Raw genomic sequence first — 72,089 nt, 5'->3', positions numbered from 1 at the left:
ATGTGGCATTTTGTTAACAGAAACCCAAGAAAACGCCGGAGAAGAAAAACTCCAAGACGAAGTTCCAGTGGAGGAAGAGGCCCCGGCCCCCGAGCCTGTATCGGCACCGGTACCGACGCCTGTCGCGACCAAACCTGCGGCATCCCCGCGAGGCCGAGGCCGCGGGCGACGTCGCTACTAAAAGTTCTACCACTCAGATGAAGCTGTAATAAGCCGGCTGTCAATGGTGTTGGTTTTTTAATTTAATTTGGCTGATCTAAAAACATTGTCCCTTTGAAATTGATAAGCAATGAACACATTGATAATGTTTCTAGATTTATCAAATTATGCTTTTCGACGCCATTGCCCTTCACGTCGTACACAGATTGTACGCCATGTATTAAAGAAGAAATTATGCCCCGTTTCATCATTAATACAAAAATTAACTACTTATACATGGTAACCTCAAAAAGTCGGCGTTATTTGCTAAATTTTTATATCAATTTCTTTGAGGAGTGCCTCTTGGAATTTTTTTATACCCCTGGGTACAATTTCCGATTTATAAATATGATAGACCTTTGTACTTTATTGTGCACAACAAGTCGATGTGTCATGTCAATGTATAAAAAATTACTAATATTATAGTCAGAAGTTTAACACAAAATAATAAGTCCGTACAATACCTTCGAATTAAGCTCCTTAACTTAATTTTACAGTGGACAATTAATTATAATATGTAATAAGATATTGAATTAGGACGTCAGCGTAATTCACCGCAAGTAAGATACTATAAAAATATGGTTAATATACAGAGTGTAACAAAAATATTCAGCTAAACTTCAGCTTGTGATTTGATCCAGAATGAACACATGAGAAAATTAATTACAATTTAAAAATCGTTTTGTTTTAAAATTCAATTTAAAAACTTTGATGCCCATTCAATTATTCTATTGACCATGTACAGTGTGTAGGTAAATCCAAAATATTTTTTTGACATTTAATTTTTTGTCAAGTTGTTATAATTAGAATTTAAAAATAAAAATAGTTCGAGAAACAACGACTCATAGCATACATTACATTTAATTTCTACTCAATAATGGAATCTTATAACATTCAATGAAGGTAAAATGAAAGTATCATAAAGTTCGAATGAAATAAAACAATTCAAATATAATAAAAGTTACGAACAAAAATTTCAAAAGCTTAGCTTAAGCTAAATAAAAGTAACAATTGTAATAAAAGTAATTGCTGCCGATTATAATAAAATTAAAATAAAATCAGATTTTCAAAACTAGAATCTGTTTGTATATAGATAGTCGCTATACCGGCAACATAACGAGCATGCTTACAACAACATTGCCGGATATAGGGGCAATGTAGTCTTCCGGCTATAATGGCGAGGATTGGGGTTGACCCGCATTTTGCGCACTAGTGATGCGCGCCTTTTGCGCATGGTCGTATAAAAGCATTCGATGCATGCCGCCGCGAAATACCCGAGGCGTCTCAAGAGCGGGGCAACCTTAATAGCGCCCAGGGGGCCTTACCATGAACCCTAATTACAGTTCAGTATAGGTTCGTAACGACATAAAAGCGGGATAGTAATATACACTTCATGTAGCGCTATCGACGATTATATATCGTACGATTCATTTTTAGGTCCTAAACTGAATTGTAATAAGAGTTCATGGTAAGGTCCCTGAAAGCATTATTAAATTGTATATGTATCGTGCTATACGCTCTTTACCAATAGTTAAGAAGAATATGAATAGTATAACACACACACTCATATCCACGCTGCAGGGAAACCCTGTGTCATGGGTGTCATGGACACACAGATAACCACAACTTGCACCCAAAGTCTCGAGAGAAATAAATGTAGGCTATACAAATATTTCTCCCGGCCCGGGAATCGAACCTGGGACCTCTGCGTGGCATACCAGCATAGTAACCGTTCCGCCACGGAGGCAGTACGTTAGCCCACAGGGCGCACGTGTACGTGCGTGTGTAGAGAGAGTGACCTTCACCTCCGACTGAACTCTGTGCAAACTTGCTAGCCAACATATTCGCTCTCTTAAGAGCTCACATTCTAAATCAACAGTCTTAGAGGCCGACTGTTACTATGTGTTCGATATTTGAAATGGTCTACTCTATCTAGAGGGACACCGTTAAGAAATGTGTGAGGCGAAATGTGTTAAGAAATGGGTGGAACATTTTTACCGCAGTTATAAATTGCAATCATCTGCTAAAGTTTGGCTTAAGCTCAGGCCACACAGAGGCGGTACAGCGGGAAAAGCGGTTCGGGAGCGGACCTGCGGGAAGCGAATGCGTACCGGGGCGTGCCACACAGCAGTCCCAAGCGTAGTTCGCGGCGGAATAGCGGCCTGAAGGCGGCCACCACGTTTCATTTTTAACATAGATTAGGGCGTTAGGTCCCGCACCGCCCCATGGCAGCATATGAACTCATATACACAAAAGTTCCCGCGCCCGGAACGCACCCGCAACCGCCTCTTTGTGGCCAGAGCATTACCTTTTTGTTATACCTATAACATAATCGAAAGTTTGTTATTTTCATTATACATTACACTATAAGTATGTGTAAATGAGCTTCTTGTCAACATTACGAGAGCATCGCGGTCATGCTGCAGTCAATGCGTATGTGTGAATATGGTTGTGTGTAATGTGTAAGACAAAAGTTCTTAAGTCAATAAAAAGCTTGGAAAAGGTCTTTTACTGCTTCATATTCTAACACGTACTTTTAATTCATAGTTATTTAAATGTTTTATTTTAGTTAGATTATATACGGTTGTATGCTTGGAATCTTAAAATCTTTAACTAATTAGTAACACATATTATGCTCTCTGTACCTCTGTAATGCTAAGTGTAACTGTAAACGGAAAGTGTAACGGTACATTTTCAAGTAAATTTGATGCTTTTCACAAAGACAAAATTAACTTTTGATTTCTAATATTCCTAAAAAAGTACATTTGACATTATGAAAATTCGAGCTACCGTTATTTCGGGCAAATGTATTTTCTGACTTCTAATAGGTAATCCCAAGCCCTAAAACGATTACAACAATATTTTGTTAGCTATTGCCTTAGACTATGGAAACTTTTTTCCATCCTCTAAGGTTATTGCTAACGTTCAATAAAAAATCGTTTTAAAAATAAGATTAAAATCAAAGCGTTTAAATAGTTTCTTTGTTCTAAATATTTCAATCGCTTCTGGTTCGAACAATTGAAAACGACCAAGAAGTTTATATAAGCTTCTTGAAATTGACGTAATGGGTCTCTTTCCATCTTTTAATACATGCAATGTGTAGAAAAAGGACAGTTAGCTATTTGATCATTTTGTTTGCTTTTGTAATTTATATTTTCGATTCATTTATATATAAATTAAATACTATATAACTGCACAAAATAACCTTTTAAATGATAACTATGATAACACAATGTATTTCTATATTATTAAAATCCTATTTTTACACTTTACTGCAGTAATTTTTACAAGTTATTATTATATAGTACTGTATGATTGACAACCGCGCTGTCATTCGAACATACGAAGACTATTGCACAATTGACGCTCTGTATGTGATTTTAACGCCCAATAGGTGCGGACACTTATTAGCGCGAACCGGACGTCTATTTGTTGGTAGGTCAATGATTAAAAGGAATTTGTTCAAGGGCAACTTTGATTTATGTTTTTTTGGCTCTCCTGTAAAATTTTGTCTAACTAGGTTTTGCTCTGGGGCAGCCGTAATTTATGTACACGAAGCCTTAGGAGGTTAACAGGAGAAATTGCGGCGCGTATATTAACGATTTCGCGTTCATCATTAGCTTGAAATGTATGAGTGCTTAATACAAATTTTGTTTACCATTCGAGTTACTTCCATTTTAGATAATATAGTGTGTGTTACTAATATGACAAAGATAAATAAAATTTTTAGAAATATGTAACCTAGAGCTAAATAAATACGTGGCAATTATGTCTTGACACATTTCTAAATAAAAAAGTAATATGTGTTGACGCGTAGGTGAAGCGCGACACTAAGCGGGAAGTTAGTGCTGCTTTTTTCTTTTTAAAATGTGAACTCCATTAGCGTTTTTTTATTATTTGCACGAGCTAAAAAAAATTAATTGACGAAAGTTACCGTCAACAGAGTAAATCAGAAACACTGCTCTTCGCCGCAACGCTACCTGAAGCTAGCACCACATTTGTAGAAATTCAATCGCAGAGTCTCTATTTTGTTATAGTGTTGATAACTGTAACGAAATGGCGATCTTGCAATTTGTTGGCGGCGTATAACATTCACACCATAGACTAAAATCATTTTAAAAGATTCTTGTATGTTATTTTTCCCTTTAGATTAAATACTTTCTAGAAACGAGCCTTAACACACCACTTTTATTAGAAAAGTAAGATAGTTGTGTAATAAATAGGTTTATTTGATTTTGTTTCTACTGTTCTTGCACAGCCAATGATTCTTCTGAATCTGTTTCATCTAATATGTAGCAGCATTATTATACTTTTCTGTTAATAAATACTTGATTTCTATTAGAGCTTTGGTTAATGAAACCAATAAGTATACATATTCCCTTTGTTAGTGCATAAGTTAGAAATAAAATTTAAGATAGATTTGGTTTTAAAAAAGCAACACACAAAATATATATGTGTATATATATATATATATATTACTCCAAAATTACTAATATCCTAAGGAAATTATGGGATGGATCAAACTTGGCCCCTCTGACCTTGTTCATGGGTAACCCCATGAAAATATAAGATTTTTGTAATAGTGCGGTGTAGGTTCATCCGGTCATGTGTGGTACAAACCTATCTGCCTCTGTAATAAACAACGCGTTTGCATTTTGGTAACTTTCGAGATATTGGCACCTATTTTCATTTTTTTGAAAAATGTCAATTATTATTACGCTGATTTTGCTTAACAATAAAACAAACTAAATAAGATTAAAAAAACCGCTTATAGGGGGTTGTAGATCTCGTTTCGCTGGTTCTCAGGTATGTTAATAACTCAATTTCGCTAAAAATGTCGATTACGTTGCTTACTTGTTTATAAGGATGGCAATAATATATACCAACTAGATTTATGCAGGTCGCAGGTGTTGTCCACTATGCTCACATTTTTTGGAAAGTTGATTAGAAATATGTAAATGAACATGTTTTCTTGATTATTAATTATACGTATAGATGTAATCTGTGTTGCTGTGTACCTATAAAGAATTGCATTTCGATCTGTCGTAACAAAATTAATTACTCTAAATAAAGACCTTGTCAATTATGAAAGAGTTTCTTTTCGTTTGTAGTTGCTTCATTTACCTTGCACCTTAGAGGATGGAAACCTTGCACATTATCGCTTTCGCAGTTAAAATCATCAACTCGATGAGTTGAAACAATGAGTTGAAAAACCAGTGACCGCATAGAATATTTGAGAACTTTTTAAAGCTAAAAATGTTTATGTACCAATATTTTACGAAATATAATAGAACATACGATCGTTGAATAGAACATATCGAGCTAGATCTTGTATTAGCAGTTTGTGTGGTTTGTGATCTCCGGAGCGTTCACAAAATAAGAGATTCTATCAGTCAATGATACTAAGTATGGAGCGTTCTTATCGCTAACGCCCACCGTAGAGTTAAATTTAATCAATACGCAAATGTAATAATAGCCCATAATGCTACTATAAGTTGTATCCCTCCCTGTAAAATAAGATTTTAAATATGTAATTGTTTCTTGCATAATTTTTATTATAGGCATTGACCAAACTGCATATTTGAGAATATATACATAGTTTCATAGTTGCGGCCTATGTAAAAAACGTGCTAATGAATACTTTCGAACGCGGCTTAATTGAAACGAAATTGTACGAGTCAACAATACACAATAACACGAGTGGTAGAGTCCTGAACTAATTTACTCTCGTACATGATGCGTACATGGTTGTACTCTTCGCGTAGATACTAGCGCCGCAAGGTGTGTTCGTATTGGGGCTTTGAAATTTTGCACCATTTTTATTAGCCTGTTTTCCACAGATTATATACTCTGTTTTCCTTCAGCAAAACAATAAATGGAAATGTTAGCGTGTCAAAACTTGTTTTAATGTTTATTTAATTGTATTTTGTGTGATTTGTGACCAAATTTATTTATTTTAGTTTGAATTTGCGGATAGTCCGTCAATATGTCGTCGTTTCAGCAAATGCTGTCGTTTCGTAAAGAGTTGTTTATTATGAGTAAATACAGGATTATTAGGAGGATTGGCGGTGGTTCCTTCGGAGATATATACCTTGGGATCAACATCTCCAATGGGGAGGTACGTACGTGTACAGTTTGTTACATAAATCTCTTTTTTTGGGATATAACTTGTGTGACTTTGAAAAGTCACTCATGTTATATCCGTCTGTGGAAGTAGATTGTGAAATTTGATCAAAGTATCGAGGGCAGTGGATTCATAACGTTATTATGGGCTCAAGGACCTCTTGCTGTCATTTGTTGATGTTGATATGGGATGAGTATTAGTATGTTGAGAGAATAATAAAGCTACAGGTTGGGTTTTATTCATAAAACGAATCAGTGAAGGCTGATAACATGGTGATTTGAAAAGAAATTTAGGATGAGTGTCTTTAGTTTTCTAAAGACACTCATCCTAAATTATTATTAATCCGATTATTATTTTCTTACAATTTTCATCACTAAAAATTACAGGACTTTTAATCCATACAAAAAAAATAAATTTTATTTTGATACCTCACACGTAAGTTGTTGTGAATCAAAATACCATTTTTTTCTTTTTAACTTAAATAATATTATTTTTATATTTATTAATATTTTATTTATTTAGGATATATTATATCCTTTTTATGTATATGATAGGTTCCATATTTAAAATAAAGAAATCACTTTGTGTTATGTTTACTTTAATAACCTATAATATATAAAAAGAGAATTTAAAATAAATTAAAAAGCAAAAAATGGTATTTTGACTTACTACAACTTACATGAGAGGTATCACTTTATTATGAGTTGATTTCACATAGAGTGATTCGGGTGATGTTTGTGATTTGAAGTTTCTAGAAAATAGTGATATAAAGTGAAAAAAAATCAACTTAAATATTTTATAGAGATAATTTATTACGAAGAAAGAATTGACTTATAGAAAATAATTTAAGAACAAATAATAACCAAATAAAAAGGATTCAATTAATATGTTATTAAGTTACCAAAAAAACTACACAACAAATAAAAAATCAAAAACAAACAAACAAAAAGTCAACAACAAAACAAAATCAATTGCAACAAAACAAAATCAATTGCAACAAGACAAAATTTGAACAATTATCCCAATAATATCACGCGAAGCTCAAAACAAAAGAAAACAACCCGCATAAAGGTGGATGCACTCATATTGATGCAAGATACACAAGAGTCGATTCAATTTATTAGTCTCTTAAGATACAGGTTCACTTTGTTTGACAGATAGGGTCGTACATTGCTGGCTTACCTGATCCACAATTAAACAGTGCCATCGTTACTGAAAATAGACTTTGTACGTGTAAATTGTACTCCTATAATTTGTATTTTGTATTTGTTGTAAGAAATAAATTATTATTATTATTGGTATGGTATGGGGTAACAGGCTGTATTATTATTTATGGTGATTTTATGGTGTAAATCTCTATGGATAAAATATACCATTTAAACGCATCAAGTAATAGGGGTAAAATATTTTTATCTTTATCATTTAATTTTCTTTCTATTGTAATTTTTATATACTGTAATTGTTATTTAAAAGTACAACTGATGACAAATTTACTATTTCTTTTTGTAATGTAGAGAGATTAGTTAGAAATAGTATGCATGCAATGTAAAAATTGTAAATGTCACAGAACTCATCCTATGTGAAATGGACTATAATAATTAGTAAAGTGGGTCATATACAAACACCTACAACAGGTTATACAGAATACGGCAGAGTATAACCTGTCTTTATGCTTACCCTTTGTGACCTATGAGAAAGCCTTTAATGCAATTGAGATCTGGGCTGTACCCCAGTCTCCAGCTGTGCCAAGTCCACTAGCAGTACATTGAAGTGAATGTGACTCGGCTGGGCAACGTTTGGGAAGTTACACCATATCTTGTCCAAAATACCACAAAGTCTCAAGACAGAAGTCTTTGATCAGTGGGTGTTGCCAGTAATGACTTATGGCACTTGGACATGTTCATTGTCATTCACTATGGGCCTCATAAGAAGGCTCAAGATCACATTGGCAAAGGAAAGGGCTATGGGGATTGAATCACTAATGAGGACATCCGCAAGCGAACCAGAGTAACCGACGTGGCCCAAAGAATTATATAACTTAAGTGGCAGTGGACAGGGCACAGGTGCATGCATGCTCGCAGAACAGATTGCCGGTGGGGCTGAAGAGTTCTCGAGTGGCGACCTCGTACCGGAAGACCCAGGGTGGCCAGACCACCCATAACTTGGACTGATGACATAGTGAAGGTTGCGGGAATCCACTGGATGCAAGCGGCGCCGGACAGGTCGTTGTGGCTTTCTTTGGGGGAGGTCTATATTGAGCAGTGGACGTCTTTATGCTAAAATGATGATGATGATGATGACGATGACGATGAATAAGTAAAGTTACAATAAGTATTATTTGAATATGAAACAGTTATTTCAATGAATATAATACAGCTACAAATATGTTGATAGTATGTAACATAGTTCATGAATTACTTCGGTGCAAAAATTCCTGTAGATATCAAGTAACAATCGCATACTACTTACAAAGTTAAATCCACCTATTCAAGATGTCATATTTCAGCTACATAGAATTTTCTAAACAATTGCTATTATTTAAAGACATTGTTGACAATTTATTGTGCCACTATGTATTATTGTAACTATATATTTTGTAATGGTAATGCAGACAGTATTTATAAACGAAATAAAAATAATAATTAACATTTAAAATAGACTTGTTAACTGACCCTGGAAGCCCATAATTTGGTCGTTCCATCAGCGGTTTTAAAGGTAATATTATAAAATATATGCACGTGGTTCTTGTGTTTACTGCACTCATATGAAATTGAACCTCACATATTTCACATTTTAGTAGCAGTAGAGCTCCTTGTGAAAGGGTTCGTCTAAGGAAGTACTGCCACCTTACTTATTTCTGCCGCCAAGCAGTAATGTGAGCATTATTGCGTTCCGGTTTGGAAGAGTAAGTGATGCTGGTGAAATTACTGGCACATGGGACTTGTCAACTTGTCTCAGTGTGATGGGCGCAGTGGCAGTATCCCTAAGATCTTTGCGATTTAAAGCTCTGAATAGCACTGTAACTGTTATGGATACGCATGTTGCTCACCAGCAGGCGCACGACTTGTTCATTCCGTCACTCGGTATTAAAAAAAAAGTCCAAGTAAGTAGTAACGATTTTGGTAATTGAAAAAAATAAAGCTTTTATACGTTTTTTGTGATTTTATAATTTGTTATTTTTTTAAAAATTTAAAAAGATGAAAATACAGCTGCGTGTTAGAGAGACTATGTGACTATGATGCTACAGTACCTACCAAAACTGTTTAGGACACCATGTGTCTCTAGGACATGTGACGGGTTAATGCAGTCATGCGGGACGGTGAAAGACACACACCAACAGAAATTAGGGTTCAAGAAATAGTACAGGCTATTACAAAACATAAATGGATAATGCACATAAAAAGCTAATATTCTAAATTATAATTAAAATTTAAGGTTATTAGGAAAAAAATGAATACGTGAGTCGCGCTATAAATTTCCGGAATGAATAAGAAAAAAATACTATAAATGGTCAGAAATGAATTTATTGTTTCTCAAAATATTCTCCGTTAACTTTAATGCACCTTTTCATACGAATGAACCAATTTTGAAAACATTTATGCCACTCCTCCGTGGCAATCTCAGAAACATATTTTTCATACTCTTCGACAGCCTATTCAGGTGATGAAAATGGTTGACCGCGTAACTGGTTCTTAATTTATGAAAATAAATAAAAGTCACAAGGTGCCAGGTCGGGCTGTACGCGGAATGGCTCATAAGGTCAACGTTGTTCGCCTTCAAAAATTCATTCAGAGCACAGCTTTTTGTACGAAAATGTTTGTTACAATTAAAACATTGTGTAAACAATTAAAACTGATAATTATGATAAATTTATAGGGCATATGGGGGTGAGTTAGTGCGTGGGTTAGGATTTGGGTTGGGGGTTAGGGTTTGGGTTGGGGGGGGTTAGGATTTGGGTTGGGGGTTAGAGTTTGGGTTGGGGGTTAGGGGTGAGTTAGGTGGTGGGTCAGGGTTTGGGCTGTGGGGGGTGAGGGGTCACAAACCCCTGACCGCCCCCCAACCGGCACACCAACAGGCCCCCAACCGGCCCACCAACAGGCCCCCCAACCGACCCCTCAACCAACCCCCCAATCGGCCCCCCAACCGACCTCCTAACCCACCCCCTAACACATTAAAATCAATTGCGATGCGTCGCAATTGATTTAATTGCAATTGATTTCAATTGAATTGTTTTTTTAATCTGATTGAATTTCTGATTGAAATTTAATTGATTAACGCCCAACACTGCCTATGCCCAAAGATGCCCGAATCTCATGGTATGTCACATGCCTGTCTGTTTTGATCATGCTGTATGACACAGCATGGCACATCATCGATGTTTTTGTTGCTCACAGCCATTGACTTACAAATAAATGGACGACGGGTCTAATACAAAAACCACGAAAAAAATGTCCCAAGTCAACCTATTCGAAATTTAAATTGTTATGTCATCGCAGTATCGCGCTGTCCGTAGAACAAATGAAGACTAAAGCGGAGTGTCGCGCTCTGTATACGATTTTAGCGCCTTACAAGTGCGGACACTTTTTAGCGCGGACCCGACGTCCATATAATTGTAAGTCAATGCTCACAGCAGTGTACGGGCGACCATCACGAAATTCGTCACTGAGATTCATACGACTGCGTTTGAATTCTGCAAATCAGCTATAAATAGTGGTCTTGCATGGTGCTTCATCGCCAAAAGGAGTTTCAAGCCGAGCGAAGCTCCGCTGAGCTGTTACATTACACTTAAAGTCGTAGAAAATCATACTACGAAAATTTTCACAAGTTAAATCCATAGTGATGTAAACAACCAATTTCTAAAATGACTCCACAATGTAAAAACAAGTGACAGTCAGATGAAACAAACAGTATTCTACAGCCAAAGAGTTTCATTTTCAAATGTTGTAATTACTTTTAAAATATCGTTTATGTACATAAGTGGCCTGTTCCGGAAACTTATAGTGCGCCCTATGTATTATCCTTCACAATTAATTATTAGTTTATGTATATATAATATAGAAGGACAATATTAAATTTTTCTTGGAGATTTAAAATTTAACCCATAAAACCTTATTGCTAAACTGTTTTGGTGTTTTGTGGGTTTAATATCTTGATGTTACTTGATAAGAGATGCTGCAGGCTGTAACAATGGTGGAAACCACTCAACATGATGTTGCTTGACCTTTGAAACTCGGAAAAATCTGATATCCAGATTCTGTCGTCTTACTGGTGCCGACCAGATGACCACGATGAATGTAGAAGGTAATGACATAAAATAAGACTTTTATTAAAATGCTGTAGAAGGCGATTTAATATCACGGTTTGACGACTCCTCAATAACCTATGCTCGTGATACCAGGTGGTTAACGGTAACCGAAATGCCCAGAGGAGACTGCATAAAGTGAATCTTCATATCTATATTATAATTCTGCTTTGCCTGTCAGTAGGTGTAGCTATTTTGTTAATGAAAGAGAGCGCTTGCGTGTACAGTCCATGCACAACTGGTCCTGAATGTTTGGATAATGACGTCTTGCTGTTTGTCTGAGTGGCATTTGCAGTGCTCCATTGAGCACATTTGGCACCTGACGGAAAGCTCTTAAATATGCCTGAAAATCTTTAAAGTAGAGCTTTTCTACCTTTGTAAAATTTGGACAGTAAATATGGAATATTGTATTTAGCATAGAAAAGAAAGTGCATGCGGAACAGTCATCAAGGCCATCAATTTCAGGAGGTGCAATTACGATTGAAATTCATAGCGTTTACAATTATTTTGGTGGATTACCTAGTAGTAGTGACAGTTAAAATTTTTTACATACTGTCTAGTACTTTTATCTATTTTTTTTATTGAAATTTAATAAGTTATAATATATTACAACTTCAGTCAACTCCTATATTATTATAACAAAATCATTATTTTATCTATTATTATTAGCTTTTTATTATTTATGTTTACCATTCCTATTTAATATGATAAAACCTATTCAACCATATATGTACCACGATGCTGGACTAACCTAGGTCTGCACAGTCCACTACCTAGATTATCCTGTACTTACAACCAAATTAACGCTCGAATAGACATAGATTTATTTTTCATTCTTCCCGTAATGTTTTCAAAAGTAACATGTACGACTCGTTTACTCGGTAATTCCATATGTTCTATGTTGCACTTTTTGTTGCTTAAGGGGATCATCACGATTTATGTAATCTAATAGCCACTAGATGAGATTGGTAAGGCGAAATAATAGTTTATTGCGATATTCGCAAAATTAGCAGCCAAAAGTTATACTTTTATTGTATACACGATTGGAGGAATTCATGATACATTTACTTAAAATTAATTTAATTTTTCACATACAATCTTCCAATTAATTAAAAATATATATTTACCGCTCGAAAATCAGTTACACACACACACGAAGGTATGGTCTAGTGTCCTCTTTGTCCAAAGTACGAATACTGTCTGAAGTTCGAACCTCACGTCATCAAATTGTTTTATATTATAATTTTTTAAATACATTAAATGCAGTGTAGGTATTTCTTTAATAGGTACATATTCAAGTACAAAACTAATGTAAAATTACACTGTTATATAAGAGCATATGTACTACTGTTGATGTACCATATGTATAAAATAAAATAATTACCTATTTTGATACTTTGTTGATGTATATTTTTTTTAATTGCAAAGTATGTACAGTATAAGAAATATGACGTATAACACTGATGACCTAATAAGGTTAATTTCTTAATCGCTTTTAATTTTGTTTTTTGATTCTAACATTGTTAATAGGATTTCAATTGAATCTCTAATGGGCATTGCTTAATAAATGTTGCGTTTAACTGTATAAGGGTGTATTTGCACCGGCGAGGCGAGACGATTTTTAATACTTGTATGGCAAAATATCAATTCTCCCCTAGCGCATCTTCGGTGGAAATGGTCGCGATCGACGAGGATGGGCGAAACGAGATTTGAAATATTTGTTGATGTGACATTGAACCGTATTGCTGCCTATATAGACTCTTTATTAACTCTGCAACGGAAACACGATTCACGATGTCTCGTACGATGTCGCGCGTGCTCGCAATGGCTACTAATGTCAATTGCGAGATTGTGGGATACAGTTGCGTGCATTGAAATGTAAACGTTCACACATTTTCGAAATTATGTAAATATTAGACATTTCAAAAAATGTACCTTGTATTGTTTTCCAAAATATGTGATCACGACACCGTTTTAAAATAAGGTATACTTTTATTTCAGAGAAAAATAAACAAACTACAATCAATGAGAAATATATAGTCCTGGTGTCATATATGTATCCATATCATTTTCGTAAATATTTATACAATGCATATTATATAAATCTACACGATTAGGATTGTGATTTTATCATAGTTATGTGATCACTTTTAAAACATTGCATCGTTTTCAAAAATATATATACACAATATAGTTGCAATTTAATGTAAACATACCAGCGCCCGTTGGAAACTTTTTTATATGTATTTTGCTAGGTCATAATATTTGCCCTGGGATAAAAGTTATTTTCGAAAAAGTTCTTTTTATTTTATTTATTTATTTTATCTTAGAGGGTACAAGCAACTTATATTACAACATGATTATTTCTTACAGTATCTTCATATGATTGTTCTTCCGTTAACATATTTCCTAAAGAATTTGCATTGCATTGAATTTGGGACATGGTACTTTACCCGCGTTTCTCGCTAGACGAATTAAACAGCACTGTGTCTTCACTATCCATAACCATAGCGCGAGCTCGCGAGTCTCCGCGCGAGACCGCGCGAGCTCGCGATGGTAATTTTTGGTGGAAATAGGTCGGCGAGATTTCAATTCTCTCATCGCCTCGTCTAGTCTCTCCTCGCCGGTGGAAAAGCACTTTTAGGCTTGTGCATCCGATTTATGTTCCTCATTACTCATAACTTAAACATTGCAGTACACACATCTATTTATTTGTTTATTAATTAGATCGCCAACAAAAATACAGTATATCCCAGTATAATATATCCTATTTTCATACAATTTATATAAAATCGACAAAGTCGCCGGTTGCCGCAACCGCGATAATAATATTCGCGGCAACTAGAAAGTTGCCGGTTGCTTGTATCCAACACAAAGTTTGCGCGGCGCTTAAATACAAAATAAATAAACTTTGGGATTTCTCAAACCAACCCCTATAAAGGGGTAAGTTAGGGTATCGAAGTATATTGAAAAGTCCTTTAGCATCAAAAATCTTTCCTTGCATTTGAAAATTGGCATAAATATTCTGTAATGCAAACAGTTTATATAGTCATGGCATTTTTAGAAAACAACCTCTAAGAGTGGGCAAATCAAAGATTTTATTGTTATTGTTACGGATAAATTGCTCTGATTTGCGACATATTTGGCTTAGAGGCAAACGACGGAATAATAAAAGTAGGTACATAGGTACATACTAGGCAGTATCTACGTGGATATGTACAAAATTAAATTAGTAAGTACTCTACCCATTTACGTAGTAATAAAGTAAATGCTTCATTTTTTCAAATAAAATCACATGGTAATTATACCTACGGGTGTTGACCCATACAGAAAAGTAAAATGTTTTTATATTTTAATCATTTAAGTATGTGTTAATTTCGTTCGGTACGAGGGTCATGCCAAAAGAAATTAGATTTTCAAAATTATAAAATTTATTCTTTTTTACAGGTATCGATTTTTTCAATGTATTCACCATGAACACGTATACACTTATCCATTCGTCTAAACCACTTAGAGAATATCGATGACCACTCTCCTTTAGACATCTCAGAAATCTCCAAGTTATAAGCAGCCAAGGCATCTTCTTTGCTTTCAAACCGCTTGCTTTTTAATTTTTGGAAAGATGCTAGGTCAGGGGAATGTGGGGGTGAGGTAGGATAGATACATTTTTTGTATGAAAATAGTCGAGTGTTCTAGCAGAAGTGTGCGGAGCGGTGTTGTCGCATCGGCCAGAGGAGGTGCCGGATTCCTGAATTCAGTCGCTTGTCACATTCAGCTGACAACACTTTTCGGGCACAAACTGTTATATACCATTCGGAGTTAATTGTCCTTTGATCCTCTAGCACTACAGTAGCAATGTGTCCCGTCATGCAGAACAATGAGGCGATCATTTGTTTCTGTGTAGGTACTACGGGTACGACGACATTTCGTTGGCGTCGGCTCATCTTCGGAACACCATTAAACATAAATTCAGCAAATCAATTGAAAACTGTAGCTCGTGAACAAGTAGTATCACCAACAGTTGCGGCTAAATGTTCAACCATTCTTGCGGATTTAAACCTTTTTGTACTCATAATAAATCATAACACGAAAATCATGTCGAGAGAGCTCAAACGAACAAAATTCCCGGCAAATTGTCAAAAAATAAAAAATAAATATAAAAAAGAATTCTATTTAAAACGTGTTCCATTTTCAAATTTATTAGCAAATAACCTGCATTCACGACGGTGTATAACTAGCCAGTATCGAACAAGTGATTAAAAGTATCTAAGTTCTCTTAGCATGACACTCGTGCAAACGTCTGCGCGGACGTATAGCTTATCATTCATGTTTACTATTTTACGTCGACGATCGCGGCCAACGTCGGTCAAAGGTTAAGCTAATAAATAAATATAAGAAGAAAAAGCTGGATATCTTAACAACCAAGCCATGACACTTTATGACATTTATGCATTGACTTACAATTATATGGACGTCGGGTCCGCGCTAAAAAGTGTCCGCACTTGTAAGGCGCTAAAATCGTATACAAAGCGCGACACTCCGCTTTAGTCTTCATTTGTTCTACGGACAGCGCGATACTGCGATGACATAACAATTTAAATTTCGAATAGGTTGACTTGGGACACTTTTTTCGTGGTTTTTGTATTAGACCCGTCGTCCATTTATTTGTAAGTCAATGCATTTATGTAGTAAACAAATTTGACTAATTTAGCTCCTATAAGTACCTATCTATGTGGTGGGTTAAAGAATTAAATGGCAAGTGGAATTAAATCAAAGTTATTTTAAAATTGATCGGTCATACCTACCAATACCAATGTTATACCTATTTGCTTACATTCCATATTTGCAAAACACAAATTTGTACCTTAAGCATGGGAAAATATAGATGAATATGCTATAGGCGAAAAACATGACGCGTCGCGACGCTTCGACTTTGCGCCAGTGTGAGTTGAACCTAAGAGTTAATACCACAGTTGTGGATATGAAAACACATACCTTATGTCGTAACACAAAAGTAACGTAATTGAGAAATACGATTTGAAATTAAAGAAAAGTACTGAAGAATCATATTGCGAATAATGGGATTATTTTTAGTTAATCATAATAATTAAGTATCCACTTATAAACGAGAATAATAATTCATTGGTTCCATTGAATAATTTTTTGAACTTCCAATTCGAATGTTCAATTCCGTAACTTTTCAGTTACGACTGTATTTGGTTTCATGTACGATATGTTGTCTAAAATATAAATTAATACATAAGTATTCATAATCATGTATTAAAATTAGAACTCATATAAAGCATCTCGAAATATAAGATCATTGATCTCGAGCATACGTACATTGAGAATATAGGTAATAAAAGTTATAAACGTTAGGTATATTAGACAGGTACTACACGTTTGAACACCTGAACAATGAGTATTTGTAGTAGTGACCTGTTTATTATTTTGCTAAATGTATAAAATAAGTGCTTATTATGACTTTTTACTAACGACTCACTTAGAAAAATAGATCACATACTTCCCGATATGGTAGATATTTAATATAAAAGATATTTATACCGTTGTACGCGGACAAGGCAACGAATCAGATATGAAAAGACCTAAATGTGGAATATGTTAACGAGTGATCAACGGCCTGCAAAAACTATAATACATGATATATGGGGGGAATTTTTGTGCATTTTTATGAGATACACCCTGATAAATTTCCGCAGGAAGTAAAAAATGTTCGAAATTCAAATAAACAAGATGGCCGCCATACAAATTTCAAAGCCTCCTATCACGGAAACTATTAGAGATAGGTAGGAGGTGCTTGAAGGAATGTTATAGAGGGTAACACTGGTCAACTGCCTGGGTTAAAAAAAAATCAAGATGGCGATTTCAAAATGGCGGCCGAAGAAAAACTTGCTTCGATCCGGCTGAAAATTGGCATGCGAGGATCTTTGGGAGTCCTTAATCATAATTTGGGGCAAAAAGTCTTCGCCATTTTTTAAAATGGCTGACATATAAGTGCTTTTTTCGTTAATAATAGCCGCCGAAAGAGACTCGCTCTGTTTCAGCTGAAAATTGGCACGTGGAAGCCTTTAGAAGTGCCAAATAATAATTTGTGCCCGAAATTGGTTTTTCGCCATTTTCAAATATGGCCGCCATACAAGTGTTTGTTGGTAGTAGAAAAAAAATTTGTCACATACGACTCACGAGATAAATAAATGTAAGCCATACAAACATTTCTCCCGGCCCGGGAATCGAAAATGGCCGCCACTCTGGGCAGTTTCTACCGGAAGTGAAAAAAATTCAAAATTTGAATAAACAAGATGGCCGCCATACAAATTTTATAGCCCTATAGCTCGGCGAGTATTGGAGATGGGCGGGGGGTCCTCGACCAAATGTCATAGAGGGCGGTGGGGATCAACTGTCGGTGAAAAAATTTTTTCAAGATGCTCAGATCCGGCTGAAATTTGACACGCGGCCGTGAATGGGAGTCCACAAAAGGAAACGGGTCAAAATTCTGATTATGTTATTTTCCAAAATGGCCACCATATATGTGAATTTTCTGCCCTTTGGAGTCATTTTTCTCCCGGAAGACGAGAGGCTGGGTATAAATGATGGGCAACAATGGTCGGACGGGTTTGAGGTACTCCTCAAAAGGTACCGTTATCTTCGGAAAGTGCTCCGCATTAGGTAGGACCCCAGCTGCCCGGCCAAAGTATGCGTCTCGGCTCAAAGTGTCCAAACAAATGTTTATCCACACTCTGGGCAGTACCTACCAAGAGTGAAAAAAAATTCGAAATTCGAAAAACAAAATAGCTGCCATTCAAATTTCAAGGGCCTGTACCTCGGAAACTACTGGATATAGGTAGATCGTGTGCAAACTAATATTGTGTAGGGCGAGAGGGTCTGATTGGCTGTCGAAATTATTTTTTCAAAATGGCCGATTCAAGATGGCGGCCCGACAAAAAAGTGCTCCGATCCGGCTGAAATTTGCTATGCTTGGGAGCTCGTAATACGAATATTTGGTCAAATTCTGGATTCCATCATTTTCCAATATGGCCGCCGTACATTTTCCACAGTCCACTATCTTCCGAGCTCTACATCTCGGCGAGTATGAGAGATAGGTGAGAGGCGCTCAAACGAATGTCGTACAGAATAGTATGAGCCAACTGCAGGTAAAAAATATTTAAGATGGCGGACTGAAAAGGGCGGCCTGAAACAAAAGTGCTCCGATCCGACTGAAATTTGACATCCGGTCGTGTATGGAGGTTCATAGTATGTATCTATGAGCGAAATTTGGATCCTGCCTTTTTCCAAGATGGCCGCCATACAAGTGAATTTTCGGTTTTTTAGCTGCATTTTTCTCCCAGAAGAAGAGCGGGTGTATAAGAGTGATGTATCCGAATAATGGTTGGGGGATTTGGTAAGTATAAGAAAGTACCAAAACCTTCGAAAAGTGCTCTGCATCAGGTAGGACTCCAGCTGCACGGGCGAAGTATACGTTTTAACCCCAAGGTCTCCAAACAAATGTTGCTCCACAACCTGGGCAGTTTCTACTAGGATTAAAAAAAAATTAAAGTTCGCAAAACAAAATGGCCGCTATATAATTTTCATGGGTCTATATCTCCGTAATTACTAGAGATAGGTAAATAATGTTCAGATTAATCGACGAAAGGTGCCAATCGGCGGTCAAACTTATTTTTTCAAAATGGTCAATTCAATATGGCGGCCAAAAAAAATTACCGATTGTGCTGAAATTTGGCACGTGGCTGTGTGTAACGCCCTATAATAGGAAATTGTGTCTGTGGTTTTTCGATTTCGTCATTTTCCAACATGGCCGCCATACATTTTCCACCGTCCAAGATCATTGTTCTCCTAGAACGAATCCAGGTGTTTTAAATAATTATACACACGCCAGCACATCAAGCTACACATTGACGAATCTTGTTCCGTTGCACAGGAGGCGATTTTCGAACAAAAATGTGTAGTCTGATGTGCCGTTATCCGTACAAGGATTGTATTTGACTGGGAATATTGAATACCAGAAAAATCCAAAACATTCAAGAAGTGGTCTGCATCAGGTAGGACACCAGCTACCCGGCCAAAGCGTCGGAGATGGGTTTGGGCTTTCCAACAAAAATTGTCAAGGACCCTGATCAGGTTCTACCAGAACCAAAAATTTTCCAATATGGCGAAACCAAGATGGCCGCCAAGTAAAAATTGACTTTACCGAATCTTCGCAACTATTGATGATATACGAATGGTTTCTTCTGAATTATATAAGGATACGACTTGACGCGATCATATTAACTACCCTGCTCCCTCCTTCCCAAATAAACCAAACGAAATAAAACACCAATGAAACCAAAGTAATTACCAACCGACAGACGAAAACTTTCCTACATTTAAAACCACAAGCCTCATATATGGCCCAGCGCAACATGCAATGTCCAAGTTGACCTGGTCACCGTAATAGACGGCCCGGTCAAAGGGTCAGAGACGCGTATATGGCTTTCTAACAAAATTTGTCAAGGACCCTGATCAGGATCAACAATTTTCCATGGCAAATTCAAGATGGCCGCCGTAAACAATTGACCAGGGCGTAGGGCGAAGCCCGAAGCCTCTGCACGCCACCTTACGTAGGTAGTATACGGGGACTAGATTTCACAATTATTCAAAACGTCAGGCATTCTTCCTGATGTAGTGGAAATAATATCTTATTTACTTATAAAACTACGGCGTTGTTGTATCTCGACCGTCTCTCCGTTAGATTCTTTTTTATTGGAAGCTATGCCAAAAAGAGAAGTATTTAGGGAAAAAATGCCAGACAAGCACTTGAAATTTCTGATCTCAAACTAGGGAATTTCTTGTACTATTAGTACCAGAGTAACGATAATTCTAAAGGCTACCCAGACCCTGACCAGGACCAACTTAAAAATGTTTTTTTTTTCATAAATTGACTCAAATAAGGGATCGAATCTGGAACCTCCCCATAGTACTAATCACTGTGCCACCGACAAGTATAAGTACACCCCGTAATCTGAAAGTGACCACGCGCCGCAGGCCGAGCCCGATCCCACCATATTATATAGGTTTTATATATATATTACCGTATATATATATATATATATATATAGAGGAAACTCCATTGTTCGGGTGTGCATAAAATATAGGCATAACGAATTTTAGACCTTTGCTATTACTGCATCTATATATATAACTGCAACGATATGTGTCAGACAGTAGACAACGCTACAACCATGTTTCATCAAACACCATGGACCTAAACACTGTTCACCTGTTTTATATCACACCGTAAACTTATATTTATTGAATAAATAGTGAGTATTTGTATTCATTATTTTCTACTAAACAGTATGAAGTGATAGTTTGCATATACTGGCAACACCGCTGTTTGTTCTGTTCGTTTTGAAATCTAATATTTTTCATTGGAGAGTTTGGATTTTTTAAATATTTTGTTTCAAAATTATTCTTACGAAAGTAGCTAAGGATTCTTTTATATATGCTATTTATTGTTTTCTAATAAAATTTTTAAGTCATGAATGATAAGTACTTGCGTAAATAATATTTAAATAAAAAAGTAATGAGGAAAAATGGATGACGCTTCTGACTTATGGTTTTGAACGCACTGTGACGTCCATTCATTCAGTCACGGTATTGTAAAATGTAGTTGAGAATTTTATTGTTTTATCTTGTAAAAGTGCGTGAATTTGTGTAAAATAAAACTGAAATAGTATTTTGTTTCGACTTGTGCAAGTAATCATAAATCAAGATGTCGACGTTCATGAGTTCGCGTAAAGAAGTATTAATTACTGGAAAATATAAGGTAGTGCGAAGAATTGGTGGAGGATCGTTCGGTGACATCTATTTGGCGATCAACATTGCAAATGGCGAGGTAAAACTTTATTTATTAACGTTGGAAATGCATAAAATACATTGTAAAAGGGTTGAGCATCAATGAGTACAAATTTAGTGGAGGGGGGTATGACGTATGTTCATAATAATGCGACAAAAATCTATTCAGTGCTATCGAATTAAATTATCTAGATCGTTAATTCTCGTATCTCGTTGATGTTATAACGTGTGCCAAAGATATGGTGCCATTTGGCAGGTACATCTGTCGATTTTCTAATCAACCTTGAGAATGGGCTCAGAGAGAGCTATCTATGTTACATAGCATGTATGACCATGTAAATGACCTAATTTACCACTTCCTTTAGCCTTTTATGTAGTTACAGAAGCAATTAATTGTTTTTAGTATTGTATATTTGAATTGGTAATTGTTTTAGGATTATGTATTAGGCATTTCCTTAATTATGATTTTACCCACATATATAAATATTTGTCATGGACAATTTGATAATACATATGCAAAGGTCTAGAGTAGTTACAAAAGGCATCAGACACAAAACATAAAATACCTCATCCCTGCTCTTGTAATGTAATTCTATAAAATTACTTTGTCTTCAGTTGTCAAAGTAAACATAGAAATATAAAAATTACATGACTAACATAACAACAACTTGTATGATACATATTTATGAATGGGACTTAGCCAGAGGAGGTAAAGACAATCGAAACTAAAAAAACTGTACAATCTTTTATATCAGTTTGTTTTGGATGAGTTCTAAATGGTGCATATCACAATAGATCAGTTGCTGATTACACTTCAACTGCTTGCTCAATCTTTAAAAAGAGTGATCCCATCTAGTTCCAATGGTCAAATTAACTAGTTTGATCTTCGAGTTACTTTAGTTTAGTAATGAAATGACTGAGATCTGAGATTCAGGAAAAAAGAAAATGTTTCAGTCTGTGAAGGACAAAACAAACAAAACATATGAACGAATTATTAATTCAAACTACTGTTTTGCTCTTTTTCCTTATGCTAATTTTGTTTGTCAAATAAAATTTTCCCATCGTGACACTTTACACTCCACTATGCATATTTGAGTTTGTTTTATATATGATATATAAAATTACAACTACAATTACATTTTTCTAATAACAGTTGCTTTAAATGCAGAGTTTAACATTTGATGTGTTAAATTGTGACGATTGGGACTCCATTTTGTGACAGGTGGGACAAGTTACATTTGAATACAAAGAATTTAAAAAAATACACTGTTTATATGTAGATCCATCATTTGTAAGCAAACTTTTTATAATTCTCATAATTACGACATTTTAACACATAAAAAAAGACAATTAAAAAGTGATAACATTTTTCCTGATGATTTTTAGTATCAGGAAATTCATGAAAAGTCTGTCTCCACTAGTTTTAACTATATATTCGAGCAAAACTTCTAGAATTTGATACATTTTGATAAGGTGCATTATCTTAAGGATGCAGCAGGATTTTTCAAATTTGTTAATGCATTTTACATGCGTGACTTTGATTTCAAGTCCTCATAGATGGTGTTTCAAGAAAAATAATAGAATTACTTTATCAGTTCTTTAATTCTATTTTTTTTTCATGTTAAAATGTCTTAATAAGACAAAAATTATAAGATATTTGCCTACTGATGGATCTCATATTACATTGTTTACAATGTAATTTTATTAATTCCGTGTATTCAATTGTAACTCGTCCCACTCGTCACAACTTAACATATTAATTTCCTTAAAATTTATCGAAGTTATTAATTAAGTGTATATGTAAAATAGAACTTTAACATTCAAGTTATCTCAAATGAAAAACTTAACAAAATAACAAAATATTAATAGTTTGTCTTGATCTTGGCAATGAAGCCATTAACTCAAACATGCGAGTGTCGTGAGTGTCCGTCATACTTAGAAAATTAAAAGTTTTGAGTATAAATAACGTCGTAAATTTATGTAAATAAATAGTTGCAGTTGAATTGCATATCTGGCTTCATGATATTTTCATTTTAAGTCTAATTAACCAATGGTTAGGGAGAAATTATTTCAAGTTCCAGAAAAAAGGAGTCGTAATGTCCCACCCCTCACTGTGGAATGGCCCTTAAGTAAATTTATTGAAAAATGCAAAAATATTGTTATGTTCTAAAGCACAACTAACCCAAGATCTATTAAAACCTACACAGTATTAAATAAAAACTGTGTTTTGCTGTTAATATGTCATTGATAGGCACAGCAGGCCCACGAATTTCCTTCACTCGTCATTGTCCCGATTATTATTCCAGTGGTGAATTTCCTATTTTATTAGTCTTTAATCAATGTTTACATGATTATGATTATTAGGGTAATCCATAGTAAACAACACGCAGATTACCAATTTGGACTGTTAAAAGTTCAACTTACCTATTTACGCCTAAATGCTAAATCATTGTGTAGGCGATAAAAAAAAAATCAGTGTAATGTTATCGAAGCTACATTATAGAAAGTCAAACAAAATAATGGTAATTTTCAAGTGGTCTGGACTGTATGGAAATATAATCTTGTTTTTTCATAATTCTGTTCAGTAAAATAGGGTTTCTAATTATTTCAAGTATAAATCAGGCAAATAAACTGTACATAACTAAAATATATGTCAATTGTAAGTCAATGGTCAAACCACATAAATGCAGGTATTAATTTCGTGAATATGCACTTCCAGTCACAATTCATCATTTTGTTATAATAATTAGTAGGACATGAGAGAAAAACATTTCTTTACCTAATTTAGTTATATAACATTTATAGAAATCTCATTTTTGTTGCCGTACGTAATGGTAGTAATTGCAATACAGAAATGGTAACTGCACAGAAGTAAGCTACGGTAGATTTTACGACGTTGTGTTGAGCAACACTGCCACTGTGACGTCACGTAAAATAGGCTGACGACATCTTTTTAGACTTCGCAATAAAATGATTTTCCCTAGATTTTCATAGTGACTCTACAATATATTGTGTTTTAGAACAATTGTAGACGCTAAATTAGAACAGTGCTGTGTTAGTTTCGCTGAATGCGATGGGTTTCTTATAATTTTTGTGACAACGAGTGATGAAGGCAAAAGAAAATGGCTACCTTCGAACGCATGTTGTTAGCCAGAAAACATGTAATTATAGCTGAAAAATACAACGTTATTCGCAAGATCGGCGGTGGAAGCTTTGGGGACATCTTTTTAGCTATAAATATCAACGATGGCGAGGTAAATAATGTTTCATATTTAGCAATTTCTATCGATCTTCATTCTTGCATGACAACCTCTTGTGTCAATTGCCCATGTATTTCGGGATTTTGTGCTCGAAAATGGCGGTCTTGGTGTATTCTCAACTTGATTATAACTTATCGCAAAGATATTGCTCCATTAACAGTAAGATATTGCTCGATTTGTGAACTTTAAGGATTTACGTAATTTGGCCCCTTTGAAAAAATCCCGAGACCCAATGGATCGAAACTTGTCAAAATTCTTCCTTTGTCATAGAAGGTTACTCAAAATTGTTTGGTTACTCGCTCAAACGCAAAACTCTTAAGTGCTCCGAAAAATCAAACTGCTGTGTCTTATCTATAAAAATTATACCTTTTTTTTATAGAAAGCTACCCCAAATGAAGAGCATAACCCGAATTCATCAGCCCATGTGGGCTGTTGAATATGTACATAGTCCAAAATTTATTGTAACCTTTTGTTTGTGGGTGAATTTAGGACAAAATCTACATAAAATTTTCCCCAAATGTTCAGAGAATATTGATTAGCTGTTTTCAGTATGTACACTGTTTGTGTGGCCGGGTTAAATTTAAAAAAACTGAATACTTGAAGTATCAAGTATCTCATCATCATTTTGTACATTACATTAACATTTTAATAGCCTCTCTATTAAAATATTGATGAATGTACAAAAATGCCTTAAAAGTCATTCTATTTCCAATTACAAATAGTTTTAAGTTTAAAACTTAGTCCTGTATTGCAATCACAGATATGGCACATATATTTTTGCAAAAATACAATGTAACTTGCCAAAACTCTGAACCATTACATGTTATTCTTCATTAACAACTAGAAGTCGTGAGTTGTACACCGAGTTGAAACACTTATGTATGTTGCAATTTTCCATCAATGGTGATTAGAGTATTCATTTATGTACGTTAAGGTGACATTATTTTATGTTATGTTTGATAATTATATTTAAACAATTTAACTAAGTGAGCCATTAGTCTAATACACTAAGGAGATAAATCAGTTAAAAATGTGAATAAAAGAATTAAATAACTTTTGACATATTGAGTTCTTAGGTTTTCGCAATTGTTACACATAGGAAATGAAACTATTTTTCTGGATTTAAATTGCGTATATTTGTTTTTTCAAACAAACCGATGTTTCGGGCCCTTTACAGGTCCCATGGTCACAGTTGACTGAAAACTTTGGACAGTTTTTTATATTATTATAACATTGAAATGTTGTCATAATGTTGTATATTTTTCAACTTAAACAAATAATAGTCAATAATTTAAAATAGAATTTAAAAAATCAACAACCTAACACGATGTACCACACAAATATTTCAGAACTTTAAAACCACTAAGCAATACAAATATCTAAATATATGTTGATATTATTGTAGGAATTTGCTAATCTTCTCAGACAGGAACAAATTCAGTAAAATAATATTTTAAAATGAACTTGGAAGATTTATAATTGCTTTTTTATTTTGCAATCAATATCTGGTCATTCGGAACATCTTTTTAAATGTGTGATGATGGGGCTCATCACAATCTGACCAAGTCTAAATCTTCTGCACATACTATTATGCTTATTCAAATGAGCTTAAGAGAATAATAAAAGCTTGTAGGATCACTACATGTTTAAGAATTAAGAATATTTTTTTTTGTGAAGTATTTGTTAGCAATTTAATTGTAATAGACATGTTTTTACAACATTAGCCTTTAATTTATTTGTAATCTGTTCATAATGACTAATAATCAAGTATATTGTCTTTCTAATATGTATGTATGGTCAAGTAGGTAGTAACATTTATTATGGAACAGCTGATTTGTATGTACAAGAGACTGAACTTCCATTAGTTACATTTATCATGGGACGACAAGAAGCAGGTGTATTCCAAATGTATGAATTAGGTGTTTTTGCAGTAAGCTGCTATTATAGAATGTCATTATTATGCATATTGGCATAAATAAACTGGCATGGAAATGCAATGAAGAATGGAATGGCAATGAAAACTGGAACATACTGCAATTTAATTATTACCAACTATCACACAATAGTTATTTGGCTCTGGTCTCGTAGTTCATCAGATCTCAGGCTCTGGCACTCATAGTATAGAGAATTCCTAGTTTGTGTCCAGGTGTGGGTGTCTGGCACATAAGTATACTTAATATAGTGCTGAGTGTTACACAAAAAGATGGAAATGTTAACCAGTTCAATAATAATAGCATGAAATTTTTATATCCATTTTTCTCACAGCTGGTCTTAATTTTGTAAAAGTGCATTAATATTATGGTATGGTTTTTATGCAGCTTGTTTCTTTGCTGAACTTCTCAATTAGCTAAAATAAGAAAAGGGAATTACACAAACTTGTTGCTAAATATTTGACCAACTATGGTTTAATCGAGTTTGAAATTACTTTAAGTTTACAAGCTCTTTCTTGCAGCTAAAAGGACCCAAAACACACTCTCAACCTGATAGAGGTTTCTTTTTTTATACTCCCATAGGAGTGTATTAAAAAGATATTACCAAGGTTTTCTTGATAATCTCGCTCATTTACAAAGAATTTAAGCAAAAATATAATATGGTCCATAAGTATGAGGTGATCCAAAAGTAATGATAACTGGTTATTTGTAATACTCAATAAAAATAAAACTGATTTTGCTTACTAGTATCCTCAGTCGATGAGTGTTATAAAATCTTTAAATAAATCTCCATTTCTGGAAGATACATTCATGTGAATACAAGCAGTCGAGGAGCTAACACGGAAATGGAGAACAACAAAGTAAGGGCTGTCATCAAGTACCTTTGTTTGAAAGAAATGTCTACCAAAGACATATTCGCCAATTTGATGGAAACATTGGGAGACTCTGCACCTCCATATTCTACAGTTGGACATTGGTGCAAAGAGTTTTTAACCTGGGATGAATATCCACCGAACATGAACATCGCGAAGGCCGCCCAACCACGTCCATCACCGAGAACAACATTAAAAAAAGTCCAAGATGTTGTTTTGACAGACCAAAGAGTGACCATAAGGCTTGAGAATTCTTAACAAAGAAAATGCAAATGAAAATGGCCTCCGCACGTTGGGTTGAGGCGCAACTCAACCGGTTGACATTTCAAGGGCTAGTCTTGGAAAGTTTCAAACTGACAAAGTTTTTTTGAGGCTATTTGTGACTATGGACGAAACATGGATCCATCACTTTATCCTGAAATGAAACAACAGTCGACGACTTGGAAGTGACCATTGATTGTTACCGACACCGAAGACATTTAAAGTGACAAGCTCTGCGGGAAAGGTTATGGCATCAATTTTTTGGGATGTTGAAGGAATTATTATATTTTATATTTGGAAAAGGGAACCACTATATTACTACGGGGTCTTACTACGCGGAGCAAATAAAAAGGTTGCGGGAGGCTATTAAAGAAAAAAGGCGGGGCAAACTGCGTGCAGGGGTGTTGTTTCACCAAGACAATGCACGCGCACACAAAGCTGAAGTTGCGATGACTACCATTCAAGAAACAGTGTTCGAACTTCTTGAACATCCGGCCTATTCTCCAGATCTAACTTCCTGTGACTTTTACCTTTTTCCTCGGCTCAAAGAACAGCTTAGGGGCAGGAAATTTAAAGATATAGTGAAATGATGTCCGTTGTTGAGGAATTCTTGGAGGGACAAGAAAAAGATTTTTTTTAAAGGTATTCAGGACCAAAAAAAAAATGGACTAAATGTATTGACGGTGGATGAAATTATGCTGATAAATAAAAATACTTTTAAAACATAACTATTGATTTCAATGCTCAGTATCATTACTTTTGACCCTGTCGTATGTATCGCTAGTTAAAACGTGGTAGGTCCTTTTTTGTTGCACCCTGTCTATGAACTCTTTAGCAGTCCATTATGGTTTAAGCGCAATTTGCTAGAGACTTGTGTTTAGCAGTGAACTGTTATAGACTTGGGGTGGCCTATGTCTAAGCTAGGTAGCCTAACAGTCGTTAATAATGATACAACGCACACACTCAACATAGCCCCACACTAGGGAGTCCCTGTGTCGCAGATACCATGGACACACATAGACAACCACAAATTACATCCAAACGCACGAGAGAAATAAAAGAATCGAACCTGGGATCTCTGCGTGGCAGTTCGACATGGTAACCGTTCGGCCACAGAGGCGGTTCAACATTTAGTTTATTTTTGGAAATCCTTAATGGATTAGGTGCAGAAGTCTAAATAGTGAATTCCTTCTTCATGACCTCTACATTATATATTGTATGCCATAATCTGTTGGCTGTTATTTTAATTTAGTCATGCATTAACCGTAATTTTATTGTCAACAGGAGGTAGCAGTCAAAGTAGAATCTATAAAGGCGCGACATCCGCAGCTTCTCTATGAGAGCAGAGTGTATAAGATGCTCCAAGGGGGCATCGGCATACCACACATAAGGTAAGACGTCTCATACCATTCATTGATTATTTTTTGTACATTTTGCACCGACATCAAAAAAGGAAGAGGTTCTCAATTCGACTGTATTTTTTGCGTGAATGTTATGCGATTACTCCGACATTTGAAAATCGCCTACGATTATACTTTATTTTTTTTTATTGGAAAAGGGGTACCTCGGTAGTGGTCCCAGTCAAATCTCAAGAATATACTCCATCTCTAAGGGTCGTATTCTAGAACTCTACTCAATGCTCAAGTCAGGATTGCACTGGAAACACAAGCACTGGAAATACGACCGAGTGCTTTAAACCATACTCAAATCCTGACTTTAGCATTGAGTAGAGTTCTAGAATACGACCCTAAGGGTGGCAAGTTAGGAGATGAATCCGGATTATTAGATGTCACCCACTTTCCATTAACCAATTTCAATAAAACTTGGCATATAGATGTAATTCCACAAACTTTGAGGCCGGTTTTTTTCAGCACCACAACAAAAGTCATCGGCTAATTCCTGATCTAGTTGGTAATCATATGAGCTGTTCGCTAAATTCTTATTTTTATACAGTACATGCCTGACACATCTAAATCACATATCACATTAAGGAAATTTGTTCTTATTACTAATAAATTTCGTTTAAGTATTCTGTGTTATGAATATGAATAAATAAATTTAAAAAAGTACGGCATCAATTATGTTGTAATCGTAACACTCGAAACGATAAGTTGCACAATGTTTTATATCGCTATTACACGCAGAGGTAAATTTGTACACGCAGAGTACATATTAGAATCCATAATCGTACTTTTTCAATTACTGTTCGATTTCACTCTTCTAAATACAAAATAGAAGTCAGGGTGAGCAGCCATAAGGCTGCCTTACCACCAGAGATGGGCGACGTAGCGAGGCGGTGTGCGAGGAAAAAATCCACCAATACGATTACTTCACTTTCCTAGCCTCACTTAGCGCAGCTTCGGTGGAAAAGGATTAGCGGAGCTAAGTATTTGTACATACAAAATAGCGAGAAATGTGTGCGAGGGATGCGGCCGAAATGTGTACAAAACAGTGTAGGAAACTACGAGCTACTGAAAGTATGACACTGACTGACACGTACACATCTCCACCGCTCACCCCACCACACCGTACCCCGTCGGCGCATAGCTGAAAAGAGTGTCACTAGCTACCTCGCACAGCTTTGGTGGAAAACATCACACCGTTCCAAAGCGCCGCTGTACATCCTCGCACTGCCTTGCTACCTCGCACATCTCTGGTGGAAAGGCAACCTAAGCCGGGTACTCACTAGCGAGCTGTAACTGTAACGTGACAGGTACAGTTACGAGGTTCTAGTGTATATGCATGAAACAGTCTTCAATCAGACGGCTCACTGTGAATAGCACGTGTTCCGCTTGCGGCACGTACAGCTATGATTTCTGGTAATACATACAACGTGTACAGCTCGCTCGTGAGTACCCGGCTTTGACTTTAACGTAAGGAGCGTGGAATGAGCTTCATGCTCAACTCAACAACAAACAAGTCTCAACAAGTTCAAACTTGAGAAAAAAAACTAGCTTCGAGTAGAATTTCTAGTAATCGATCTTTCAACGGTACAGCAATCGACCGTTGATTTTATTGCTTCAACTTCCGCACCGCATTACGTACAAATAATAATCTTAGATACGAAAGATTTTTCACTTGAAAAAATATTACTATTACAGATTTCGCTAATATCGTATTTTTTAATATGTTTTGATGATAATTTTGACAATTTCTTAAGGTCCTAAATTAACCAAACATAAATTCACAAAAATCAGTTGCTCTTAAATACTTGGCGGTCACTTGAGAGATGTATTATTGTATAAAAACGTTTAGAATATCCACAAGAGATACAATAAAACCTTATGCATCTATAGCGCTTATACCAGATAGATATAAGGGCCACACCTAACGACCCACTAACATTGTAATGTTGTGGTCCAAACTAAGCAATAAATATTATTTGTTGATTCAATTTGTATAGATTACCCTTGAATCTTCCCACGATAAAAAAGCGGTTGTCTGGCACGTATCGCGCTAAGCTATGCGGGCAGTTTAAATATAAAAATGTCATATGCAAATTGCGATTCCATAACGTGCAGTTTCGACTATTGTATAATGTAACTCGTTTCTATATTAACACTTTCTCTTACAAGAAACATTAGCGTTAACCAGTGTATATTTAAAATATTTGATCATCAAATTCGATATTTTTGCCTTGCTCAAAATTTTTGGTGGCAATACTACCATCAGAACGAAAAAGGGAACAAGTAACATTTTTATCAAAATTGAGGTACATACATAATTGGGATCTGAAAATAAAGGTCAATCTAACTTTTTTTTCTGGAAATATATCTTAATAATTGTTAAATATCCAGCAAGCTTAAAGGGCATAACTGACTTCAATAATTAGGTTTTTTGCTATAAAAAGTTATATTTGACGTTTATTACGTTAAAACACTAATACCCAAGAATTATACTTAGTAATGTAAGGAAGTGTACCCCTATTATTATGTTGTACAATTACAATAATAATAACAAAGAAGGATGTCAATTCCCGTTTGTAAACATAACCTTACTATCTTTGCAACTTTTAATTTCGCTGCCGGGAGACAAAATATTAAATATAACACAGCTATGGAATACAACAAAATATCAAATATAACACAGCTATGGAATACAGAAAGTGCTTTGTTCATACCTACGAGAATGGTTCAATAAATAACCCAAACAAGATCTTTGTTCATATTAAGTGGTGTCGTGAAGTAAAAGTGAGATACCTACTTCAAAGTTTACACTATTTATTGTTGTGAAGATCACTTTGAAGTAAGTTGATAACTTGTATAAAACAATACTTTGTGTTTCTTTTCACTTTTAGTATTACTGTGAAATTTCCGAGGTAATAATATTCTATTAGTTTTGTAGCCGACCGGAGATTTGGTGGACTGTTTCAAAGTGAAAATTATGAAATATGAGCAAAACTCTAACGCACAGTCAAGCTGCGCAATATCAGATATATATTAAATGAGGTAGGAATTGAACAGTTTGATTTGTATGATTGTAAATTTACCTATTGTGTACTATATAAATATAATAATATGTTTTCAGCATCCAAGTGAATCAAAAGACAGGGAATTACAAAAACTGATATTCCAACCTAGTACCAGCATAACAGCAAAAAAAGAAAACATGGAATTTGTGTAGTCCCCAATACGTCTCCGATTTGCACATTACTTGTAAAGTTTATTGAGTTATATCATTTTCTTGTTCTATGATGCATTCTTATAACAAAAATCTTGTTGGTTGCGTTAAGAAGTATCCAATCTATTTTTGTACATACACGCTGCAAAACAGTGTGAAGTAAAAATGGTTGACAAGAGTACAAATTATAGAATAAGGGAAACAACAAGTGCTAGGACGACAGTTGAAATACTTTCTTCTCAAGAAGTTTCTTCAACAGCTACTCCTTCTCTGTTTGATTCTACATCCGAAATGGAAGAATGAACTTTACTATGGACAAGGCAAAAACAGTGTTAAAAGTAGAAAACATATTGTTAGAAAGATATTCAGAAAACCTATGATGTATCTATGATTGTCTAAACAATACTAGTTCAAAACAAATTGAATCAGTATAAAGGATAATTGATCAACTTGAATTTTCTGACTAAACTTGCAATAAGGATTTTGATCAGTATGGAAAATTTAGGTAATTTAAAAAAAAATCTAATTTGCACTTCTCATTCAAAAGAAATTAAAAAACCTGCCACTTGTAGTTAAAGTAAGTCATTTAAATGTTGAAATTTTCACTGCATAAACAACACTCAACTACAAATATGTGCCATATTTGCATGCGATTTTTCTTTAATAAAGAGTGACTGAAATGACTGAATTCTTAATAAATAATAATTCTAATATCAGCACATTTGTCTTGATGTGGATTAATGTTATGATTATGAAATTAAAATCAATGCACACCTTTTTGCCAAAGAGAACTTGCTTGCCATTTTTTTAACTGCTGTGTTTTGCCGGCAACAGTTTTATAAGAATAATATAAAAATTATGGAGATCATCATCACACGCAAAATAGGCGCCTTGACGTCGAGTTGCGGACACCAGCCCGTTACACCAAGTACCAAGTATGGAGATCATCGCCAGTGTCAGTTTCATAATTCAAAAATCTTATTTAAATTCTAATAGTATGTGAAATTTATCAATACCACTCAATTTTTCTCTTACATGACAGTTCTTTTTTTATTAAATGACAGCTTTCTAATGTCGAATATATAAAGATGGTACCAACACTAAAGAGTGTTGTTGGTTTAACAGTCGAAAGGTAAAAAAGTGTGATTGAAGTAAATTGTTATTTAGATCATGGAGGAAATAAAATACTTATTATTTATTAATACTTTTATTTCTCACTTATAGCAAATAGCACTTGAAATTGTCAGAATTGACATAAGATAACTACTCACTCACGAGATACATTTAACCAGTGTTCCCCGTTGGTCAAACTGATCTGGCCAATGGGATCTTTTAATAACGAATCAGTAGTAATGTTTAATCAATTTTATGAAATCAATAACGCATTTGGTCACATTTATAATATTTATTTTAATATAGGATCACTACCATAGATATTTCTAATCGAATTACGCAGAAGCTGTATAAAGTTTTCATTTCACTATAGCTTTCATCTTACTTGATAGCCTTTTTAAACTGAGTTATAAATATTTTTACATTACATTTTTACATTGCATTTTAAATTTTTACATTATAAGTATCTCTCATCTCAGCGTGCCTCTTGGCATAGGCCTCATCCAGACCTTTCCAGTGCGCTCTATCAAGAGCTACTCTTCTTCAACATAGTGCTGCAGTTAGCTTCAGCTCATCCTCCCATCTATGTTGTTGACACCCTCTATTACTTTTTCTATCACGGGAGTACCAAGTGGCTTACTTAGTGGCGTACTTTCCTCCATTTTTTCGGCCCACGCAACAGTTATTTAGTAGTAGTTTTGCGATAAATACCCCAAAGTTTTAAATCTACATAGATTTTGCAAAATTTGAACGATTTTTGCTCCTATCGAGTTCTTAGGTTTTTACTCTTCTTATTTCTTTTACATTGAGCTTATTTTAGGTAAATGTATTCCATAATCATTACATTTTTTACTTTTGGCAATTTACCAGATTCAGCTTTTATAAAGTTCATGATTTCGTCGGTCATATAACTGCACTAAATAAAACAAGAAGAAAGAAGTTTTTCTTTCTTCTTCTTCTTCGTGCGAAAATAGTAGAACGATAAAACCCGAATACTTTCATCATCATGTAGTGCCTCTCCACTACTGGAGGCTGGCCGTCTGCTTGGAGAACTCTTCCCTGTCCTGAGCCAAACGAAACAGATGTTTCACGTTGGCAACATTCGTCCATTCCCGGATGTTGTGACTTCTTCCTTCTTCCAGTACGTCCTTTTCCCTCGATCTTGCCCATCATTATTGGTTGGAGAAGTCGGTACTTTTCATGCCGTAGAACGTGTCCAAGATACGCAACTTTCCTTTTTTTGACGGTCTGCAAGAGTTCTCGGTCCCTCCCAACGCGCTGAAGAACTGTCACAGTGGGAACTTCCTGGGTCCAGCTAATGCGTAGCATTCTATATACTTCAAAGATACTTTATACTCAATACTTTAAAGAAATACAAGAGAACAAAAAGTAACGAAATACATCCATAGGTTAGAATTTCGTTTTTGACGTTTTGAGAGATGTTAATTTCGTTTTTTAAATATTCCCTGCCGCAAAGGTTAACATTTATAGAGCCATTGATGACGTCACCAAATAAATAACTTGCAAAATTTTCAAAAATTCATAACAAGGGAAATAAGCTACGAAATTATAAAAAATTCAAATTAGTGTCATAAAATAGTTATATTTTATATTTTCGAAAAAAAAAATGTATAGATAAAAAATTGTGAACAATGCCTATTGCGGCCTATTAGTTTATATTTGTAATGAGTAATAAGTCATATATTTAAATTAGTTATGGCCGTTGACATGCAGTTAGCTTAGCAGAAAACAAATTTTCTGCTAAGTTACAAGAAAAAATTAAGGTATTTTTAAAAACGGCTGATAAAATACAATGAAAGTTTCTGTATAATATATTTACATAATACAAATACACGCTATTTATATTACATAAACTACTTAATATCAATGTATGTTTTAATTATTCTTTTTACCAGGAAAACCTATACAATATTTAGACATTTATCTACGAATTTGAAATATGCTGCTTGTGCCTTTCTTTCTTCCGAAGACAAATTATATCATCACCAGACATCAAGTTATCAGGGTTACAAATTGTAACCAGAATTTTTTCACACTTTTATGTTATCTCATAGATTGGCCAATATGTTTTATTATATATTATGTATTTTGAAGATTGATTTACATCGCACATGACACCAAATACTGTCGTAACTCTAAATTGTAGAATTGCGAAAATACGATTTGACCGTAACATATTTTATATTCCGTTTATAAATTGATAACTTAAATATTATGTATTATGTTAAATATTATAAATAAAAAATATAATCACATTATTCGCTATATTCTTTCGCGTCTTTTCGCAATTCCACGATTTTGAGTTCGACAATATTTGGTTTTATGTGCCACATATGCGAAGAATTAATAATAATCCAACAATTCGATTTAAGAAAGTTATTTTTTCAATTCTTAATTTTAGCTTACTTCTTATTTAATTTAAATATTTTACCGTTCTGAATTCCCCTAATACAATTAATATAAACTAGTTAATTAATAAAACGAGGCATTTCGAGAATGAGTCTTATTAAGAATAAGTCTTAATTAACTAGAATAGGGTATTTCCCGAATAAAGCATTGCACTGATTCAAACGTGAACCGGGGACACGACTTGTTGTTTTATATTATATATTACATAATATATATTTTCTATATTTAATCTTAATAAACGTAAACGTCCATAACTTATTAAAATAAATTCGATTTTTAGTTGAGCTGCAAACAGGGCGGACGCAGGTGCAGGTGTTCATGGATCACAACGCTTGCAAATCCAGTTTGCATTTCCTGTCGGTTCTCAGAACTACCACTGTCAGTGTTATTATGAAGGTTCTGTTTTCTTATTTAGTGTAACATCGCGAAATCTTAAAATAAATCTATTAAATTTATTTACAAATCGATGTGATTTGTTTGTTCCAGACATTTATTGGTGGACACGTATTGTTTGAAAAAAAAAGTCCATGTAGGTTTACAATTAAGCAGACCCAGTTTCACAGACGCTCCGACCACAAGTGCGGTTTGAATGACCTTCCGTCCCGAGACCTCGATCGATAAACATTGCCGCTTGTTTACGTACACAAGTATTTCATATGCGCTATCCAACTACGCAGTGGAAACCTTGCTTCGAATATTTGAACATTTCTAGACTTATCTTCCAAAGAATAGGTCTTGCGTGCGCTATGTGCAGATAGTCACGTATTTTATGTATATACATTAACATATTATAAAACTATAAACCTGTTTGTCGACATGTCTTTCGATTAGGAGTTGTTTATCACAACTTCATTATCTGTTTATTTTGATCTATGGCATTGTTATTTCATTGTTGGATGGGTCAAACAGTACAGTAAAGGCAAACTTAAATGGTGTGGACAAAATTGGGATCCCGAGGTAGAATGCCGAAATACACTACACTGGCTGCCTTGTATTGATAAAAAAGTCCATTATAGAATAATAGCTGGCGATAAAAGGGCTTCAAAGTTCAGCGTACACACCCTCCGATTGGAAAAACTCTTTTAATTTTTAAGTTCGTAAGATTGTATCATTGATTATTTCCATGGACCTTCACCGCGTCGTTTTAGTGCCTGGCCTTAATCCACATTTAGCATCTATTACAAGGTTCTACGAAAACTAGCGGTACATTTGGCTAGTGAAAATAATGTTCAAATAAACCATAGACAACGACATTTTAACGTTTCAGGCTGTTTATTTTAGTACATTCAAATAAATTTGTATTAATTTAATGGTGCGAATTGTTCTATCTTTTCTCTTCAAACTTGTGACAGTTTGACGAGTTCTTTACATTCTTTTATTTAAAATAATATGTTGTTTTTGCATCTATAAAATAGATGTTCCAAAATGACAAATTGTAATAAATCGTTTTTTACAGTAAAATTGTTTATTTTTGTATTAGCATGTCTTTGAATTTTTAGACCTACTTAGTAATTAACTACTTATGTATATGCACTTAAAAGTGGTCATGTTAAAGTCCTGTTTCACTTTTTATGTCGGCTGTATTTATTTTTTTACGGTAAAACCCTTCGACAGTGACAGCGTCGCTCAAATATCTTGCCTACCGATGAGTTGGCGTTAATGCACTTTTTAGGATTCTTCCCGCGCAACATCGACGTACTTTCTATATTACAGTGTACCATACCATAGTTAATTTTAATTTTAAGGAAAGGTCGGACGTATTTAAATTTGATCAGGTGTAAAATGTGTTGAAGCATTTCGTGCTACCATTCAAAAAGCTTGCTTGAGCGTTCCTCTGATCAGTGTAATTGAGACCTTCAATGTCGCGTTGTTTCTCAAACGGCTTTGTACATGCAATAATTTAATTTGTGTGGTGTTAATGTTTGCATGAATCCACAGTTGACATGAAAACGCTGCCATGCTTCAGCCTCAATGCAAACAATAATACCTCATGGATTCCGCATAAACGTGAGCCTTATCAAGTTTGATATTTTTTACTTATTCCTCTGTTGTTTGTGGAAGTTCATAAGATCCCATTTTCCATCAATCGGATTCGCGCGCATCACATTCACAACATCACAAATATGATGTATTAGGAAATGAGCACGCGCACCAAACGTTTTATGAAAACGGAGCTTTTTGAGCAATTCTGTCAAAGAGTAGGGTTACCGTCTATCCGGATTTTTCGGCTTCGGGTAATAATTTTTAGAATAAAAAGTAAAATATCCACCTCTCAATTACTGCCTCCGTGGCCGAACGGTTACCATGCCGGACTGCCACGCAGAGGTTCCAGGCTCGATTTCCGGGACGAGAGAAATATTTGTATGGCCTACATTTATTTCTCTCGTTAGTTTGGTTGTAATTTGTGAGTGTCCATGGCACCCGCGACACGGGGTTTCCCTAGTGCGGAGCTATGTTGAGTGTGTGTGTTATCAATTCTGCATACTCTCACGTGCAGCGGTGGATAATATCAGGATTATAGCAACTAACCAAAAATATGAACGAAACAATACCTCCAATGAACACGACGCCAACTTTTTTTTTTCATTTTCTGTTGTTTTTGTAAACAGCCATAAGTTATTTACTAAACCTTATGCTCCTCAAATTCTGTGAAAAAAGTTTAAAAAAAACTAAATGCGAAAAAAAGGAAAAAGAAATTTGTGAAAAAGAATAAAGAAACAAAATAAAACCAGAACAGGTCCAAAAATTAAGTTGGCGTAGTGTTTATTGGTGGTATCGAAAAGATCCTTGTTTCGCCGCGCGGCTTCATCCCCTAATTCGCTTTTATATCTACGTACATGTATCGCGCCAACACGGCGGTTTCGTGGTCTTTTTTTTAGAAGAGTGTGATGAGGAATAGTAGGAACAGTAGTCATAGAAGCACTTAGTAATAATATCGATAAATTGCAATAAAACTCAATAAAAGTTTTGTTGCCGCGCGCATCTCTGATTTTTTATTTTGTTATTAAAGAGTGCGGAATTTCTTGCAAATGTCAGGTTTTTGTCCGGACTATATAAATTTCGGAATGGTAACCCCAAACCAGGAGGCTTATTTACTTCACATTGTCGTGGACAGTGTTTCGGGTTGTAATAAATTTTTAAATGTGTTTGTCGTTGTTGCAGATGGTACGGCTACGAGAAGGACCACAACATCCTGGTGATGGACCTGCTGGGTCCGTCACTGGAGGACCTTTTCAACTTTTGCACTCGTCAGTTCACTATCAAGACTGTTCTCATGCTGGCAGGTCAGTATATTCTTCGAGAGATCTATTTATATTCTGAGACCTTATCAAATTCAGAAGATAAAATCAAACCCAAATCACGCATAATGGGTCCTAAATCACTAACCAGAACAGCCGTTTCATAAATTCTGGGCGATGTGGGAACAACAAATTTTTACTTTATTTTGCGATTGAAGACGGGACCATAATAAGGATAATGCTTTGTGCACTGTACTATTTTCAGACCTTACATGTACAACAAGACATACCTGTAATATTCTTTTTCTAGATCCAACATGTTGTTTTTGTAGATCCGATTGTACACCTGTCATTCCTTTCATAACTATTATTCTCTAACCGCCTCCGTGGTCGAACGGTTACCATGCTGGTCTATTACGCAGAAGTCCCGGGTTCGATTCCGGGGCAGGGAGAAATATTTGTATGGCCTACATTTACTTCTCTCGTGAGTTTGGTTTTAATTTTTGGATGTCAATGTGTGTGTTCATGGCTCCCCGTCGTAGACCCCCGAGTAGACAATGCATGCCAGTGGCTATCCGTCGGGCTACTATTCTACTGCTATTGCTTGTTTTGGCATTCTGCTCTTCAATGGCGACTCGACGACATATCGATGGAGTCTACTACAAAAAAAAACATTAATTTGAAGACTAAATTGCTGATTAAATGAGATACATATTAAGAGGTGCATAGCAATTTTCCTGGTAGTTTTAGTAAGGCAACATTCATTGTCATTCAATCATTGTCTTAATTGTTAGAAAATTTAATAACAGTTTGTTTACTTATACATACGTTGTTCTATGAAGGCACTCTACCCAAAAAACCCTTAGGGTGCGTACAGATTTGGCGAATGCGCCGTAAACGCGCCTTTTTGCGAAAGGCTCTCGAGCTGCTCGCATGCATTACATAGTGCGATCTGTGTAGTGCGCCGCTTTCGCGCCACATATATTAACATGTATTTACAGCACGCATGTAGCGCGCGTGCAGTTCGCGTGCAGCGCGGTCGCGGCGAATTCGCCAGATCTATACGCACTCTTAAGGGTTTTTGGGTTATGTGCCTTCATATGGCAACGTATGTGTAGGGGGACAAACTGCTATTACATTTTCTAAGTGGTTCACGAGTCTTTCACTTGTGTGTTTCGCTTGCTTGCGTCGACTGGGTACACGGCGTAGAAATCTGCCTTCCGCGCAAAGGCGTTGAGCAGTCTTCCGCTTGGTTTTGATTTGGTTGTAGTGGACGCGTGGGTGCTGCTGTTCTGTGATAGGCCAGTGGTGCTGTCCTCCACAAACGTTCCCTGTTGCTTGCGTGGAAATACCAAGCTTGCTAGATATCAAACTCATGCAGCCCAAAGAAATCCAACGCACAGCAAGCGGCCGGCGCAAGCGAGCGACTCGTGAATAGTTCTACCTGCGCGTACGCGACAGATCTTTTCGTATGCGCGAAGCGATTCACGCAAACAAGCGAAAAACGCAATTGAAAGACTCGTGACCCTGGCATTAAATAACGTGAACCGGGCATAAGTAGTGTGACTTATAATAATGTTAAATCATGCGTCCTAGAGACACACGGTATCCCAAACTATTTTGGAACTGTATATATATAGTCGCACAGCTGTGTTTTCATCCACCATTGATAAGAAAATTTAAATTTATATGAAAAAAAAAAAAACATTACCCAACTCGTTGGTTAGGGACAGTGTTTTTAGGACTCGTGAAAGAGGATGAAAGAAGGAGCATCACAGTCATGTCCCTGTGTTTTAGGTGGCTGTTAAATTCACCAATTCAATTTTTTGGAACCCTACCCAGTCAAGCAGAGTTGGCTGACATCGTGACAAGACATTAAATAATCAAAATTTCAGTCAATTAGTTCAAAACAAAGCCTATGTCTCGTGAACGACATATTTTTTATATGAGTTTTGATGCGATTAGTTGCGTTGTCACCAGATCAAATGCTGGGTCGCGTGGAGTTCATCCATTGCAAGTGCTTCATCCATCGTGACATCAAGCCGGACAATTTCCTGATGGGCATCGGGCGACACTGCAACAAGCTCTACATGATCGACTTCGGTCTCGCTAAGAAGTTCCGCGACCTGCGCACGCGCGCTCACATCTCGTATCGCGAGGACAAGAACCTTACTGGTGAGCGGTCTTTCATATTTCATTTATTTTTTATGTACCCCAAAGTATTAACCCATTCATGTACAGTAACGGCAGACACCTTAAAATTAAAGTATCAGAATATGATAGTACGGGGTACTCAGTTTCGCTATATGGATCTCAAAAAAGCAACTACGGTAATGCGATATCCGAGTGATTCTTGTGTAGTTGCTGCCTACTGCTTCTTCTTAGAGAAGTATCAACCATAGTACTGACAAAATTGTTTACTTTGAACATTTTATATTGAATCAATATAAACACTATGGCAAGATAAGTAGCGATATTTTTGTGTGCGGTACTATTTAAATACTGTCCATGAAAGGATTAATAAGTCCATTTCTTCTCGGCCCTATATAAGTTATTTTATTTTTAACCGACTTAAAAAAAAATATTCTCAATTCGACTGTATTTTTTTATGCGTGTATGATACGCGATTACGATTGATGAATCTTTTTTTAATGGAAAGAGGGTACCTCAGTATTGGTCCTATTTAAATTTGAAGAAAATATTCCACCTCCTAAAGGTGGCAAACTACGGGATGAATCCGGTTTCGCACACTTTGCGGTAACCCATTTTAATTAAACTTGACAAATAGATATAAATTTATAAATTTAATAATAGAATAATTATAAATTTTTTTTGAATTGATATTCAATTATTTTTTGTGAAATTACTCCACTAGTTTATTGTAATTATTAATACAAAAATCGAACACTCAGAAAAAATTCCTTCGATCCGGTCGGATTCGCACCGACGTCTTCTTGCATACCGTGCCAGACGTATATTAGTTGGTATAGCGTGTACTATAGTGCGCGCGGAACTAGCTGGCCGCGCCTTAGGTAGGGACAGGGGTGAGGGGGCGGGTTGCTTGCTGCTCGCAACGCACATGAGATTAGACAGTGACGACCAATCTCGAGATATCGTGAACAATAATTGTTCAGTTATTGAAAAGAAAAAATTAAAGCCAATTGAACTTTTACAAGTTTATATTATACCTATCTAATTAATTGCAATGTACAGTCGGCAGCACATCAGGCCGCCACAAACTGTCAGATTTCCTCAATTGATTTTCAACTTAAAGTCCAGGGAATAGAGTATAAAATTGATTGGATAAATTTGACATTTATGTATTGATGGACTTGCTGTTGTCCGTACATTGCAATTAAAAGTAAAATAAACCAAAAACAAATTAAATGAAATTCTTCCGACATATTTGAATCATTTATGAAATTATTATTAATTAATTAGTGTAACTAACACGACTTTGTATTTATAGATATGAAATTACTCTGACATATTATCCTCTGAATCACTTGATTCTGAATTGTCTGAACTTGAGTCAGAATCATCTTGTAAGTTTATAATGAATTCGTCCATCACAGTATCATATCTCATATCATGATTCCAGTATTCTTGTTCGTTTTTTTGTACGTGGTCGTCGCATTTTTGCCATTGTTCGGCAGAAAATTCAGAAAATAGTCTTGTTAGTATTGTAATTTTCTCGTCCAATGTAGCATTAATGTGATCTCTGGCCAGGCAATTTTTTATATTTGCCCACACAAGCTCGATTGGGTTGAGATCTGGATGATATGGAGGTAGTCTTAGAACAGTATGACCTGCACCTTTCAGAAGTTCATCAATCGTGTATATTTTTTCTGATTGGGTCGTATTAATCAAGCCCAAGAGTTCAGCTTTGACCATCGTGGGAGAAAAGGGCACGTTATGATTTTGCAACCAATTCTGCATATTAATTTTCATACAGGACATAGTCGGTTTCTTCTCAACTTGCACACAGTGGTAAGCTGCATTGTCCATAACTATGACTGAGTTAGGTGGAAGTTTAGGTATTAACTTTCGATCAACCCAGTTGTAAAAATTTGTAGAGTTCATGTCTCCATGATAGTCTCCTGTTTTTGAATCTGATTTAAAAATTAGCAGAGCATCGTCAACTAACCCGTTCCGACTACCAGCGTGAACTATTATTAAACGCCTTCCTTTGCCTATATGTGCATAAACACCAGGCTCCGACGAAGATTGCCAACATTTTTGGACATTATGACTTTGGTTAACGTAAGTTTCGTCCAAAAAGAATATATTTCGTTTGTCTTCTCTGAATTTTCTTATGGCCCTCAAATATTTCACTCGCCATTCAACAATGTTTGGTCTCTCTAATAAAAGGGATCTCTTCGATTTACATTTTTTAAATGAATATCCCAGTTTGTGCAAAAGTTCTCTTAAATAAGTTAATCCGCAATCTAAAATATTATCCTCTTTTAACACAGCATTTAGTTTTCGTAGACTTGGATTTGTTTTCTGTACCGTATAAAACTGATTTATTTTTCTTCTTATCACTCCTAAATCAAAATCATCAACATGTATTTTCTTTTTTATCTCTTTTGGCCTTCGTGGAGAACTAAATTTTGCTTCCCCTGTATTTTGCAAGGATGTTTTACTTTGAGCAATCACTCTCCTTACACTTCGTTCTGATATCCCGGTTGCTTCTGCCACTAATTTATGAATATTCGCATCAGTTTTATATTCTAAACTATTGACATCGGCTTTCCGTTTTTTAAAAAACGTATGCACTTTAAATATTATTTCCTTAGATTGTCTTTTTATCGGCGGACTCATCTTGACATTGCAATCTCTTGTGCGTTTTGTCTAAACTAGCCAGAACTGTCAACGTGTGTTGCCGCCGCGAAGTCCGGCGCCGAACTGAGTATTCTGAGTAATGACACCAAGTGCCCCCGCCTCCCCGTCCCACCGCTCACATACCTAAGGCGCGGCCAGCTAGTTCCGCGCGCACTATAGTGAAGTAATTTCACAAAAAATAATTGAATATCAATTCAATAAAAATTTATAATTCAGTGAATAGCGACATCTCTCACCAGGACTAGTAGCTGTAAAGGTACTAACTGGGTGATAAATCTTTCATAGATTTCTCATAGATGGCGCTACGACTAAAGAGTCGTTGAAAAACCAAATACAAAGACACGACCCAAGTAAGTAGAAAAATTCATTGGGTCCGTTGGTTCGTTCCGTGGCTTAGTTGGTATAGCGTCTGGCACGTTATGCTAGAAGACGTCGGTTCGAATCCGACAGGATCGAAGGAATTTTTTCTGAGTGTTCGATCTTTGTATTAATGATTACAATAAAATAGATGTAATTCCACGAACTTTTGAGGACGGCCTTTTTATGTAAAAATATTATTTATACTCGCGTAAACTGCTTCAAATTGGAATATGATATGGTTTTTTTGAGCTTTAATAGCGTCGTAGTACCTACTCGCTTTAGTTGCAATAGAGTTTCTGTCGCCAAGCAGTTATGCGAGCGTTGCTATTACTGCGCTGCGTGAAATTACATGCACATGCGACTTATCAACTTATGTCTCAGGGTAACTGGCGCAGTGGCAGTGCCCTTTGAGCGGTACTGCAGCTGTTATGGACAGGCGTGACGCTTACCACCAGGCGCACGACTTGTTCGAACCGTCACTTTAGTATCATAAAATCTCTCACTGAGGTGTTGTGGAACAGGTACGGCGCGTTACGCGTCGATCAATGCCCACCTCGGGATCGAGCAGTCGCGGCGCGACGACATGGAGTCGCTCGGCTACGTACTTATGTATTTCAACAGGTGAGTGGCAACTTTATTATAGTCATGCCTTTTTGGAAATAGAAATCTAGGATCATAGCCATTAGATTGGCACAGGATAGTGAAATTAAAAAACTGAAAACTCTTATTACTCCGTTTAGAATATGAATACGTATTTTTAGTTATCGACGCGTGACTAATTTACAATAGTTATTGAAGCAAATAATTTGCAATCGGATGTGATTAAAACGATCGCCTTTATCAGTGGTTATTCATTTCTTATTTGCTTAATAAGACAACAAAGTTCCCACTCCTGTTCACTTTTCGGGCGTTGAACTGAATTACGATAAGTGGGGTTAAAATTATAATCCTATTTAAAAAAAACAATATTATCTATGACAAAAAAGCCGTGGGTAGCCTATATGGTTTTACCTACCGCTACTCAAGCAGGGATTCCCACATCTGAGTTTCTCGGTGTTAATGTGCGAAATTTAATTTGAATAATATCAAAGCTTTTCGATGAAGGAAAACATCGTGATGAAACCTGCTCGTCGAAGAAGGTTCACTATCCTCAGAAATCGTGTGAAGTCCTCAACCCGCATTGGACTGTGATGCGGACTATTACCGAGTCTCCTCTCAGGCGAATGGGGAGAGGAGACCCTTGCCCAGCAGAGGGACGTATAAATGCGTTGATGATGATCCTGCGACCTAAAACCTTCTGTGACTGTCAGATTTTGTTACTAAAGGAGTGGAATAAACATTTCTTCAGACTTATTTCTTATAAAGCGTTTAAAACGTTTACGTTTAGTTCAGAAAAAATTTCGCAAGGGCTCCGAAGTGGGATGTATAAATGCGTTGATGATGATCCTATGACCTAAAACCTACCGTGACTGTCTGATTTTTTACTAAAGAAATGGAATAAACATTCCTTCAGACTTATTCTTTATAAAGCGTTTAAAACGTGTACGCTTAGTTCAGAAACAATTTCGCAACGGCTCCGAAGTGGGACGTATAAATGCGTTGATGATGATGATCCTATGACCTAAAACCTATCGTGACTGTCTGATTTTCTTACTGCAAATTTAAATGGAAGAAGTGGATTGAATAAACATTCCATCAGACTTATTTCTTATAAAGCGTTTAAAACGTTTACGTTTAATTCAGAAACAATTTCGCAAAGGCTCCCGAGGTACAGCTTACCTAACAAGTTATGTTACGTCGCATTTAATTGTTTCGACAATGACTCATGAAAACAAATGACTCATGTAATAACTCTGTTGATTATGCCGTGTGACGACAACAAGTTCGAGGAAGTTTATGAAAGGCATTCGATATGAAATCGTAATACGTTTTTATAAATACACAGACTTGGAACAAACATTTAATAGTATTTTATGCAATCGTTGCATAATAAATATAAGTATATATGATAAATATATAAATAATGGTTCCTAAAGTCGAGTAATAGGTACACGAGATTTAAAGATCTCGTTACATAATTGTAATGATTGCATATAATAATACTTTATCTACGAGTAAATAAAATAATAAAATACAACCAATGTATATTTTGTTAATAATCTATGACAACAATCTCAAACGAAAGCCAAACAAACGCTACAACACAATTGAATAGAACTGGCCAAGTACTTGTACATATATTTTAACCATTGACCTACTAACAAATCGACGTAGGGTTCGCGCTAAAAAGTGTCCGCACCTATAGGGCGTTAAAATCGCACACAGAGCGTCAATAGCTCAACAGTCTTCGTTTGTTCGACTGACAGCGCGGTTGTCAATCATGCAGTACTATATAATAATAACTTTAAAAATTACTGCAGTAAAGTGTAAAAACAGGATTTTGTATCATATTTTCACTAAACAAATATATTGTGTTATCATAGTTATCATTGAAAAGTATTGTTTTGTACAGTTGTATAGTATTTAATTTATATATAAAGTCTTTTTTTCTACACATTGCATACGCAAAAAAAAAGGAAAAGAGACCCATTACGTCAAATTCAAGAAGCTTATATAATCTTCTTGGTCGTTTTCAATTGTTCGAGTCATAAGCGATTGAAATATTTGGAACAAAGAAACTATAGAGTCGTGTTGATTTTAATCTTATTTTTAAAATGACTTTTTATTAAACGTTAGCATCAGGTAACAAAATATTGTGGTACTCGTTTTACGGTTTGGGATTACCTATCAGAAATCAGAAAATACATTTGCCCGAAATAACGTTAGCTCGAATTTTCATAATGTCAAATGTATTTTTTTAAGAATAATACAAAACAAAAGCTAATTTTGGCTTTGTGAGCATCAAAATTACATGAAAGCGTAATGGTTTTATTATAAATCGGTTTTCGGAATTACGGATATTGGAGTTTACGTTTAGTTAGAATATCGGTACGTTTATTATAGTACACGCTTATTTTCACATTTGTAATATTTATATGTATGTATCTGCCCAACTGTTTATAATTTTTTGAAGTGAATTTGTACAAAATTCAACATAATAATATACATAAAAAAATAATTGATATGTACAATAAAGGCTGCTGTGAAGCCAAATATGTGCATTTTGTTAAGCTTCCAGTAGAAGCTGAATATGGTGTTTGTGGGCCTTTTAAATTGTTGCAAGCTAAATTAGTCAGTACTCCAATTACATTACAATTTAAATGAAATATTTTAGTTTTTTATATTTCGTTACATGTCACTACGTTTGTATAGGTTAACTTCGGACATTTTTTTTCGTGGTTTTTGTATTAGACCCGACGTCCATTTGTTGGGTAGATCAATGATTTTAACCAATCATTTTTTATAAAGGTTTATTATTCTGGCTGCAAGACCTTTAGACCATTTGAACCAATCAGTGGGCAGTAAAGCTTATGAGTAGCGTCACATTTGATATTTTAATTACCAAAAATACGACGTTCTTTTTAACGTAGCCGTTATGAAATTTTTCAGTTCAGTAGCGAGTACCATAGACAGCAGAATTTTGATTCATGACTAAAAAGAGCGCCTTTGTGAAATTAGAATTAGTACAGGAGTAGAAAAAAATGTAAATCGCATTCGCATTTGGACCTACCTACCTACCTACGGTACCAAATCGTTAGTTTAAGTGATTACGTAACAATAAAATCAATATAAAAACTTTTAAAATTATAAAATAAACGAAATAATGAAAATATGCTATGTTCAGAGCTTCTATTTTTGCAATGTCCCTCGGCAAAATGCGTGTTTCGGCTGTCGTCGGGTTTTATTCAGTTGCCCTTTGTTTGCCTTTGGTACAGACTGGACGTTTTCGGTCGACTTGGAAATATATAGAGCTACTACATTTTTAATTTATTATCGCCGCTAAATTCACAGGCATGAAAGATCATTTACAGTGTGCATTTCAATACAAGTGCACGCTGTAAATTATCTGTCATATTATATATTTTACAAGAAGCCGATACGTTCAAGAAAGACAACAATGGTTATTTTCAAAAAGTCCAAAAACGTGTTTCTGTGGCTTGCGGTGTTTGAATCGGAACAGTAAAGAATATTTGTAAAAGAAGATAAGAAAGATAAAACAGTTCCTTTTCCTTTCCTTTATATTTTTGTTAACTTGCTTATTGACATGGAGTAAATTAATATATTAAAAATAGGTAAATAGTTTTACAGCTCTACAGTTCACACGGAAATCAAAACAAAACAACGATAAAGTACGTTGTTCAAAATTCAAATTATTATAGATTTTAAATCTAATACGTAATGGATATGGAAATTATTATTCGTGTGCATTTGGAAATCCGATTATTGCCGAGGGACATTGAGAAAATAAAAGCACTGTACTATGAGTCCGTTAAGACGTAAGACGATTGCGACACAATCTCCATAACACATAATAGCATACAAATCGGATTTAATTGATTTTCATGGAAACTGTTTTCAGACAGTGTCAAACGAAATTTTCGAAATTTGTAAATAACATGCGATGTTTTTTCACAGAGGGTCGCTGCCATGGCAAGGGCTGAAAGCCATCACCAAAAAGCAAAAATATGAGCGCATCAGTGAGAAAAAGATGTCCACGCCAGTAGAGGTGCTCTGTAAGGTAAATATCATTAGTGCTGAACATTTATCGATTCTCGCCCCATCTAGAAACACCAATTTGGTATATGCCTAGTATTGTATGGACTCTACAAGGTGCTTTTCAGAGGCAGAGGGTAACACTATGCATGCAGCAATACGGTTCAATATTACATCAACAAATGTTTGAATTCTGGTCACGCATATCTTCAATCCAGACCATTTCCACTGAAGTTACGCTAGGAGAGAATTGAAATTTTGGCGAGACAGGAAAATGTGACTTTATAGTGGTCAATATACGTACATGTTATATTGACTTACATACACGTTATTCTTTCTATAGGCACGTTTATGCTAACACGATAGGGTTATATGAGTCATGTTATTTTTATTTCTCATAATTATGCTTAACATATGACCTTAACTTATAAACAAATAAACTAAGTCAATTAAATGCACATTATTACGGAAGACATTCTACGTATATGCTTAGTTATATTCGTGTATGTAATGTTATGTTTGTTGTAGGGATACCCGGCGGAGTTTGCGATGTATCTAAACTATTGCCGCGGCCTTACCTTCGACGAGGCGCCCGACTACATGTACCTCAGACAGGTGAGCTCCCTTTGTTTCTTGCGCTTTCAATTTAACGCGTCAATCCAATCCAAAACTGTGCGGGTAAAAACCGTGTTTGGCACTCATTATTTTGGCGTAAGTTTTGTGACGGTATTAATATACATATATAATAACAGCAATGTTATGTCTGTATCTGATGATGAACTTGAGTGATAATAAAAAGATGGCCTAAACGCCAAACAAAAAATGTAACTAAAATGCCACTGTAATGTTAACGTGTGATATTTGTTTGCAGTTGTTCCGCATCCTGTTCCGTACGATGAACTATCAGTACGACTACACGTTCGACTGGACGATCTTGCGGCAGCGCAAGCAGCATATGGAGGCGGGCGCGGCGCCGCCCGACCGCCGCTCGCCCTCCGTGCAGCGCCGCGCACAGCAGCCGCCGCCGCAGCCACCACCCAACAACGAGGTGCGTGCACTTTTCGTACCTCGATGACTTCCTTGACCGTCACCAGTGGTCTTCGCCGTTAGTACTAGACTGGCGTGACATGGGCTCTTTCTGTAGATTTGTAATCAAATATATAGTCTGCTCCAATCCATTTTAACCGAAATGTAAACAAAATGGTTTGGTTGAATTTTTAAAGTAATCACTCAATAAATCGAATAAGTAACACTTCACGTATATTTCGAAGATTTTGACTTGATATCTCATCACTTTTTCCAACAATATTCATTTGAATAACATCGTTACTATTTGAAAAATGGTAATCACAAAGTGAGGTTATTTTTTAATTTAAAGATGTATGAATAGTCTATGGTTGCATAGTGCTGTACGGACAAAAATGTTCAGTTCATTCAATTAGTTTTTGTAATCGATTAGTAAATCGAAAACTTCAATCGTAATCGAACGAGTATGTAAGTGTAAGGATTTGAAGGAGGATTTAAAATTAAGATTACGGAAATTTTAAATATGCTTTTATGGTTATGTAATGAAATCGATTCATTCAATTAATTAATTGATTTGTAGTTGGCAGTAAAATTGGCCATCACTAAACCGTCTATGGTCGGATCAGTGACTGTTTGTTTACTTTTTGTTTAAAATGGATTGAAACGAAGTATAATTAAAAACGATGGGTTTCACCTTTTTCGCCCCGCAGAGACGAATTTAGTATTTTCGTACGGATCTGGTTTTATACTCCACCATAACGATGCTGTCATTTAAGCGTTGTAGTACATGTTCGTAGAACTAACAGAGATGTTCGCCATAAGTTCAATAAAATACTTGAAAAACAGTCCAATGACAGTATAATGATACTTACGGCTAAGTTTGGTAGGAAAGCTATACAATATCCCAAACGAATTCCTATACGCTCCTCATCCTAATGCTCCCGACATCGATAGGTGAAGTCCGTGCATGCAACGAACGAATCCCCAGCGAACAAGCCCACGGTCAAACCTCACCAGTCAGTCGGCCAGATCAAGAAAAAACTGACGGCTATGTAACATCGTCTATACGATCCAACTGGCTTCTGATTACATTACATTTGCACTCCAAGACGATTAAGACACATTTATCGACGGTTAGCTATTGTTTAAGCGCATTTATGTAGGTAAGCATTCACTGTTAAAATGCTGAAGAAATCGAATGCCGTCCTATACATGATGACATAACGCCTTTCTGAAGCTTGCCGAAGTGTTTTTAAGACCCTAACAGCTTGCAGAAATGTTGTAAAACATGTTTGAGAAAGCAAATGGTATTGTAACCATTAGTCAGTTCGATAAATCTAGACTTAGTATTTGTACGGACTATACCGCTGTTAGGACGGAAATGCACCTTACGCTGCGTCACACGACCTACTTTAAAATTTCTAGACATTCTTATAACATCCGTCACTTTTCACTGTATTTTGTAAGAGCCATAAATAATAAAATAATCTGCCATATAGTAGTTAATTCTCAAACGTTTGCTTGGCAAAGTCAATTATACCGATAGGTACGGTTTATTGTATTCTTTATAAATATGTCGGGTTTTATACGTGACAAAAAAAATATAAATGAAATATTGCTGATTTTATTATTACAATACGTGTTTTTACTTAGAAATATTAAAGCAGGTCATCGTAAACGTGTAGTTAAAATTTGTCGTAAGTCGTTATTTTTATTGGAATAATTCGTAAGGACTGTCTCGAGCAAGCAACAAGAAACTTAATATTTACTTTCTAATATTAATGATTTGTATATATCGTTACGGTTATATCTTTTTATTCCATCGACGCAGATTCATCAACCCATACCTCAGCGGTTAGAAGAATCTTTTACGAAAATTTTGATCGTCCGTTTTCCCTTGGTTTTGTTTTTGGAAGAGCATATTTTTGAATTAAAAGTCAAAGTAACCATTGAATATTTTCACACAAAATATATCAAGTTTTGCATCATGATAGTGCAACAATTACCTGAGCATTTATTTGCCCACAATGCATGATATCTCCAGCATTCTAAAAAAATGCAAATACACACTAACATTTCCTAAAAATAAAAAACGAGATTTATACTTTTGCGTATGTTTGAAGTTTGTACATCTGTTTTGTCTGCTCTTGCCCCTCGAAAATGTATTTATTTATAAGGTTTTTATTTATAATTTCACGACGATTGAGGTGCAATTTCTGGTCTGATAGTCCAAAATTTTCGTGAGTTTTGACACGTTGTAACTAAAATATGCTGGTTGATATTGCAGTTCCATATTAGTTATCAAATTACAAAAATGTGTTGTCTGGAGTAAACTTACAAATTAGCAGGTGGCAATCATTAGCATTTATCATTATAGTTTTTTTTTTACTGTGATGGGATGTTAGTCGGTGCGGTCATGAGTGTGTTTGCGTGTGTGTTCTCTATGTAAATTTTTACTTAATAAGGTTTAAAGACGTAAATGATAAAATATAGTACGTTTTGTTAATTTGCATATCAAATTAGGGGATAGGGGTTTAGAGGTGTTGATATAGTTTTTTCATTTTTAAATATGTTTTTCGCTACCTATCTGATATTATTATATTTGTAATAATTAAAAAACTGAATAAATTATAAAATGAGTGCTGTTACTCTAAAAATATTGTATCGTTTGAAATAAGCTGCACTTGAGAGGGTAATGTGGCGATGTGAATTTTGTATAAATTAATTAAAAGCCTTGCAAGTATTGAACTGTATTATTTGCGCAATTAATGAGGAGAATGCAGCACCGGTGCAACGGTAATTTTGTTTATGGAAATTATAGCCCATTCATTGTATTATCTACTTACATCTCTTATTGTATATGTGTATTTCACTTTATTTTATAACAAGGATACATTATTTTAGCTATGATTTAAATAGTTATTTTCATAGGAAACCTAAGAACTCGATAGTTATTTTCATTTAGTTATCGTACTTTTATCTTAGAAGTTACTTCCACCCTTCGACTTGTTCGTTTATATAATTATTTCGATATTAGTGTAGGAATTGCACTTAAGTACTTACGTTTCGAAGGTTACCGTTGTCATTATAAACTTGTCATATGATAGTAGCCCGATTGATGTTTCAGATGTTATCAAAATAAGGAGTAATAAACGTTTGAATCTCTTTTGCAGTGAAAGAGATTACGACGTTCGACAGCGGCGGGCGGGCCGGCCAAGAAGAAGGCCCGATAGCAGCGGCCGCCGGCGTCAGCGTCTCTCGCCAAACTGCGGGCCACCGGGTTTTTGTATAGCATTGGAGAAACTCACTCTACGCGCCAGTGGAAGGCTAGCAATTTTATACTAGCGTTAACTGAATGAAGGCCGGGATCGTAACAAGTGGAAACTCTTCTGGTGACGAATTCTACTAGTAAACAGACTTGTAAACTGATTTGACATTTAAAGATACCAACTTCCTGTGGGATTTGTAATTATTATAATTAACTTTTGCTTGCGTTTACTAGGAAAGAGTTTCAATAACGATTGGGTCAAGTAATTTTTCTGAGTTGATTATCACGCTTCCAACTGTATTTATTAAATTATAAAGACAATTAAACAACGAAATCTTTGTTAAAATTCCTCGAATTCTCCATTATAGATTAGGGTGAGTTTCCAACGAGTGTTATACAGAGTGGACTTATTTCGCCATCGCAGTGTGAATCAGGTCTAAAGGACTAGCTTTTCTTTGTATTACAGAGGCCTCTAAGTTTAATCGCGTGAATTTAACACGGCAGCCGTAGTGGTTGATTGCCACGTAACTTTGGTGACCGACCAACTTTGTGTGATGAACGAATACACGTTACAAGTGTTTGTTTATTGTGTAATACAAAACCGCATTTTGAGTAAAACTTTAATATAACTCTGACTTTTAAATTTTGGAACGATTCAGTTGTAGGTTCTCAATGTTTCATTAGTTTCGATGTTAGTTTTCTCCTAATTAGCTAGTGTTTACATTCAATTTTATTGATAATATAGTATGAGGGCGTTCAGTGGCTTTGTGTAAATATACAAAACAGCGGCTAGAGCGTTCTCGACCGCAACTCGACGCGATGTAACACAAAATTGGCTAAAAACGTTCATTAAAATTACTGATAAAACTAATTATAAATAGGTTTCTGTATTAAAAAAGGAAAAATTTAAAAATTGCGAAAAAAAAGAATAGAAATAAGAGAAACTGGTTCCGATCTATGGAGAGCACCGACCGCGACTCCGACTGTAGTTAAGGCTTAATTCTTATATTTACGATTATTTTTAATTTGGCAAATGATATATGAAATTGTACATAAAATTATCGCGGTCTGTGCTCTCCATAGAAACGAGGTACATACATATGTATCGGTATATTTTAAAATAATTGTAAATATGAGACAGTGTTCATTTTAACTGTTATTTTTTTAAGAACACGCTAATATTTTCGTTTGTCTGTACGCAACGAGAGCCGGGGGGTCCGTTGTTCTCTGTATCATGTCATCAGCCGTACGTCATTAACTTATGTGTGAATTGAAGCTACGATTCGTTGTAGGATAGCTCATTACGTCATACTCGTGCACTAACCGGGGAGGGCGGGCCCACCGGCGACCGTTCTAATGTAAGTGAATATACAATAAGAAATTAACGTGTACATGAAAGTATAGAATGATTGAGAGTGAGCCAGTGATCAAATGGGGACAAAATACAACACAACTAATGAATGGACAAAGCCCAATGGTTAATACGATCGAAATTAGCTTTTCTTCTTGTGATATAATGGATCTCAATATTCCTATAAAACTCATGATGTTAGATAATGCTCTTGGTTTTCCGTGAACGTTGAAATTGTAAGACAATAGATATTTTGTCTCCAATTGAGTGAGTAAACTCATTGTACTGCACTTTAATTATAAATTAATAAAGAATAATAAACGAGTCTTGCTTTGTTTTATTCATAGTCCGAGGGGATTTTATGATTTTGATCCTATGCTACCTAGGCGGAGCGGTCTTATTTTACTTCTTTTATTTCATGACCTATACATTTGCAAAATTTTCTAAATTACTATTTTTCCCCATTAAGTTAAATAAGTGAAATAAAAACAATATCCAAGTCCATTATCCTTATATAAAAAAAACTAAACAACTAAACCACAGACCACATAAATACTAGTATTAGACTAGTTAGTGGGCAGGTCCGCGTCGTTACCAAGGTTATCACCAAACGGGCATATGAGTGTCAACAGATAGACTAGTTAGTGGGCGGGTCCGCATCGTTACCAAGGTTATGACCAAACGGGCATATGAGTGTCAACAGCGCGTCTCGGTCGTCGTTCAGATGTGATACATGATTATTTTGTGGAACAAATAGAAATATGCCATTATATTATGTCGCGTAAGAAGCCAAAGTTTAAAAAAAACTGTGGGAGTGATTTCCTTCCATCGGTAAGTAATAAAAGTCTGTATTTTCTAATATTTTGAACAATACAATACTAAATTTCGAAACAAAACTATTTTCTTGTAATTCGGTAATAACAATATATGTATATTGGTTGCTAGCCATCGCCGCCGTCAAAAGAACAATTCGAATGACGCTCAATGACTTTCTTGCACTAGTGTCGTATTACACTAGAAACTGTATTTAGAAACTCGGTTTTGGTTTACTTCAACTTTTTTTTATTATAGCGGTACCAATGTGTAAACATAAGTTGTTTACAGGTATTTAAAAGCTAACAATTTTGATTACTTATATGTTTGGTCCCAACACTCGCAATAGTATTTATTTTTAATATTTTTAAATTTAAGTAAAAACGATGTATTAATGAAAAAAAAAGGAAATATAGATAGAAGAGGTACAGTGTCGATAATTTTACAATACACGTAAGTTTGTGGAGTATCAAATGAAGACTATGAGATTGGAGATTTTCTTTCCCTTGTCTACATGATTATACGTCGCCTTCGTCCGCTTGAGTTCTAGTTTTATCACAGGCATGATTTACATTTGGTGCGCGAGGACGCGGCGGACGCGCACCCGCTTCGGCGCAGACGTACGGGGAGAAGGCGAAGGCAGTTCGCTGCTCGCCTGATCCCCTAGTGCGGCCAGCGGGCTCTGGGCAGGGACTCCGGAGCCTGTATTGCACGGCCTCCCTCGTCTGGGGGGCGGGTCGGAGGACAACTGACCTGCCCCTCACTTGGTGCGGGAGCCAGGGCGGCCGGGCGGCGTCGTGGTGAATGTGCACCGGCCCCACGGCGCCGACTCAACCGGCGTGAGGTAAACCCGGGGGGGTTTTAGTGGAGTAGCCCTCCAGTCTGGAGGGAGAGTCCCCACATAACCCCTGAGTCTCCCTGGGCTATAAATATTTCCTTCCCGTAAAAAAGGCATGATTTACATTTGCAGCTTTTGCATTGATTTTTTTAGTTTCCCGTCGGATCCTTTTTAAAGGAGAAATGGGCTGAAGGAACAGGCAGTAAAAGCTGGGTACCTACTAAATGTAGCACCATTTGCTATAGGCATTTCATGACATCACATTAAATTATGTACATATGAATAACAACCGAAAAATTCATTAAGAAATAAATCATTTGGTTAATCAGGTAATATATGACATGAAACTCGGAGTCGCATTCACAAATTGTAGACTACATCTAAATGTGAAAACATTTCTGAAGCATTGTCAGTTATTTTTCGTCAAGTTTTCAGGGTGGTTTGCATCAATATTAGACATAACTGGTTGAAGACTGTACCACCTCAGCCAACCGTGACCATGGGACCTGTAAAGGGCCCGAATCGTCGGTTTGTTTGAAAAAACAAATATACCTACGCGATTTAAATCCGGAAAAATAGTTTCATTCCTATAAAAATAAATGACATTTCGTGTCTATTTCTGGTTATATAATCGATGACCCTAATTATAGCAAGTGTAAAGCACTGCCTAGTTCAATATTCCGCTAGTTATGAAACATAATGTCGATATCAATTAAATGTCACATCCCTATCTGATTGTCAACTTTTTGCTTTTGTTCCAAGAAGTTTGTGTTCATAGGATTCTTAGCTTTTATGTGACTAGTAATAATAAAACATTAGATCCATATAAGTTTGTTTTTTTTTACCAAAAGTTTTTTATTATTGTCTATTTTCGTTTGACAATTTATAACCAATCGATACCTTCAATGAACACTAAGCCAACTTAATTTTTGGACCTGCTCTGTTTTTATTTTGTTTTTTGTTTCTTTTTTTACAAAATTAGTTTTTTTTTGTTCTTGTTTCTTTTTTTCACAAAATTCGGGGAGCATAATTAAGATTATATTTATATTAAGCAGCCATACTTACTAAGGCAAATAAATATGGCTGTTTACAAAAATAACAGAAGATTACCAAAAAATAAAGGTGGCGTAGTGTACATTGGAGGTATCGCAATCATAAATATCTTAGTACTAATGTAAGATTTCGTTTTCAAATGTGTGCGTTTGTTGCATGTGCGTGACAAATGTTGCTTGATGCCATTTCCATTCTTTTTTTCTTCCGTGAACTGAACATTTACAATTTGCTTGCTTCAAGGCGCAGTTGCGAAAATTCTCGAGGCGAAATCTAGTTTTGATGTGATGTACAAGTGTACACCAAGTACGACCAACGACCTTTAGAATTATTTTTTAATATTTAATATGACGACCACGACTTCATTATGCAGTTTTAAAATAAAAGATAAGTACTACATTTTACACTTTATTCAACATCACCATCATATAACTTAATAACAAATTATTTCACATAATAATTATTAGCTCGCTCGAGCTATGTACAGTAAATACTAACGCTAACCATTACATCAGAAACACCGATAAATTTTAACAAACTGGTTACAGGAATAATACTGAAATTGTAGTAACAGACCAAACCTCTACATGATAACGAGTATAAAAATTGCGTGCCCTTTTCCAGCGTTACCGTAATCGAGTATTTCAGGTTCTTGGTTTCATCGCTTCTAGTTGTATAAGTATATTTAGTCAGTTCGCCGTTTAAAAAAATAATAGGTAAATTTTATGTTCACGTCACCCTGCATCAATCTCGAGAACCACATTTTGCATGTAGCTAACCTAAGAGCCAGCAAACTACAATGGGGATAGCGCTAAACACCCAATGAACCCAAGCAAGTACGCGCTCAGTTTTTTATGAAAAACGCAATCAGGATTTCTTTTAAACTTTTCTAAGTACTCTACGGTCTGGTCATATAGAGATGAAATTACAGGCACATGGGACTTATTAACTTATGTCTCAGGGTGACGGGCGCAGTGCCCCTCAAATCTTTGCTAATTAAAGCTCTGAGTGGCGCTGCAACTGTTACGGACAGGCGTGTAGTTTACAACCAGACGCACGACTTGCTCGTCCCGTCACTTCTTATTATAAAAAAAAAGGTAAAATGAATGGCCCTAAATGTTAATGCGATATTTTCATAATGTACACTGGTGATTGACTACAACCAAAAAAGCTGTCAATAGCTGTAAACCGTCTAAAAATGTGTAATTCCTTGGATAAAAAAATCGGATGTTCAATTAATTTCATTGATAGGTACAGTTTCGTAGAAAAATCCTACACATAATTACTAAGGATGGTCACGGTTCTAATTGTGCTTTGTTCACACAAGATTTTGTATTCATGGTGATAACAGTAATTTCCAACATTTTGAATATAGTTTTAAACGTACACGCCGAACCTTTCATTCATTTCGTAGATGTGCTTGTATGTGTGTACGCATTATAAATTATAATATTCATCATATTTATTCAATTAAGCAGTTCATTACTCTGACCATTAGTCGTTTGAGTACAGTTGTAATTCACCTCGGATAGGCCAGGAGCCGAACACGGTATACACTAATAAATATAGTGTCAGTCGATAAACTGTAACATCATTATACAAAAGTAATTATTAATAGTACCTATAAGATTCTGTTACCTTCTGAGCCGTGAAGCCAAAATTTGGATTTACAAGACCGTCATAAGACCCGATTCTTATGTACGGTACGGGACATTCACACTTCAAGCATAGAATAAAATCCTGGTGGCTGAGAAAGAGGTTCTCAGGAAAATATTAGTCTAACGGGAGAATGGTAGCTGGAGAGTCCGCACTAACGCTGAAATAGAAGAGCTTGTCGCCCAGCCAAACATCGGCGAAACCAAAGCGCACAGACTTCGCTGGCTCGGCCATTTAGAAAGGATGAGAGAGGATCGGAACATACAAATACAAAAGGTTTTTTTTTAAATTTAAATACTTTCTTTTTAATTTGCCAAAAAACTTTAAAATACCTTATTTCATGCCGATTTATCGAAGGTGCGTGATGTGTAAAATTTACAATGGTCTCCAAGACTAACGCAGGTGTAACCGTAAAATCTGCTGTATTTTCTAAACAAATGAGCGATTAATTGAAAATTGCGGCTAGAACCGACTAATTCACGATTGTTTTTGGGTGTAGTCAGAGAAGCTATATGCTGTGTATTGAAGGACGATGGAGCGGAAATAAGTATATTCCAACGTACACAGTAAAACATTTATCTAACTTTTACTAAATTTAAGGTCAGTTTTGGGAAGACCGTCAACACGGCAAGATCGTCTGCGCGCTATAACTTACGATTTTGAACGGTTTTACAGTTTAAATCACGGTCGGTAAAACAGTTTTATTGTTGTAGTTTGAATTTAGTATCATAGGTGTCGCTAGCAACACTACGATGAGAGAAAAGTAGCTGTCATTTTTTGCACACTTTGAAATTTAACTGCAATCATTAATGTTGTAAAAGAAAAAAAGAAATATTGATAAATCGTACGAGTTTTTGGGACGAATCCAGTTGTGTAAGTACTTCTATTACTCCTTTATGAATTTCATGCATTGGATTAATCGAAAACTGTTTAGTTTTGTCGTAATTTACGGTGACAATTTTATAATAAAAAAACTGCCTAGTTGGGAAGGCCGTCTAGGTCGCATCAGGGAAGATCGTCATATGCCGATCTTGCCCTCAGACATTCATCACCAACCTTTTTGCTCCGTATTCTTTCTTTGTATTAAATGATAACGAATTTTAACATCGTTTTTTTTTTACAAACAATACTTAAGCTCAATTTACATTGCCGTGGAGTGGAATTGGAGCAAATTATAATTAAATTGTGCACGGGATAATGAACTTTATGTGAATTGTGCAACGTACAAACTGGATACGACACGGTAGTTGCGAGAATTCCCGAGATTGCGCGAAAAGTCTCTGCGAGACGCAATAACAGTTTTTTGGCTCGTATCTAGCTTGCACGTTACACAATTGGCATAAAGCTCATTATGCTATGGTTACAAAAAATTGCATTTATTCCGTTTCGCGGCAGTGTAAATTGAGCATACAGCGACCGTTCATTGATGATTTTTTTATGGTAAGAATCGGTGATTGCGAAGACTGTCAAGCAGTTTGTAGTAAAAGAACTTGAATTTTTGGCTAAGTATTCAGGTGGCTTACCTTCTATTTAACTTGGAGGTCATGACAATCACATTCTTAATTCAGATATTTACGAAAAAATAAAATTTTACAAAATTTATAATAAGTTATTAACAATTTAATTATCATATTTTTTGTTTGAATTGTTATTTTCACCGGCCAGTTTTAACTCCATTTATTTCATGGGTCGGATCATGATCAACTCTATGATCACATATGAGAAATTATATTCGGTTTAATAATTCTGATTTTGGTATAAGAATTATCCTATCGTCTATTGTTTCAGTGAGGTTTGCCTGTAAAATGGTCAGCAACTACAAACGTAAGACTAAAAGAGGGTCTTATTCTAAAGAAAAATTAGACGAAGCGGTACGAGCTGTTAAATATGGCAATTTGAGCGGATACAAAGCTTCGCAGGTGTACCAAATTCCCCGGATGACAATAATGGATCGTGTGAACAACAGGAGAACAAAATCAAATTCTCTGGGAAGAAATACAGCCTTAATTCCTGAAGTAGAAGAAAAATTAGCTAATTGCCTTCGCTTGATGGAAAGATACGGCTTCGGATTAAGCAGAAAAGAAGTATTAGAAATGGTCGGCGAATATGTTCAACAAAATAACATATCCACGAGTTTCAAAAACGGAATCCCAGGTCAGGCGTGGTTTAGTGCCTTCAAAGAACGACACAATTTGTCGATTAAAAAACCACAAGCGATTGAATACGCGCGCAAAAAGGCGATTGATCCATTTATTGTGTACCCATATTTTGAACTTCTTAAAAATACACTGCTACAATTAAATCTAATAGATAAGCCCTCGGCAATTTGGAACCTAGACGAAACCAGTTTTTCAAAAGATCCTGAGAAGACGAAAATTGTCGGCGCCAAGGGACACGTTGCCATAAGAGTAATTGCTAGCCCAGGAAGAGACAATACGACAGTTTTACTTGCCGCCAATGCGCTCGGAGAAAAGGCGCCTCCAATGATCGTATATAAAGGCAAAAATGTATGGGACTCGTGGATATCTTCCGATGCTTATCCAGGGACATCCTACGCGGCTACAACAAATGGTTGGATGGAGTCAAAAGTATTTGAAATGTACTTCAAAAAAACCTTTTTGCCAGCCATTGGAAATCAACGTCCGGTTTTACTTATATATGATGGACATGCAACTCATGTCGGCTTAAATATAATTGAGGAAGCCCGTAAAGCAAATGTAACAATACTAAAATTGCCCGCACATACAAGCCACATCTTACAACCGCTGGACGTATCGGTCATGAAGTCTTTTAAAGACAGGTGGGACTTATTGCTTGTCAAATGGCAGCGATTAAATGTAGGCATTCCCTTGCCAAAGAAAGAATTTGCTTGCCTGATTGGAAAAGTGTGGGCACAAATTGATGGTCTAATTCTGAAAAATGGGTTCCGTAAGGCAGGAATTTTCCCGTTTAATCCTGAAGAAATCCGACAAGATATCTTTGATTCTCTAAAGATAAAACAATGGAGAGAACTCCAAGTTGTTAAGCCTCAAAACACACCACAAAACACAGTACGACTTGTTGTTGATAATGACGCAGGTACTGTTGCAAAACACAGCCCAAAAAGCCTGCTGTCGTTAGCTTTAGACTGCATTTATAAAGGGCTTGTATCTCCATTAGAAGAGGAAAAAAACTATCATCAGGTACAAGTAAATGAACCTTTTTTGGCAATAAACCAAGAATCAACAGTAATTCAAGAAAGAACTGAGAAGAAAATACAGATATTAGAAAACAAAGTCGTCACATTTGAAGAGCTACTTTTGTTCAAGGTAAAAGCGGGAATTAGCGAAAAAGTAAAGCGGCGCAAAATAGCACCAGGAGCCGAAGTAATCACTCACGACGACGTTCTCAAGCGTAAAATCCAAGAAAAAATAATAAATGTGAAAATAGAACCTCATGAAAAGAACATTAAGACAAAAATACAAAAAAGTAAAATATCAGTACAAGCTAAGAAAACAAACGCAATCAAAAATAAAAAAAAGAAATACGAAAAAGCGCCGTTAAGTGATTCGAAATATGACTATGAGAGTGACAACGATTCTAATTTTGTAACCTCGGACTTACCTATGATTTCGGAAGTTCAAGCTGAATCTTCTACTACAACAAAAAAAGGAAAAGGCATTGGGAAAAAGAGTCGTGATAGTGAAAAAGAAAACATAGATAAAAATATTACTAAACCTAAAGTTAAGAAACGAGCTAGAATTATATCCCCTGACTCCACAAGCGTTTCAGACTGCGTAAGTATTTGTAGTGATTCCGATGATGTTGATTGGGATAAAGACAATGATGTAGAAGACATAAAAATGGCTTCATCAATAGATACGGTAGAAATGGAGAATAAAAACAAAGAAGTTGAGGAAATCTACAACAGTTCTCATAGAGAAAACGAACAGACAAAGGAAGGTAGCAAGAGACAAGATAAGGAGAACAAAAAGAGAGAGCAAGCTTGGTGGTCAGAAACGGAAAATGATGGAGATAGCGAAAATTTTAACATTAACGTAAATGACCATGTAATGGTAAGATATTATAACAGAAAAAAGTGGACATATTATGTGGGATGCGTAGAAGGAATAAAAGCTAATAAAGAGGAGACTTACTCCGTAAGGTTTTACAAGACCATTAAAAACCCACTAAAATTCGTGCTGGCTAAAAAAGTTGACCATGATGATGTGCCCACACTCTCTATAGTAAAAAAAGTAGATTTGAGGCAAGCACCGAATAATCATAAAGAGTTTGTTTTGTCTAATTGTGAGGACAATATTTATTTTTCATAAAAATAATTTATAATATCGTAAGAATACTGTGATTAAGAAGGTTAAACACAATTTTTAGTTTTTAATATTCTTGTTAGATCATACAGAATCACAAGATTTATTTTAATTCAATATTTTTAAGCTTAGTGCATCTCTCTTACGGTGGCAAACACGCCCATGGCATAACTTTAGGACTGACACAAAATGCGATCTCTTTACACGTAGTACTTTTGCTTAATAATTTTAATATGGATACATGTATGGTTAGTGTTGAAATTCATAAGTTTTTGTTTATTCGTAAGTGTTTTTAATATCTTTTAACTTATAATTTTGATTTTGTTAATTTTTTAATTTTAACTATAGAGGTATTAGACTGATAAAATTTGTTTTCTATTATGTAAGTATACAAAAATGTAGGTTATTTTTATAAAACTTAAACCATTACAGGTATACGTTAAAATTTTATAAATTTCTATTAATTTTGATTTGATAACGACATTTTATGTCACTTTTTAAAGATTATAAGACCAAAAACTTTGTTATGCCATTGCCATTATAACGCAAATGCACGTTTTCTGTGTAAAAAGTATATTTATAATATATTTTTGAACATTTTTAATCGCCTTTCATTTAAAACACAAATTATATAAACTATTCTAACAGTGTAAAAAATAAAAAAAATAAATCCTTGCACCATGATAGATAGCGCTAAATCGAAGACATGATTCTTAGGATTTTGTGAAGGTGCACATAATAACACAAACTTATACAATTTCTAAACAAGAATTGCAAGAAACTGACTACCAAAGTTGGTGAAGCAAATAGTAGTATTTTTTATAAACTGTCAGAAAATGCAATTTTAAATAGTAGCCAAAAATGTTTATGACATCTGTCACGAAGGTAAGCCGGTCTTACCCTTAGATGTAAAAAAAATAATAATCTACGAATTTAAACCGTATTTTTGTAACACTAAAGCACACATTTGAATGACAAACATTTCTTTATTGTTATAAAATATATATATACATACAACCCATCATATTTCATATTTAATGTCTACTAGACGGACTTGCCTTGAATACCTTGGGAAGACCGTCTATGCGCCGAGTTTTTAAAAAGGATTTATATTTGAAATATCTCTACTGTTTATGCAATTACAATTGCACACATTTGTTAATTATAATATACTTCATCACATGAGATACTAAAGATCGGCTTAGAACTTAAAATAAAGAAGTTTTATTTATTTCAATCCAGTGATGAATAAAGTATGCCGGTCTTCCCCATGTTGACCTTACGTTTTTGTGAGTAAAACCAACTAAATTGCTACTATTTTTAACGCAATTAGATCTAAGTTAGATTGTGTGGTTCTCGAAGGATGTTTGTTGTGACATCGCAATAAGGTTATACCAGTGAACAGTATAAATAACATTATAAGTAACTTTAATATGACGAACTAAAATTAAATCGATAAATTATTAGTAATATTTGAAATACTCAGTTATGATGAGCCTGGAATAAGACACACTAAAGATTTAACAAATACAACACAGTAACGGTTTTTGCGAAAACTTAGTAATCTGTCTTTGCGGAAAATGATAAATTGCGCACTGCTACTCTCTTGAGGTCCACAGCAAATCGCGGCGACACGTGGTGGATTTTAGTCTATGGTGAAGTTGGGTTAACCTCCTAGGATTTAATTTTATTTACTTAACATCCAGAAACGTACAATAACAAAAAGCGCTAAACATTTAAATATACTAATGTAATTACATGCTTCAGTATCAGTCGGTTGTGTATGAAAAACATATTTTTTCTAGATACCCTATATACCTACGTGGAATACGTATAGAGCTCTAAATTTGAATGCGATATTTTCATTATAACGTAAACTACGCTTTTGCGTGATCGTGTACATATTGATGCATGGGATCTTAGGAGGACAAAAGGTGTATAAAGTCAAAAGCCCTACTGTATACTTTTTTTTATAAAAAAAAGCGCGCATTTGATCTTTATCTCACCAGAATGGAAAGTGACGATGAGGTCGACTTCAATAGTATGTTAGTCTAGGACTTTTGAACGTTTGTCAATAAATTTCTTTCCTAAATCTAGATTAGATCTTCTACCCAAGTTCTTTCGGAATCGATATGTCTATAATGTAAATACAAATTGAAATGTGGTACAGAAAGTTTCAAAAATCGTACAGAATAAAAAGATTGTTGTGTACGAGTTTTAAAACTTGTCCAATATAATTATTCTCTCCATACCTAAAACTAATATGACCTACATACTAATGTTTTTGAGAACTCCAATTTTTTCACAGTTCTGTAAACTAGCGCGTGCAAAATTTTATAATCCAATATATTTTCCTATGGACAGTGCTTAAATAGTACCGCACACAAAAATGGCACTACTTTTCTTCGTGCCGTAGTGCTTATATTGATTCAATATAAAATGTTCAATGTAAATAATAGAGTTTTGTCAGTACGTTGTTGATATTTCTACATACAACAGTTGATACAACTACACAGAAAGTACTTGGAAAACACACTGTAAATGCCGTAGTTAGGTTTTTGAGATCAATATAGCTAAATATAGCGGTACCCCGTACTATCATATTCTGTTATTTAATTTTACGGTCAACGTCGTTACTGTCCATCAACAGGTAAATCTTTGACCTCAATTATCTCTGATAATAGGTCGAAATTGTGTTTTTTTATGCAAAGTTCATGCGTAACAACTGAATACTGGCCGAGTAATCACGTTCGGAAATTGTGCAATTTGATGCCAAGAAAGTTTTGCTTGCTGCGCTTCGGTAAAATTTTAAAGGGAATTTACAAATCTTCAAATAGAATTTGCTAGTTTTGAACCTTTTTATAGACATAAGTTTTCGCAAAAACACTTCGATTTCATGTTGGGATGAAAGTGGAACGCCTTACATTAAGAAAGTTAAAATCAACATTCAATAGTAATTTTATGTAAAATACACACGAATTATACATTTGAAACAGGATTAACAGGTGAACAGATATTTACTTAGAATTAAGTACGAACGTGGCTAGGTGTAGTTTTTATTAAGTATTCTATGCACTAGATATATTAAGCCGTTATTCCCATAACGCCGGGTGACACATAACTCCGATTGTTCCTGTGTCATTCTTACTACTCCCGCTAATTCGTATCTTCACTGCTTTAAGAACTATTACATCCCTAGACGGCGTTACGGAAACAAACCATCAACTCAAGTAACTACACTTGCAGTTTGTTTAGGTATTATACCTGCTCTGTAAAACGGTATACATAAACGATGGGCTAAGGCTGAGTTTTACAAAACGAACTTTGATTTCGACTAAACAAAGATGGCGAGATAAGCAAGTTTTTCGTATTTATAAAACGAACTTTGTCTAAGTTTAAGAGCGCCTGCAAATTAGACGCTTGTACAAGCGCTGCAGTGGCGCCGCAACTGCGCGTCTGACGCGCTTCAATCGTTTTCCTACTCTAATTGTGACTGCAAAATGAGCGCGCGTGTCATGCCAGTGGCTCATGAAAATTAGTAGTGGCGTCAACTAATTACGAAGTCAACTCAAAGTTTAATAAGAAATTAAAGCAAGAAGCTCAAACTTAGTCTAGGTTCGTTTTGTATATACTTAAACTTGCTTGCCACGCCGTCTTTGCTTAGTTGAAGTTATAGTTCGCTTTATAAAACTAGATCGTTTTCGGTACCGTCCTAAAGTATAAGTAGTAACCCTATATTACTATGGATATCTTTATGAATGTAAATAGAGTGCAGTCTATTTTCATAATGAAGCCAAACAAATGACTGTCAATCACATATTGGATATGAAGTAGGTACATAAAGCTCTTGATGTCCACATTCTATTCTGCTAAGCGAATCTAACATCGCAAACAAAACCTTATTGCATATCGTTATTTATAAACAATAATGACAATACATGCGGTACGTAGAATCTATTATTAAGGGTTATTTATATAATGGTCCTCTACTATTTACATTAATATTTATTTGACTAATATTTTTTTGCGTTTTGTGAAAATTGGAGCTCGAATTTCCTTTAAAAGCTATATCCCCTCTTCCGAGGAGAACCGTGCCCAGCTGTGGAACTACATACATACACTTATATACAAAAGTGTACGCGTTAATTGATTTTTTTTAATGTAACTTCGTTTTACGTTATTTAGGCTCATTAGGTTACATTTTAATTGATCATTTTTAAATTGACTTCAATAATTGATACCATACGTCAAAAGCAACTACATTGATTATAATTATACTTGAGTATTACATACAAATCAGTGTTATACAAAATTAAGGTACATACAATTGAAGTCGCTATTCATATCGAATCATGGAATATAATTGTTTGCTTCAAAAGCAATTATGAAATAGGTACCTATTATAAGTAAAGTTTAGAAATAAATTCATAATTGATTATTTTTAAAATTAAATACATTATTGAAAATCGTTGGAAGTTGCGATGTTGTTATTGTTATGGAAAAGATAATTTAAAAAAAGTGTGTCGTTAAATGTATGACAATTGCTTTAAAACCGGACGGGTACGTTATTAATTTTATGTGTGTTATTATATTATACAAGTTGCAAAGAAATGAAATTTTGAGAAATATTTAAAAAGGAGTAATAAAAAACAAACTTTAATTTTATACATGAAAACAAATATGAAACTGCAGTGAATCACATTTGCATTGTATTTGTGAACAGGCTTGTTTTTCGCACTTTCAAAAGTTATAATAGTAAAATAAAAAACCTTTTTCCATTGTCTATCATTTACTTTAATAAAAATCATTTACTTTATTTAATAAAACATTCATAGATGTTTATTTTTATTGAATATCATGATGTTTTTACTACCATGACATAGACGCTGGTTTGAGTCCAGTTGGATTGAAAGAATTTTTCTTTGTACAATAATCATGTTCAAGGATTTTTTAAACTTTAATAGTTTTTAATCATTTCGCAAAATTTTACTGGTGCTTTGTAACCGCCTATTTATTTCATTCAAACATACTTTTATCACTTGCAATCACAATTATATTGAAGAAAACATTACACGCCTTCGGTTTAGGTACATTTAGTACCAGGATGGCAATCGGCATTAATAAAACCAAAGCTGACAAGTTACTTCACGAGATGGTTAAATTTGAACCGCGAACCCGTGGCGTTAATGTTAACTTTAGAGGTCACTGTTCATGTTGTTAGGAGAGGAAATTAATTATTAAAAATCCGCAATATGGCGACAGTCGAAGGGTCAACACACTTATCGACGGCTCACATAGCAATCACAAGTAGCATGGGGTGCGCCGTTCGCATCATTTCGATCGTCATCGATAGGTCTTGACCCTAAGCGACTTGTCCAACTTGTCAACCTTTTTGTCACATTTAACACTTTCATTATCTATTTGGCATTACTCTCGAGTTAAAACAACTCACATTAAATTTATTGTCGCAATAATGCTTAGGTAAATTTTTTAAGCCTTTTTTCTTATAATTGACGATTAATAGTATAATAATAATAATACGTAATGCTTTTACACACAATAAGTTCTTAATAATTATTTAACATATGTAATGTAACAAAAACAAATAATAGTTATAACGTAATAAGGTATAATTTTGTGATTAAAATGTGCAAACATTTCTTCGATTTATGTTTTAAAACTAACATTTAAAATTATGCTATCGAAATTACCATTACACATTGAGGTATTAAGGGTGAAAAAATAAAGTAGTAGTGATACTCCATGGGACTGAACAACTTTCCACACCCATACTTGGTTTGCAAAGATTTTTGAAATTCGCATTCCAAACGCAATCAGCTGATTTCTTTCATAAAGAATTTTCTTCAGTACCATGGGAGGATGGGACTACCTACTTATATTTGTTCTCCAGATAATTAATTTTCTTGAGTATTACGGGTAGAGCTCCATGAAATGTTACTCCTTTTTTAACACCCGGTATATAACAAATACGTTTGCTCAATATAAAACAAATACCGAGCTGTGAGCGATGAGGAGCTCCATTTGGTCGAAAAGCTTAGCTTTTTGAGTTAAGGTACTCAATCGCTCATTATTCAATCGCGCCAACAATATAATAACTTTCAACAATAAATTGTTACCATTTATTCCAATCTGCTAGGAAATTATCTCCGCGCTTTCTTCTGCATACATCGTGTATTAAAAGTTCCTAAAATTATATACTTTTCGAGTGTAATTTATTTTGAATGCATTTCAAGTCTTCGATTTATTTCACAGGTCACAGATGTTTTTGTATATTTTCAACCACATGTATCTAATGCAATTGTATTTAATCATTATGTTACAATTGACCTGTTGAATTTTTTTCAAATTGACCATCGAATTGGTTTTGTTTCATTTGCACCAATATTTTATGTAATTTACTTTTTTCGCGATTTTAATTCTAACCGCACTTTACCTAGCGTCTATCTAGCGTTAATTAACAATGTCTTACTGTGTCTAATTAAAAATTAACAATATTAAGACGTGATTGTAATGGGTAAAAAATAAAACTTTTAAAACTCATTTCTGCGCATAAATACAAACACCCATTTTTATGGTTGTTTCGTCATTTTATAAAAGGGAATACAATAAGGAAAAAACTGGATTATATTTCAGATATCGCAACAATTCTTACGCGAATTTCCAGAGTAGTAGAAAATATGTACATTAAATACAAACATTAAATAAGGAAAATACCCGAAAGTTATTTTACCATCGGTTTTGAAGGGTTAAGGGTGCCTGTGAAATGGGACTTGTCGACTTATATCTAAGGGTGACGGGCGCAGTGGCAGTGCCCCTCAGATCTTTGTAGTTTAAAGCACTGAGTGGCACTGCAACTGTTATGGACAACATGTCGTATATTACCAGGCGCACAGCTTGTTCATTTCGTCATTTGTATTATACTTAGGTATGTGTAAAAAAACGTTTTGAAAAGCAATTCGTATGATGCATTTACACACATTTTCGTTTGTGCAGATGTTGCACAAAAATACGACTTAACAGGTATACACAATTAGACACAGTAAAACTATAACTAATAGTACTTTACATCTATAATTTCTTTAGCTACAAGATCACAGAGTTGGAATGGGATTAGTCGAGTTAAAAAAATATAGGAAAAATATTAGACAGAAGAACGTCGAGGTATATAATTTTTGATTTGGAAAACATAGTCGATAATAGAACGCTATGGGAACTATGATTAAACGTACATACCTACGTACTATATCTATGAGAGTTTACAGTACAATACGCGCCCTATATTTGATTTAATCGTTACGTGATTGAGTCTTCTACCATAGTACAATAAGACAAATATGGTTACAAACGTAGCAGCGCGGCTTGTATGTGTGCACGCCAATTACGCACCGTGTATGGACGCACACATTCGCTTAATAATGAAAGGCGCATGGGATGACCAGCGCCATGCAATACGAGTGCAAAGCGAGATTATGCTAATATGTGCGTACAAGCCGCTCTGCAACGTTTGTATGGAATTACTATACTTGTCTAATTATACTATTCTTCTACTGTTCCTTTTTCTTACTGTAGCCCCACTTACTAATCTCTTCACAATATAATAATTTTAGCAATGTACTTTTTTCCGCACAAATTAAACACAGACGACAGTTGCAGTTGATTTGTTGGTCTTGACATTATGATTATATGACATTATGCTATGGAGAATAAACCAATTATATAGATTAGACAATTGACAATTATTTACCCCCATTGGAGTTGATGTAATATTCCAACCAGTTTTAATGGTAGAGACCACAGTATTACAATATCTTCCCTAAACGCTGTGGTAGAACTGTTGAATTTTTATATGTATAATCTCGGGTACGGAAGGGTAACTTTGAATAGTTTAATATTTCAGTAAACTTACTTTTATTTATGTTATGTTATACGACCACTGCAATGGATATCGAAATTTAGAAAATTTCCAAATATAAAACTTTTTCTGCCCATATTCTCCCACTTGCAGAACGCCTTGGAATTACATTCTTCCAGTTCACCCTTTTAGTTATAATCGAAAGTATTTTTTCCAATATGTTTTGTGTCTGTGAGAACAGTCTCGAGCTTTTTACTACCAGCAGAACGGAATGGAACAGAATCAGCTGACGTGGACTCCAGAGCAGAGTTACTTTTAAGGAGCGAACTAACTTATAGGGTCAAACATAATAGCAACATGTAAATCAAAGAGTACTAAAGTCCACATGGGAAGCGAAACTACTAAAATAAGGAAAAGGAATCGAAACTACTATGCGTTCGCTGATTCGTAAGCCAAGGGTACCTTCAAATTAGACGCTTATAGCAGCGCTGCAGTGGCGCCACAGTGGCGCTGCAGCCGCGCCACTTCTAATTTTCATACAATATTTAAGCGTGAAATACACAGAGATCGGAAGCGGGTCGGGTCGAGACCGCGGCGGGTCGATGGACGACAACACACCGAGCGCGGGCGTGTGACGAGCGGAGGATCGTGCGCCCGACCTGCACCCGCTCTTTATGTGTTTCGTACATTAGTAGCGCAGCTGCAGCACCACAGTCGTGCCACTTTTGCAAACTGGACATTGTATGAATATTAGTAGTGGCGTAGCTGCCACGCCACAGACACGCTACAGATGCGCCTTGCAGTGCTTCTATAAGTGCGCCATAAT

General features: G+C 35.3%; 2 protein-coding genes across 5 annotated transcripts in view; both read left to right on the top strand.

Moving 5' to 3' along the window:
- LOC113232434 (zinc finger protein on ecdysone puffs) overlaps positions 1 to 2,430 on the top strand; it is a 21,437-nt gene extending 19,007 nt beyond the window's left edge. For both annotated transcript variants that reach the window (XM_026467160.1, XM_026467159.1), the window contains exon 12: positions 21 to 2,430. In XM_026467160.1, the coding sequence (XP_026322945.1) occupies positions 21 to 181 (161 nt within the window). In that variant the 3' untranslated portion in view covers positions 182 to 2,430. The remainder of the gene's footprint in view (positions 1 to 20) is intronic.
- An 18,883-nt stretch (positions 2,431 to 21,313) lies between these two features.
- LOC113232643 (casein kinase I-like) lies at positions 21,314 to 53,537 on the top strand. 3 transcript variants are annotated; one of them, XM_026467416.1, is made up of 9 exons: positions 21,314 to 21,537; positions 29,106 to 29,212; positions 39,147 to 39,268; positions 41,204 to 41,398; positions 44,950 to 45,049; positions 49,004 to 49,106; positions 49,610 to 49,696; positions 49,953 to 50,129; positions 51,062 to 51,740. In XM_026467416.1, exons 1-9 carry the CDS (start codon positions 21,415 to 21,417, stop codon positions 51,161 to 51,163), a joined length of 1,116 nt encoding a protein of 371 aa, XP_026323201.1. In that variant the 5' UTR covers positions 21,314 to 21,414; the 3' UTR covers positions 51,164 to 51,740. The 3 variants fall into 3 exon arrangements, with proteins under 3 accessions (XP_026323201.1, XP_026323202.1, XP_026323200.1); XM_026467417.1 differs by lacking the exons at positions 21,314 to 21,537; positions 51,062 to 51,740 and adding exons at positions 24,414 to 24,751; positions 53,281 to 53,537; XM_026467415.1 differs by lacking the exon at positions 21,314 to 21,537 and adding an exon at positions 24,414 to 24,751 and having other exon boundaries at positions 51,062 to 51,739.
- Positions 53,538 to 72,089: the final 18,552 nt, after the last annotated feature.

The sequence above is a fragment of the Hyposmocoma kahamanoa genome, unplaced genomic scaffold, assembly GCF_003589595.1.
Source record: "Hyposmocoma kahamanoa isolate Upper Pololo Valley unplaced genomic scaffold, ASM358959v1 76, whole genome shotgun sequence".
Classification (NCBI taxonomy): Eukaryota; Metazoa; Arthropoda; class Insecta; order Lepidoptera; family Cosmopterigidae; genus Hyposmocoma; species Hyposmocoma kahamanoa.
This window is presented reverse-complemented; position numbering and strand designations above follow the sequence as displayed.

Coding starts and splice junctions, on each gene's coding strand:
- LOC113232643 (XM_026467415.1), top strand. CDS start 24,620: ATGGCTACCTTCGAACGCATGTTGTTAGCCAGAAAACATGTAATTATA. Junction 41,399..44,949: donor CGAGGACAAGAACCTTACTG/GTGAGCGGTCTT, acceptor GTTGTGGAACAG/GTACGGCGCGTTACGCGTCG. Junction 49,107..49,609: donor CAGTAGAGGTGCTCTGTAAG/GTAAATATCATT, acceptor TGTTTGTTGTAG/GGATACCCGGCGGAGTTTGC.